Consider the following 65,293-nt stretch of genomic DNA (forward strand, 5'->3'; position numbering starts at 1 on the left):
AATATACTGAATGCCAGTAAAAGAGAGAGGAGCAAAATATAAAAGAAAAAATAGGCATAACTTATGTTATAATAAATATTATGTAAATCAAAGGAAATAGGTAAAAAAACATTTGTTAACATAAATATCCAAAGATTCAAGGGAATAATTCTAAGAAATAGTTCCACAACTAGAGTTACTGAACCTTGTCATACACATGTGATATAATGATAAGAAATAGTAATATATTGAAGTTTGAGAGTAGATAACTTAAAAAGTGAAGAAAGTTAATAATATTTTTTATAAAGAAAATCCTAAAGTTCGAGAAGAGAAGATAAATCTGTAAATATTTGAGCTTCAAGAGTTATGAAACATAATGTCACATAAAAATATTAATTCGATGAATAAAGAAGTAATAAGTATTAAGGATGAGTATTGGAGATAGATACAATTTAAAATCATAAAATAAGTTATATTTAAAAAATAATAATTTTTTAACGGAAAATTCCAAAGTTAAGGGGAAGACTAAATCTGAAAATATTGAGTGCTAGAGTTATGAACACCTTTGCATAGATAAGATTGGGAATGAATGATAAGATCATATATTTGAAGTATGAGGTTGATCCCTATCAATAAAGAAGTCAACATAAAAAAAATAGTTTTTTATATTATAGGAATTATTTTAAGTTCAAGGAGATAAATATGAATATTGAGTAGCTAGAGTTAAGAACTTGTCAAATAAGATGTAGGAATATGATGATAAGAGATTTAAAATATAATTTTGAAGTTTTGAAGTTGATACTAAAGAAAATGACAAAGTTATAGTGAAAAAATATTTTACTGCAAATAGAACAAAACTTTAATCTGAAGAATCTGGACCGCGACGCCGACGAGCTTGAACAAAGCCAACGAGGGCGAGATTAGTTAACAGACTTCTCGCATATACCTTCGGTATAGTCGAAGCTAAAAATGTATAATCAATAAAAGACAATTATTATTCTTAATCAGCATGTACCAGGAAAGCAGATGAGATTTATTATGAATAGACAAGTAAGAAAATAGTCATTCACAAAATGGTTTCAAGCTTTTCCCTAACTTGAGTTATGCGGAAGTCACTAAACAAAAGTATGAAAGTACTAGGTCATGTATCTTTCAATGAGATAATAAAATCAAAAATTAAAGATTACAATGACTTACAGATTATATTAGAAGAGTAAAAGAGAAAGATCAAAATAGGAATCATATAACAAAAATACAATCTACGATATGAGATAGCCGAAAAAGTATAACATAGTTTTCTTCAGTTGTTATAAATCTAAATAAATAAATAATGAGATCTCTGTCATCCAATTTTAAGAGTGAGATTCTCTATATCTAAATCTGAAGTTTCCTTAATAAACAAATTAAAAAAAAAGGACACCTGTGTTAGTAAAGCAGACGCAACGAAACTTTGGATACCAAGTTCGGACGATAACACCTGCTGAAAAAAGTAGATGTCTAGAGAGCCTATTTTCAACAATTTGGATATAATTATGATTATTTCGATTCATATCAACACAATATCAATACAAGCAATAGAAAAATAACCCGAGTGTTTAAAGCAACTAAACTTTCATATTGCTTAATTTTCATCTGTGTCAAATTTTGGTTAAGCATCACATGTCTATGATATACTGTCCACATAAATAAAATGTCAAAATAATACATGTAGTACAATCACTGTTTTTTTATTATGCATAATAACACACATAATAACACACACTTTTTGGACATTTCAGTCATATACTATGATTCAGTAATAGCCTAATGGGTTTTGTCTTGAATAAATTCTAATATGCTCACATATCACAAATGAAATGTGTTTTTTAACATAAAAATAGAATATACATTTTCATTGACCGAATGCCAACCAAAAAGCAGCACAAGTGGTCATATCGAGGAGTTTTAAATTAATAGGCCATATTAATTAAAAAAAATTTATCACACTGAATAAAAATTTAAAGCACTAGAGTAAAATAACAAAAATTGAACAATGTATGGAATTTGATTGATTTATAATTGATTTCATTTAAACTACAAATGGGAATGAATAATTTAACGTACATAACTAAAGCAATTTATTTCAGTTACCTGGAAAAACAAATAAAGTCACAGAGGGGGCGAGGGTCTGGGCTATAAAGGAGGGTGAGACAGACAATTGCCAAAATTCTGTAAAGAAAGTTAGATAACCTCCTTTGTTAGGCTGCGGACGGTTATAAAAAAGTGGCAGGGGGACGTTTATCACGTGAAGAAGTGAGGACAGTCATTTAATACTAGTGGCTAACCCACTGACACACAATTGCTTCAGGAGCCTTATTATCTCTCTAGAGATTTTTTCAGAATTACTTCAAAATAGGTAATATGGCGGTGACAGTTTGACCTATTTGGGCAATGAAAATGAGTATAAAGTATCATTCATAACATGCAATCACCAAAGGACAACAAACATAAAATTCAGACTTTGAAGCAAGAAGGAAGACAGCTTTAAACTTTATGAGGTGTAGGGAACCAGCGTCGTTTTCGCCACTGCTTTGAACTGGCTTATTTAGTCTCAGGTTCGGAATAAAATGAAACCCACAACATCTCATCTCCAGTGATATATGGGGTTCACCAAAACTTATACTCCTTCACATTCAGATTAAACGATTAAAATGTTATCTCTGCATTGGTTAGCATCTTAGACAGCTGTCTGAACACCACACTCTGGCATTACCATTCGCTCTCAATATAAAACCTAGGTGTTGTGATGTAAAATCTTGTGTGGCCGAATGCCTTACCGAAGAAAAGAGAACGGATACTAAACTTGTATAGAGGTTTAGCCATCCTCCAAAGTCAGTACGAAGATTTTTGTTGACAAAAAGCTTTAACAGTGTTGCTACCAATTGATTGGGAAGGTCACGGAGCCATCAGCTGAGAACGCAACCAGATCCTAGGACCATGTCACATAACACTGAATCTGTAAGAGAAAGACTACCATATCTTACATGAAACTTAAGATAGCCAGTTGATAGAAAAGGTTGAAAAGTGAATACATCATTTATACTAGATTAAGTGATTTTCTAAGAAGCCTCTTGAAAAGATTGGCATGAGCTTATTCACAGTTCTGCAAATGACGAGACAAAATTTATAGATGCGTTGTTTACCTCATAACAAGAGATCAATGATAGAATCGAAAACACTCACACCTATCATATAAATCAGAGGGCAAAATAAACTGTGATAACAACTACATCTATTGAAATAAACTGACTCAGCACATTAATTGGCAACTGTACAAATATTTAAGATGGAGTTAATGGTTATTGTACAAAGCGCCACTTCCTATCATTTTGCATTGAGCGCATTGAGTAATGAAAGTTTGTATGAATTCTCACAAGTTAATGGCACTGGACAAAAGTTAAGGAAAGGGCAAATAACTGATAATTAGTACAAAATAAATAGAGTTATGCTTCTTCTGAAATGCACTCTCCATTCATATTATACTCTCTAGAATTAAGACATTGAGTATGAAGTTTATTGAATAACACAAACTATCAATTTAATATAAGTTATGACTGGACATTTAATAACAAGAGAAGGGCATATCTTAAATGAAGACAAGAAAGTTGTTATGGGGTGGATTCTGATGCATAGCGCTTCCTCTCATATACTTGAATCATTTTAGTATAAAAATTGTATGAAATGATCAAAAAATAGTGCATTTTCAAGTTAATAATGATAGCGAGACAAAGGAAAAGTAAGAAAGAGAAATAACACATCTTGTAATTAGTCAAGTATGGAGTTAATGGTACATTTAGTGAACTGGGCAGTTACTCTTTCATGTGATTTATAACATTGTAAACTGAAGATTTTATTGAGAAATATCAGACCATTAAACTTCAAGTATATCATGATCCGGACAAAGGAGAGAGGACTGCAATCGAGAACGATACTGGACTATTACACCAGACCACTCAGGGTAAAAGAGCGATCCTATAAGTACCGCCCACTACCCACCACCAAACTTTGTTTCACGGGAGGCATTAATGATGACTACTTAGAAAACTTATATTAGAAGGAGAACAGTAAATATTTTGAGCAATACAACAGTAATATTTGCAACACACATAAAGTTAAATATGTTTGCAAACAACTGTATAAAAAAGCTACATATAAAAAATAATTCCAATAAGAAATGTGACAATTTAATAGATTACATGTAAACAGAGAAATATGAATACACAGAAAATAAGTGAACTAAGAGAACTTTGTTTAAATATTTATATATTATAAGGTGCGCAACATAATTTTACAATATTTACTTGACAAAGTAGAGTATGTTTTATACTGATACAACTTTAGAAGTAAATATTCATCATCAGCAAATCTGTCATAGACAAAAAGTTTAGTTAAAATTATTCGCGAGCATCACATAAAGCACCTGATAAAAAAAATTCTAAGATTTCAAAACAAGGAAGCCCAGCTTATACCCGTGTCGCTAAAAATTTTATTTCCTAAAAACTATGTCACATACATAACGTACAATAAGATGAGCGTACCGAGAGTCAAACTGTATTTAGTATAACTTTATGAAGTTCAGTTAAGACTTATGAATAAACAGTGAAATTTGTTCCCTGGGTCGCTACACAAGCTATATAAAATTGGCCCTCATACTCACCCCCAAACCCACCGCAGAGCAGGTCATTATTTAACCCAAGGGCTATTTACTTGAGAACAAATGGTGGATAGACACCCACATAAAATTAAAATTAAAAATAGAAAAAAGAAGCTGTTTCGATGCTAAAACATCTAAGCTTCATAGCTCATTGAGTTTTTTTTAAAAAAAAGAATTATATATTTTTACGTTTTTTTACTATAACAATATATAGATAAAAACAAATGACACCAAAACATACCTGGGGCGGGGCACAGTATTTAGACCCTCACCAAGGGTTTTAATTTGAACAAACTAATATGTAGACATTACTTGAAGATGTTTCATGCTTATATAACTAAAACTCATTTACTATTGGGCTGTTTTTTTCACCAAAGAATGATATTTTAAGTTTATTGCTATACACATACAAAGTAGAAAATCCAATCGACCCCACAGGAGCGGGCCAAATTTTTGAACCCACAGGGCTATATTTTTAGAAACAATTTTTGAGTAGACACTCACAGATAGATGTTTATCAATGCTTAAATATATCTAAACTCTAGCTATTTGGGTTTTTTTCAAGAAGGATTTTTAGAAAAAGAGTTTTTACCAAAACTTTACTATAAGAAATAATTAGGTAAAGGTTAAATCAATGACCAGCCCCGGGGCGGGGGCCAATTTTTGACCGAAATAGGCTTTATATTTGAACAAACTATTGTGAGTAAGAGCACCGCAATAGAATAATTGTTAAATGCATAAAATATCTTAGCTCTAGCTCTTTTGGAGTTCTTTAAGAGTAGATTTATGTTTTATAACTAAATAATGCATGTAAGGAGATAAAAATATGACGCGCTGAGGAGAGCCAGAGCCCAATTTTGACCGGCGCTGGGGGCTTTTATTATGAAGGCAAAATTGGTAAGACGACTCTCACATTTATAGAAGATGTCATTCATGGGGACTTAAATATCTTTAAGGCTATAGCTCTTTGTAGTTCTTTAAATATGAAGATTTTATATTTAAAAGTTTTACTATATGACATATAGGGATAAAATACATAATGAATCACCCTGGGCAGGCAAGACACAATTTTGACCCCATAGCTTTTAATTTGACAAACACTTAGTGTAGAACTCTTAGAGAAGATGATTTTTATAGCCAAATATTAAAGCTATTTAGCTTCTTTGGGAGTTCTTTAAAAGAAGTTATTTTTATAGGTTTTTATATATGACAATATAGGAATGAAAATCAATGACACCACCCTGGGGCGGGTCAATTTTGAACGCCATTACCCATCTGCTTATTATATATGAACAAAATTAAACTTTTGTAAACTCATTAGAAAATGATGATTTCATGCTAAAATATTCAGCTCTAAGCACTATTGGGTTACTTATAAAATGAGAAGATTTTTTAGTTTTTACTATAATAGCATATAGGAGAAAATTTCAAATGACCTCCAACTTTGTGGTGGACTTGACCAAATTTTGACAACTCCAGGGAAGCCTTTTAATTAATGATTATACAAACTATGGATAGAAACACTAAATGACACTAGAAGATGATTTATGCTAAATATCTTAAAGCTCTATTTGCATGTTAGAGTTATTTTTAAAAGAAGATATAATATAAAAAAAAAAATTCATTTCTGTATCTATGGCAACACAGAGTTCTTGACATGGAATATATAAATTCTTACGAACATTTTTTAAGGGTGACCAACCAAAGAGATACATTCTGTGGAGTTATTGGAGAATGAATTGGCCATAGTGATTTATGAAGGAGATGATTCATTTAAAGTAATAGATTTTACGCACGGACGATAGATGGATGACTGAGAACAGAAGAAGGAACACGGAGACGAAAAAGTACGATCACAAAAAGATAACACTGATGCAATTTTTGTGACAGGTGAGACTAAAATGGAAGCAAAGTTCCCAGTGTAGTTATGAGGTTGAGAATCTCAGTAGTATTGAGCCAGTTGACAATAACAAGTTGGTACACCGATCATGAAAATATTTCTGTGCCGTTAGGAGCTATTCATTCATCAGATAATAATGATAAAATAGAAAGATGAACACAAAGACAGCGGAGTTAAGATATATCTAGTGACATAGTAAAGCTTTCTGGTCATATAAATAAGTATAGAAGAACGATTTTTAGCAGAACAAGATTTTAAATGGATAGAAACCATTATAACATTGTCTCTTCATATCGCGTTAAATAAAGGAAAAAGAATATAAATCATAAAAAAAAAATAAAACATGTACAACATCACAACAAAAAAAATCAAATGAAACATCATAACAAAAATAATAAACAAATAAATATTATAAAAAAAAAAATTAAATAAATTAAATAAAATATATATATATAAATATATTTTATTTATATATATATATTAGTTATTACTATTTTTATTATATAACAATATATTTTTTATTTTAGTAATATTTAATATAATTTATTATGTAATAAATTAGAATAATTTTAATTTTTTGTATGTTTAATATATTTATTATCAAATTTAAATACTGACATCCATGGATTGGAAAAAGATCATTAAATCGCTGTTATAATTCATTAAGAAATAAAGAAAAGAAGTTTATAACATATTGAGAAAAGTTGCAAGAAATCTCACTTTAACAATATAATTAAAATTATAATAAAATAATATATTACGCTAGGATAATAACAATATTATCATGCCGTCATAAAAGGTCAAACATTAAAGATAACTTAGTTTAGGACCCTGTTATATTATATTATATATTATTCAAAACTGCGAGTTGTTAGATTTGGCTGTGCAATAGAGAACTAGGGTTTTGAAAGGAGTGATACTTGATACAAGCATTATGTGTATAATAATCATTAAAATATTTTAAAATGTACAAGGCAATTGAGAGAATAATTTAATATTTAATTGCGCCATCTATAAAAATGTCTTTGATATATGTATTTGCGAAATACAAAGAAACACATAGGTTAAAGACGCGCTATAATAGTTGCGTTACACTATGGGCAGTGTTCATATGAGAATATAAATAACATTTTAACATATATTTAACTGTTCTTATTATTATATATGTGAGATATAAATAGATAATAATTATATTATAAAATAGAAAATGTAGATTCAATACTAATTATATTGAAACTTTGAATAAACAATATATAAAAATAGCTACACACAGAGTGGCTCATAATATAGATTTTATATCATACATGTTTATAATAAATTTAGTAATATAAAACTACACTCAATAGAAAATATCACTCATATAATAATAAAATAAAAAACTTTAAAGTAGCTTGATAGTAAGAAGCACTAGATAAATATATAGGAATTTAGAAAAAAAGTGAGGGATGATATTTATAAAATAAAAATATATATAATGAAATATAAAATTAAAGTTACAAAGTTTGATACTTGACGACAAAAGAAATTTATTTAAAAGTTCTATTTTAAGATATATTCTTCATAAATTATTTAAACAAAGAAAAAGTATACACACATAAATCTTTAATCAAAATGTTACAATATTTAATGACACAAAACACACAATTGCCAAAGAGTAAGATAACAGTGAGAACTAACTATTCTTACACCAATAATAGAGCAAAATTAAATGAACTATAGCAATAAATAACAAGGAGCATGATAGGCCTCAGGTCGCTCACACACTGTATAAATTAGGAAACCTGGAGCGAGGACATTAGTTATATAAACAACCAGGAGCTTTTATTTGAACAAATTTGAAAGAGACCAATAATGATAAAAAATGTTAGTTTTTTACAACACACATAATAAATAAAAAAAACAATGATCACCCCTTGCATAAATTAACACCAGCCTTAAAAACCGACAGGGCCAATTTTAACCCAAGGGCTTTCATATTGAACAACCTATGGTAGAAAACACCATAAGAAGAATAGTTTCATCACCTAAACATAAACTAAGTATCTAGTCTTGGGTTATTTAAAATAAGAGATTTTTATAAAGTTTTATACTATAATAACAATATATGTTTATAAAAAAATTGAAACCCATAGGGGCAGGGACCAATTTTTGACCACCAGGCTATTATTTAGAAACAAAGTTTGTAGACACTAGACTAGAAGATGTTTCCTGCATTAAAATCTACACTCTAGAACTATTTTGGTATTTTACAAAAGAAGACTTATTATATTGAGTTTTTTAGACTATACACATGATAGGAATCAAAATGAACCACCAGGGTGAGAGGGGCCTATTATATAACACAAGGGCTATTTTTTATTTAAACAACTTGAGTAGATCACCCACAATTAAGAGATGATATTAATGCTAATATAACATTTAGCATCTATAGCTCTTTGAGTATATTCTTTAAATGAAGATTTTTTAACTTATTTACTATATGACATAATAGGGAAAATCAATGACACCTGGGTGCGGGTGCAAATTTTGACCCATAAAATGAGGAGCTTTTTTGAACAAACTTAGGTAGACACCCATAAATAAAAAGAAAATAGATTTCAAATCTACAACATACTAAGCTCTAGATATGAATATCTTTTAAAGAAGATTTTTTTAAGTCATTTACTATATATGGACATATAGGAAAAAATACTAAGACACAACCTGAGGGAGACAGGGACCAAATATTGAACATCAGGGCTTTTTATATTGAGAACAAAATCTATAAGGATAATAAAGAGAACACCTGACACTAAGAAATAAAAAATGTTAATCATATATTGCATGATATATATTATCATAAAAAACTCACTAAAAAAAAGCTAAAAATAATTGGGATTTTAATATTTAATATTAAAAAAAAAGATATTTTATAGAAGAGGTTCTTAATTAGAGCACCAATATATAAAAATAAAAAAAAAAAAAACAAAAAAAAAAATTAAAAAAAAAAAAATAAAAAAAAATAAAATAAAAATGATTAATAAATAATAAATAAAAAAAAAAAACACCAAAATTTAAGAAGTAAAATAGAAAATAAATAAAAGAAAAAAATAAGAATTAAAAAAAAAAAACAAATAGAAAGATAAACAAAAAAACAAAGGTAAAATTAAAGGAACAGGAATAGAAACCAGTTTTATATGAACTCATCAAACCCAAAGTCAATTAATTAAATTATATTAAATTATATAATGAAAAGCACACTTAGGTAAGCACAATTAAGAAAACATTTATATAAAAATAAATAAATTATATAAAAACACCTAACCTCAGTAAGTATCATAGGCATCTATATCTTTGGGTTCTTTAAAAAGCATATAATATATTAATAATCAAAGAATACTAAACAAATAAATTCAAATATAAAAACGACAAATAAAACCATAAAACATCAACGAAAAATTAAAAATTAATAAACTATATCATATTGAACAGAAAAAAAAAAGTAAAAATATAGAAAGTAATAATTTAAAACAATAAGTTTAGAAGAAAAACACACTAAAAAAAAAAAAAACACCAAAACTAAAAAAAAAAAAAAACATATAGATAAAACGTACCCGCTGAAATATGCACGAGAACAATATAAAAATAAATAAAGTGAGACAAAACACATAAACAGTATAAAAAAATAAAAATATAAATAGAGAAATAAAATGAATAAAATAAAGAGAAAAAAATAGGAATCAATAAAAAATATAGACAAAAAATAAAGAACCGAAAAAAAAAAAAATAATAAGATACATTAGAATAAATAATAAAGGCAAAAAACCCTGGAAAAAAACAAAAAAAATAAATCAAATAACATAAATAATAAATCCAACAAAAAAATAAAAACAAAAAAAATAAAAATACTAAAAATAAAAAAAAAAAGTAGAAAAATAAAAATAAAAAAAAAATTATTGTAAAATAGAATATTAAAAAAATAAAGCTAATAAAAAAAAAAAATATAAAAATATAAAATAAACTAAAAAAATAAAAAATAAAGAAAAATAAAAAAAAATATACAAAATTAAAAAAAAAAAAATAATAAAAAAAAAAAAAAAATAATAAAATAAAAAGAAAAAAAAAAAAAAAAAAAAAAAAAAATAAAAAAAAATAGCTTAAAAAAAAAAATAAAAAAAAAAAAAAAAAAAATAATAAAATAATAAATAATAAAATCAAAAAAATAAAAAAAAAAAAAAAAAAAAATAAAATAAAAAAAAAAAAATATAAAAAATAAACAAAATTAAAAAAAAAAAAAAAATAAGAATAAATATAAAACTATAAAAAATACAAAAAAAATAAAAAAAAAAAAAAAAATAAAATATAAAAAAAAAAAAAATTAATAAAAAATAATAATAAAAAAGATATATATATACAATATAAATAATACATCAAAGTAACAATTCAGACCTAATCTTATCTTTGAGATTCTACTTATTATACCATTGATAAGACATTTATATTTTTCCAATTATATAAATTATGATATAATATTAATAAGGAGTTCAGGAAAAATATAATCATAAAGGAGTTAAAAGGAATTCAAACATGAGAAGTAAATAAATGGATTTATTTTATAAAAGAATGGATAGATCTATGGTTAATAGAAGATATACGTTTTGATTGTCAGTCAGACACCTTCTATTATATATTTAAATATTTAGTCTTTTAGTTAGAATACATTGGAGGAGACGCTTTTACGGGCAGATTATCCATGACGTCATTTATTAAGGACATATCATATTAGTTTCCCAGAATCAAATGTCGAAATATTTTTTAAAATCAAACTTTGGAAACTTCATGATTTGTGGTTTAACTACGGACATTGTTGCTTTCAGTCAATGTCGTGCTCCTCAGTCTTTCAATGGTCAGTTCATGTAAGGAATTAGTAAGTGGACCTTCTTATAATTATATGGGTATTCGAAATAAAGGATACAATATCTATTTAACTTAAATATCATATTTCCAATTCAGATCTAGATATTACAATGCTTATTAGTCTTTAAATTATCTTAGACAACTGTTAAGTTATTAAATTTCATTTAAAAGTATTTAACTTTAATAAGTTTTATAATGCATAACGACTAATGTGGAAGACATATAGAACATATGTTTGCTATTAAATGTGTGCATATAAGAAACAACGTAGTCATGAAACTTTAAGGTTTTACATTTCAAACAGATTCAATACTCGATAAATTTTCAAGTGTCAGTAAAAGTAATTGCCGTCTGCTTTACTTTGCAATCCGTTGATGTAACCGGAAAGCAAATCGTTTAAAAATTTTAAATTAAGAGACTCATGTGTAGTATATAAATAGTGGCTCGAAAAAAAATGAAGTCCTGTTTTTTTTTCAAAATGAAAGTTCTGTATATTTTTCAATCAACATTATTTTTACAAAATTCATGCAAGTCGTATATAGCATTAATTTAAGCACTAAGGATATATAAAAAAGATCTTGCTGCTGAGAAGCATTTTTGTCCCTAGAAATGATAAGTAAATACATTTGTTTGTATGACGCATAATGTTATCAAAGTGATCTTATTCTTCATTGAATATATACGTAAATTAGTAACTACTCAGTAGTTTCCTATAATATCATTACTAAGACTGAATTATTAAGATAAGATTCAGTTGATAATTATAACACGTATAACAACGGGGAGGAATTTCATAGCCAATTCAGGAAAATAAAATAGGCATAACCTTAGACAGTAAGCTCCATCGGGGGCATTAGAGATAAAATAACAACAAAACAACAACAACAACAAAAAATTTGTTACAATAAATGAACAGGATAAGCCTCATAGCCAATCGTTTTGTTTGTTTTGAATATCGGTTCGTAAAATAAGTTAAAATGATAACAACAGAAATTGAGCTTTTGTAGATGATTTTAGTAAGTTTAATGAAGAGAAAGCATGAAGTAATTACAAAATGCTATGTATATTAACTAGCATTATTTCATGTGAATATTAAAGTACATTTAGGAAATAATGATGAAACACTTTGCTAAGTTCCAATGACGTTATGCAAAATGACATAACTTAAGTCAGTTTAGTAATTCCTTGATCAATGGTTATTGACGGTATTGATGAAAGCAAGTAAACATTTTCCAACAATAGATGACAATCCAATGTAAAGATATATAAAGTATACATTCTGTTACTTGCAAAAAGAACAGCTTTATATTTAAATGACAAATAACATATGCAACTTCAGTTTAAGGAAAAAATGAAAAGAAAAAAGAAAAAATGTTTGTACAATCTTTATCACTAGCAATTATTCTAATAAAGCATATCAAAATTCAATGTTTTTTAAGTTGTTTTATTAAACATTGAGTTTTAAAAAGGTCCATTCATATTTAGGGGGAAAAGAGATGATGCTTACTATTTAAATCATAAGTGCTTACTCATGCAACATATTTCTTATGGGAAAGGTCTATCAAATATAAATAGTTGTTCCCCTTTCATTGCAATTGGTGTATTATTATAAATCAAATTCAGTAATAAATGTTTCATTATTGTTGTTTCTTTATTATACAATTCAAATAATTATGCACGTGACTTTTTGTATGCCTTATTTTATTAAATTGACAAATTGAATAGATTTTATATTCTTGAGTTTTAAATTTCTTCTTCCATTTTAAAAATATTTTCAAAATGTAACATAATAATCTATCATCCGCCATTATCAATATGAAGATATCAAATTGCAATCTTCTAAAAAGTACTACGAGCAAGCAATCAATAGATAATGTATACTAAGTAAATAACGGATCTGTCAACTAGTAATTAGCTGTGCTTTACGTTACATGCAAGTAGGTCAGTCGTTCAATACGTAGCAGTTCAATACGTATTTGATAAATAGTAAAGAGCATGTTTATGCGCAATGTATAATGAATTTACTGTAATTAATTTTCATTGCAATCAATGATCTGTGTTTATTAGGTGATGAATCTATAGAATGTCTAGAATATTTCAAACTTACGTTATGCAGGCATTGTAACATAAAAAATACATAATGCATGTAATGCACACTACAGTTTTGTTTTTTTTGTTTTTTTTTTGTTTTTTGAGAAATAATAATTATTAGTCAATGGGTTAAACTATTGATATGTATTGTCTCTGGGTTATGGAAAGTTGTTTGTATTCAATTTAGTTATAAATGCCGTGGATGGTACAATGACTTGTATTCTAGTATACTAATGACTTCTAGTTAATAAACTTTACTAAATAGTCCTAGTCGAACTTTTATTTTATATATTTAAGAAATTTATGATGATATATGTCTGTTTCTAAAATAAAAACAAATATTTATAGAGATCTGTAAAATGAATGCTTAAATTATTCATTGAATTGTAAATATAGTCAGAATGTTAGAATTCGTTTGAGCGCATACTTTTAATAACTTTTCAAAAATGGTAACTACTTATGTGGAAGCCAAATGTAAAACTAATTACAACATATGTTCGCAATTAAAATTATTTATATTAGAAACAAAGTACTTGGTGAAATGTTAAACCTGTTACATTTCAAGTTAATACAATACTCAATTTCGTATCAAATATTGTAAGAAGTTGCCATGGGCTTTTCATTGCAAATTCATATGCATGGTGATGTAAACAAAATCAATTTGTTTAACTTTTAAAAGTGATAACATTTTTATAAAGGAACTCTTGTGTTTCAAAGGTATGATGGTCCGAAATAATGAAGTCCTTATTACTAGTTTAACGTAAGAAAGCAATTTTAGATATGGAAGGATTCTACAAGGCTAAGCAATAGTTAAAATGAAACTTGTTGCCAGGAAACATTTTTATCTACAAATGTTTTTGTTTGTATCACGACCAACGTGATCTTTTCCTTCATTAAAGTTACACATTGATCAGTTACATTTCAATAGTTCCCTTTGATTTTAGATTAAGACTGACTTCAAAACCAAAACCTGCAATTTCAACAAAGGTTTTGAAAAAGTTTTTAGATTGATTCAAAAGAAATGCCAAATTATTCAAATACTATTTAATCTTTCCATGCTAATCATACTTTGGTGAATCTTCAGAGGTCTTTGAAATTGAATTAGTGAACGAAATGAAACAGTGTTATTAAATATTGCTCCTTTTTACTTTTGCGTTTTATGAGATTTCTATAATTTGGCTTGATTAAGATAAAAACATATTGTCATGATTATTATTTGACTGTTAGATCTTAGTAATTTCTTAGTTTCATTTTTGTTTCACAATCAAAATGTGTTAGCTAATTAATATTACATTTAACAGTCAATCAAACTTTTCCCCAGATTTTATAAGTTGTTATAAATTTTAAGCCATAGCAAATTATTTTGGAAATTAGAGTGAAATCAATCGTATTGAATGATAGTTTGATTTTTTTCAAATTGAACATTACCTAAACACTATAAAAATGTAACTGTATTCACAGTGCATAAAATATATATAGTTAATACACAGTCACTTAGTTTTGTAAGCGGAATGTGTATATACGCAAAGCCTTATCATATTCACGTGCGATGTTGGTAATCACTATCATACGAAGAAGGAAAATACCAACCTTATCTTGTGAGAACAAGATAAATACATGCAATTGTTTTTTATTCTTTACACTGCTTTTCAGCTTTTACATATTCTTTTGTCTTATGCCGAACAGCGCGGCATTAATCTCGATTTGAACTGATAGGGGTCGGCTGCTGAATATTTTGTGTCATTTAAATTACGTGTCAGCATTATTTTATGGACCAAGACATTGTACTAGTTCTTGGACATACATGATTTGCAGTTAGTGTTATATATATTCTTATTGCATTATGGATTCTTAGGTTCATCTTCTTTGTGGTAAGATTTTATTTTACGATATGTTTGTATTGAAAAGTGACATCACAATGAATGTTGCGGTCTCCAAAGTTTAAAATTATATAACTGATTAATAACATGACCGTTGGCTGGATTAATATTACGGTTAAGTTGAATTGTCCTTCACGGATTTTTTTATTATATTTCATTTATGCATGTTATTTACTTAAACGTAAATGTTTTTTGTTGTTTTGTTTTTGCTTATAAATTAGGATTAAAATTAATTAAAACAGTTCTCGAGGAGTCATTTGTCTTCAATGTTACTGACGCATAGAAACATTTGAAATATATAAAACGAGCACGCCGGTTTACAAAATGCGTATCGGGTTTCTTTCATTCGGTTTAAAAGCGTAATTGCTAATCGTTTTATGTACCATTCAAATAAACAATCAATCTTATAAATGAAAAATACTAAGCTTTCTCAACAATGGCAATGGTCAGAAAGTCTTAAGGCATTTTTTTCGTAGAACTCATGCGTAGGTTATTGTCAGACATTTATTACCGATATTTAGTCTAGATTAAAACTTTAAATGTTGAATTTTGTTTTTTAGTCCTTATTTCAGTTTACAAAGTACATGTAGCATACTTTACTTCTTCTAAGCCATGAAATTTATATAAATTTTGTATAAGTCAGTAAAGAAATTTATTATTTTTTTGTACATCTAACTGAATATATAACCAGCTTTTCGAATATGACGATCTATATAATACAAAGTATTTGTTTACTTTATAAACCTCTTTTTTTCTAAATATAATTAATAACATTAAGTTTTCTCAATATATTTATGCTGAAATGAAAAGATAATAGTGGCAGTGTATATTTCACGGAGGTAGTAATCTTTCGCAAAAATATGCAGTGAGTAGCCATCTGTCAAAGTAAATAGATATGTCACATATATAATCATTATATAGTGCATAAAGGTCAAGGAAAGTTCACATACTTAGACTACTTGCTAAAAGTATACACCATATAGAAAGTGTGATAAATGGACTTTTGGATATTTAGGAGCACCGGGATCGTATGTACTTATTATATTTCCCTTGAGGTATTCCCTTCTTTATTTAATTCCTTCACTCATGACTATATCACAACTCATCACATAAACCATATATGTCGCTCAACAAGATGTACGAGGAAATGAATAGGAGCAATTGAATTCATGATATCTTTAAATTGAGTGTTTATTGGATAAACTATTTGTAATATCAAAATTCACATTTATTGTGGTATTATTAATCCACACATTCGTATTACCACACAAAGACATTGATTTCCAAATACTAGATAAACAACTTCAAATGTGTAAAAAATAAAGCGAAGACTCCGAAACGCAACTGGTTTGAATGTTTTGATATGTGTTACATGATGTATTACTGTTTATATTTATTTATTTATTTTTATATATTTATATTTATTTATTTATTTATTTATTTTTATTTTTATTTATTTATTTATTCTTATTAATTTATTTATTTTTATTTTTTAATTTATTAATATTTATTTATCTATTCATTTATCTTTATTTATTAATTAATTTATTTTTTTATTTATCTATTTTTTTATTTATGTATTTGGTTAAATAGTTCAACTCAAGATTTTCAAATACTTACTCTCAAAGACAATATATTTGAATTCATAATATTATTTTAATACGGATGCAGTTAAATTGTTTGAAATTTGTATCCTTGCAAAACCAAGAAACATTTGTTAGCTCACCGTCAGTCTTGCCTTAAACATGTAAAACCCAACTGAATTCAACCTGTAAGACCCAACCGCCATTTTAGTACAGTCAAAATACCTGTTACAAAAGATTGGGTTTCAATAAACAGGGTATAACCCAAAACACGTAACGGTTTTTTTGTCAAATGTATAGTCCAAACAGAATAATAATATTGACTAAAAATAGAACATTTATTTTAGTATTTTTATTGCATGCGTCATTGCTACTGTATCAAATTTCAAAATATAAAGCGCGAATGAGGAAAAAGGTCTATATATTAGGTCATTGATTGATTTTATTGTTAAAATATAAATACTGATTTAAAAATGTATATCATTGCTGACATAATACTAACAGTTCCCTGTTTCGTGTCATTTTTAAGAAATTGGCTTTCAAAAAATGTCGCTGATTAAAAGTAAGTTCCCTTGTTTGTTTTTCAATCAATCAATGTATATTTAAAAGGTAGATATAAACAATTCATGTATGCTTCTAATATAAAAAGATGTTTTATTGTAAAAAGAAAATTCCATTTAAAAATGTTAAATATGTAGGTAAGTCTAAAATAATCGACGATGTTAACTTTTTTTGCAAGTTTTGTAATTGTATTATAAACATAATTGTCTTGTTATAATATCAAACCACAGTTCTTTCAATTTTGAATTGAAGAGTTCTACATGTACAAACTTAATTATTTAGATCGAAAGTAAAAAAAGAAATGTTTCAAACATAAAGACAGTAACGTACTACTTTTGTGTGAAAGAGCATGTGTTGTTGAAATGCCTTTTTGTTTTGGGTGCGCATTCTACCTTAATCTAGTCCCAACAGATTTCAAAACAAATATCCATTTCTCGAGTAAGACGTATTCGGTTTGACTTGCTTTAATTTGTTTAATATAAGACGTATTCGATTCGACTAACTATGATAACAATAACTTTCAGCCTTTATTTCTCTAATTGATATAGATTGTGTCAAACTGCTCAACATAAGGATATTATTAAAGGCAATTAATGTATATCATTATTTATATTATTATTGTTGCATACATGAAAACACATGACACAGAGAAGTTATACCTCGTGTAAAGCATGTTGGCACAGCAATGGTATAACTGTCAAGGGTTAAATGTCTTTGAAGTTTTACTTTGGGTTTAAAGTAATATTGTTATAATGATGAGATTGTTTAACAGGGGATCGCTCTGCAAAGGGTTTACTGTGTCAATCATTATCTCTTCAGGGATGGGATCTTTCTTTATACGTCTCGTACACACTGATAAAATGAACATTATTTAAGGTATTAGATGCCTAATGCAGAATGTCCCCTCTATTCAGTCAATGACACTGATTTCGATAGGGCGTGGGTTCAAACCCAATAAAAGGCATTTACTCTCCTTTTTTCTTTATTTCTTCTTCTTAATGTTTGGCCAGTGACTGTTTTTTCCGAGGCGCTGCACACCTTAGTTTAATAACTTCACAACACAATATCTAAAGTGTTATGACATAAGCCCCACACAAAGAGTATAGTTCTTATATATGATATTTTTTTATAATAAGGATGATATGTATTAAAGAAATCTAAATTAAAGGTATATCTTCGAGATTTGTGATACGCTTTCCATACATTTAATACTTCTATATGTGATGCTTTGAAATGTTGATGCACATTTGTTGTGATATTTTACTTAGATTCAGGATCTAAAAACAAAGGGCTCACCGCAATTAGTTCGTGTTTAAAAAGTATTGCAATATCGCTTAAATGATATTAAATTTCACTAGAGATAGACTGGTATTTTTTAGACTCACCCTGATGCTACTTTTGAAATGTTGCTTATCAAATACAATGATATCTTGCACGTATACGTATACAAAAAAAAAACGTATTTAAATGAATAATGAATAATTTCGTTCTTATCTTATAATAAGAACCTGACAATGTTCATTCAGTAGGAATTTGTTTGATTGTACTTTTTACAGTAACAGTTGTGCAGTTTGTTGGTGTCTCGTGGGAAACAAGTCTCATAAAATGTCTATATCCTGCCTGGCGTAACTACGAAATATGATATATCATGTGAAATGAAACCTTTAATCTTCAATCAACCACGCAAGTATGTTACCCTTGGGATTTACTGATCAACAGAAATGAATTTGTTAACTGCATTTATTACTCTCAGATAAATAGTTATGTGAGCATGCTAAATGGGAGAGCATTTTACTTGGCGGTTTATTAGTTTAATAAATTACACAATTGCTGTTGAAGAGATTTGCACGGGAATCGTGTTGTCTTCAATGTTTCATTGTAGTTTAAGTACATAAAATATTCAAACTAATGCATGGAAGCTTATGATGTGCCCACCACCTACTTTCTAATGGTATCTGGCTCAATTACAGTCTTATTGTTTGTTGTTGTTATTATTATTATTTTTTAAACAAGCTCCCTTGAGGTTAATATTATCAATGCAGTTTCTTATAGATCTTTTTTATCTAAATTTGGAACCGTATTTATTCATATAAATCGAAGCGCAATTGAATGTTAAAATATGTTATGAACAACGAATGTTGTGTAATAGATGTAACTCAAAACAAAACATCTTAAACCCGCTAGTCTGATAAATGTTATAATCTTATTAGTAAGGTATGGGCTAATTACTAGGACCAGAGAAGTGCCATTTAGACGTCACATAACATTGACGTCATTGTTATGAAGTATTCGCTTCTAATGTACCTATAAACACAATGAAATTATCATGACCTGCTTTATATCAACATCTCCCTGCATTTTTATTATGAAATACATAAAATGGTATGCGCATAATTTCTAGGGACATGCTTATCTGACCTGAAAATAATTACTGTTTTGTTTGTGTCCAGAAGTACATATCGCTACACCCGTAAAGATAACAACTTCTGATAGCCAATTACTTATTTCCATTATTCTTAGCATATAACACACTGCCAGGATATAGTAAATAGCTTGCTAACCGTTGACAGAAATGTATTCACACCAATTGTATCGATGTACATGTTGTCGGTCATTGAGTCTAATTTTCATTCACCGCTGATTCCGGCATAAGTTTTGATTAGAAGTCGGTCACTTGGGGAGCAATTGCTAATTACTTGTTAGATAGCCATGTTAGTGAGGTTATTCTGCCGGGATATAAAGTTTAAAATAAAAGAGTTTAAATCGTTGTAAAAGCTAGAAATAAACCAAACGTTCAACTCAAGAAAACAATTTTAAATACTGTTTATATGCTATAAATACCCACCACCACACCTGTAAGTAAAATATCAAAAGATATACTAATATTCGCATGTTTTAAAATTTTTAAATTAAATATGGACGAGGAAGAACTAGTATGAAAATGGTATAATAATACATGCACATGTAATAAATAACCTTATTCCTATCTGTTATCCTATCAAAAAACAAATTTGCAAAAATAAACTTTGTTTATATACAAACGAGACCAGTACTTATTAAATAATTGTTTTGCTTTGTAGTAGCAGTTGTACAGATTGTTGCTCTCTTGTGGGAGACAATTCTAGAAATATGTCTGTATCCTGTCTGCCTTTTATAAGAAATATGATATATCACGTGAAATGAAACTTTCAATCTACAATCAACCACGCAAATAGCATGATACCCTTGGGATGTACTTATCAACAGAAATGAATTTTACTGCCTTTATTACTATAAGCTTAAGATAACTGCAACGAAAGCGCAAAATCGTTTTATTACTTGACATTTTATCAGTTGCATAAATTATAAAATTGTTGTTGAAGGGATTTGCACGAAAATCGTGTTATATCACAATATTATTGCTGTTTGTCTTTTTATATTATTCCAACAAATGCACGGAAATTAAGTTCATTAAGCTAAGCTAAGAGTGAAATCTGATGGTATCTGGTTCCATAAAGGGTTATTATTTTTTAATACATTGTCCAATAGGCGTCGCCATGTGTCATCGCTTCAGGCAATTTTAACTATTCATTCAAACAATTATTGATCTTGGTCTACTCTAAATGAAATATTTTAAATGACATTTATAAGCATGAAAATGTTAACAGATTATAAAAGTATATCTTCTTCGCAAATGTTTTACGTGATAACACGAATGATTGGTTCATTATGTATTGATATATTTGCATATATAACATAGTTTTATTTACAAACATATATTGAAATACAATGTATACGTTTATAATATAAAAAAAATGTTATTGTATAAATAAGTTGTATTCAGTTAACTTCATACTTTTCTCATTTCGTCATTTTGTTGGTGGCGACGGACAATGTAAAATGTTTATGCCTTTTGAAATAGAATCTTGAATCTATATAAATCCATGTGTTTCTGAACATTTGATAATTTAATTAACAACGTTATGTTTTCGTGGTTATACAGATAAAACACAAATAAATGCATCTTGAACCCAGCTAGTCTATTCCATGATATTACATGTATCTTATTTGTTAGTTTTGGGCTAATTGCTAGAACCAGGCAATGACCATTTAGATGCTTCTAAATTTCAAAGTCATCTCTGTACAGAAGTATTCGCTTGAAGTGTATCAATACCATCAGCACAGTGACAATATTATGGCCTTCTTTATATCCATTATCTATCTGCGTTGTTATCAAATTATGTGAAGTACATACTTATATAAATGGTATGCGAAAAAAACGTCTCGTTATTTTTCATACTAGTAATTATCTGACCTGAAAATAATTATTGTTTTGTTTATGTCCAGGAGTACTTATCGCTACACTCGCTAAGATAACATCTTTTGATAGCCAATTACTTATTTTCATTATTCTTAACATGTAATAAATAGACTGTCAGCTGGATAAAGTAAAAAAGTGGGTCATTGAAAAATATGTATTTGCAACATTTACATGAATGTATCACTTTCAGAACTGATCTCGGTCATTTAGTGTAATTTTCACAGATGCATGAATGATTAGAAGTCGGTCACATTTACGGAGAAATTTGTAACTACTGGTTAGTTATCCAGGCATGCGTGTGAAGAGGTGGATCGGCCGAAGTGATATGACCAAATAACAACTTTAAATTGCAGTTAAAGGAGATTAAAACAAACAAGCAAACAAACAATACAAGTAAACATTATAAAGCATTGTTCATTTTCATTTTATAATTAAATACACATCACTACTACTGTATAATGACTAAAGATACTATACTATTTACATATGTTTTCATGTTTATATAACACACTGAAACAATAGCCGGTCATACTTCATCATTGTCTGTATCAATACAATATTTCATGCACCCTTAGGTATTTTTCAATATCAAATAAATCACTTTTTTGTTGTTGTTTTTTAATTGATTATAAGTAATTGCATATTAAATGGCAAAATATGAAAACAGCAGTACAAAAAGGTGTATTATTAATTATTTCTCTGTAGTATATATATGAAAGAAAAACATTTTAGCACCAATATCTAAAATAAAAAAATTAGTTGGGAAAAGACACAAATATGAAATGAGCTTTATGCATGTGAAATGATAAGCATCTTGCATTTTTAAATTAATTTTAATTAACTATTTGTGTAGCAATTTTTCTCCGATCTTACTTTCATAAGGGCAATTTTGTTTCGTTTTGTACCACGTCTCATGGGAATAATCTGCTCATAAAGTTTCTATTTTAGATAATTAATGGTTGGTCTATAATGAGAAACTTGATTATATGAAACAAAACAAAATGTTAAATATTAAATAATATGCTGAGCATGTAAAATAATCCCGGTGGTGTCGTTTTAACAAATGGAAAAAAAACTTATTGCTTACATTTAAAGTGATTTATTTGAGTGTGTAAATATACATCTATATTGCATGAACGTTTTATTGTCAACTTATGATTACCATAAATTTACAGTTTTTATTTTCATTGATATGAAGCACCTGTATGGTTGTTTGCTCGTTATATCAGAAGTCGTATGGAATGCAAAACAACTAAGATACACATAACATACACATTCAATTGTAAAGCAATCATAATTATAACACTTACATTGACATATAATGTCAATATTTCCGTCATCATTACAATATAATTGTAATATGCTTTTATGTCAAACTATCAAACTGTTTGTGTCTCACTTTTATTACACAGAAACCTAATGATTAATTATACAGTTAATGTTGTATGGTAAAAGCTGTACGGTGGCACAAAGGTGACATGTGTGTGTTTTTATTTATCTCGTGGCCACGACTTAGCTATCTCGTGGCCACGACTTAGTATCTCGTGGCCACGACTTAGTAACTCGTGGCCACGACATAGTATCTCGTGGCCACGACTTACAGTAGGGTGAACGTGTCAGTTTACACGCAAAACGCACGTTACACGCTATACGAACGCACGTTACACGCTATACGAACGCACGTTATACGCACGCAAAACGAAACGAAATACGCAGACGCACGCAAAACGATATACGCTAAACGAAATACGCTAAACGATATACGCACGCTAAAACGCACGCAAAATGAAAACGTTTCTAAACCTTTATTAAAACATCGTAATAATTTTAAGTTTTTAACAACTTTAGCTAGATGTAGATCGTTTAGCGATAAATTTTGATTATCATATAGATCTATACTGTACTGTATGGTAGCTAGAAATGTATTTTAAACGAGTTTATGTAAGAACTGAAATGCACTCAACCTAGCACCGAAATTAATTTTTGTCACAGCCTCAACAAATGATTTTTAGAAATATTTATAAGCTATCATGCGCTAATATCGAAAGTATAATAGTTAGGGTAACGTGTTCCTTTTTATTCGCAATCGGATAAAGAACTATCCCTTGCATTCACTACGTAATCTCTACGTAATAGTCCAACATGGCCGACTTTGAAAAATGCATTGCAATTTTTCATAAATATACAGTGCTAACAATTAAATTCAGATGGATTTATGAGGAAAATCTATATATTAAGTGAGGCTGCATCATAAACAATCGAACTATATAATCTTGAGTGTAAAATAAAGGAATTAACTATTTTGACAGAAGTCACGAAAACAGATTAAAAACACTGGATTCTACAACGGATAACATTAAGGGAAATGGATAACATTAAAGGAAAAGCGTCCAGAATCAAGAATGATTAAATTGCTGGCACAATACGTAGATTTAAGTTGATGTCCTGTATGTTTCATTAGGACACCACAATATTTACTGTCTTGTCGCCAGTAAAAGCTTCTCAAAACGAAAGTGAAAGTAGAAATAAACAGTGAAATCACTAAAAAAAGGTAAAATTTCTAGGGCATTACAATATATGAGTATAGATCTATATAAATATTAAGAACGCAATTTTATTTTAGGTCTGAAACTGTAATCGAGAGGAAAAAGATGAGGAAAATAAGGAAACTGGTTGTGATGTTAAGTTATTGGATTTACAAAGACAGCACGACAGAAAATAATCTTTCATATCACTTAAAATTGAAATTTATTGACATGGGCTTAATATGTAATATGAAATTAGGCAATGCCTAATTTGAAATTAGGCAAAGCCTATGAACGGGGAAGTTGTTAAAAAAATCCTTTCATTCTTTCCGTTTTAAAAGTGTCATTCGGTATTACATGCACTGCTTCCGTTTTCACTCGGAACACTCGACGATAATTATTAATATGAAAAGTTGAGAATTGTTCCGTTATCTGAATACCCCGCCTTTTCTACACATGTAGTCTATAGCCGGGCAAGCCAAAGCCCGAAGCGGGCCCAGACTTTGACTTCCCAGTATAAACGGGGAAGTCATTAAAAAATCCTTTCATTATTTTTGTTTTAAAGGTGTCATTCGGTTTTACATGCACCACTTCCGTTTTCACTTGGAACACTCGACAATTATTATTGATACGAAAAGTTGAGATTTGTTCTATTATCTGAATACCCCGCCTATTATCATTGAGTTTCATTGTAAATGGCGGCGCCTGACTAGAACTGACACTGAAAATTTCATTGATAGGGATAGAATTCTATATATATATTTCTAATTGTTTTTTATTTGATTTTCTTTTAAATATACACATGTAGTCTATAGCTGGGCAAGCCAAAGCCCGGATCCCCTTCACGGGCCCGGTCTTTGACTTCCCCGTATTAATATGCTTTATCACACACCGGTGACGATTTTGCCACTCAGTAAATATGTTTTGCACATCCATGCATGTAATTTGACGTGACGTCATTAGCGTTATACAAACATTGTGTAAAGACGCGCTAAATGTTAGCGTTATACTATAGGCGCGTTAATGAAAAACTACTCTTATTTCACTTTAAACGGTCTTTATTTTGTGTATGTGATACAGTAGGGTTAACGTTTCAGTTTACACGCAAAACGCACGTTCCGGAAAAAACGCACGCACGTTACATGCTATACAAACGCACATTACACGCACGCTTTATGAAACGAAATAGGCAGACGCACGCAAAACGAAATACGCTAAACGATATATGCATGCTAAAACGCACGCAAAATATCCTTATAAAATATCCTTATCATATAAATTTTTAACAACTTTAGCTAGATAGTTTAGTGATTTGATTAAATGATAGCTAGCCATTCATGTATTTTAAACGGGTTTATGTTAACTAACTTATCTTATGTCCCAGGTTAGAGCTGTAATGATATCAATCTGCGAATGCACTCAACCTGGCACAATATTATTTTTTGTCAGGCAGCCTAAACAAATGATTATTGAAATTATAAGCCATCAAGCGCTAATACATGCATTAAAAATTATTTAACAGGGTCGTCTTTATGCACATTTCTGAAAAAATACTTTGCTGTATACCAGGAATGTCTTAGATAGATAATAATTACTTCGACACCGCTTCTGGCCTAAACAAAATAAAACAAATGGTAGTAACTTTAGCAAATCAGCGATCAAATTATCAAATCATTTACATACAGGCGAACGAAATTAATACATGACCTTTTTAAACAAAGGAAAACATACATTGCAGACCGGCAGCCCAACATATTTTCCAGACAAGGGCTAAATCTATATGTTTCAGGACTTTACACCTCCTGGACGTTTCGGCCCTGAAAGTTTCAACCTCAATTTTTAACCACCTTTTTTTCAATTTGATAAATATATATAATAAATACCATGCATTATGGGTTATAATAATTATATTCTAACATATGATCTGCATTTACCTTATTGAACATAGAAGAACAGAAAGTGTGTGTTATTATGCAATAGATGCACAGTTTGACATTCTATATTTAGACATGTGACGTAATCATTATACACGTGACGTAACCACAAAAAATCTGACGTGCTGAAAATAAGTACGGAAACAAATCTGAGGCGCAAATTTGCTTAACTATCAAGTACAGCAACATTTATTTGTTGATGTCGTGATAGAATCGAAATAATATATCCAAATCAGTGATTTTATCGCTTGATAACAACACTGTTCGTCATTTGAATGTGCATCATTATAATTCCTCGCATCCGAACTCCAAACAGTGATGTTATTGAGCGATAAAATCACTGTTTGGGATATATTATTTCTTAAATATATATATTATAAAACATACTTGCAAACATGATTGATATAAAAAAGATTTTCGGTGATAATACGTATAATGAAATTTATTTATAAGGCATTATAGAAAATTAGTCATTATTTCTTAATTTTCAATGAAATTTGTTGGGATTTTCTTATATAAGTCAATTTGATGTACTGGTATAACTTGATATAATAAAACTATGTTGCTTATTTAACTTTGATTCATTTACCATGAGGTTATAATCAGGTAATGTTACTCCCATTTTTAATGAATTTAAGTGTGTAAGTTTGTATAGTTATACATCATAGGAAATAAGCCATAATTTTTTGAATATTCAATGTAATTTATTGAGATATTCTTATTTTAATCAATTAGATATGCTTGTTAATTAATATAATAGATTTATGTTGCACTTATAATTCTGTTTCATTTCCTAGGCTGTTATAATAAGGTAAAAATCCCCATTTTGTAGTGAATTGGTGTTCTATCTTAAAACAGTAAGGTATCTTAGGAAATTTGCAATAACTCTTATATTTTGTACTGAAATTTGGTGGGACTTCCTTACTTTAGTCAATTAGATACGTTTGTTAATTAATATGATAGATTAATGTTCCTCTTGTAGCTTTGTTTAATTTCCAAGGCTCTTATAATTAGGTAAAATTTTCATATTTTGTAGTGCTTTAGTGCATTATCTTGGACATTTAGGCATCTTAGGAGATTTGCCATAATTCTCATATTTTGTAATGAAATTTGTTAGGACTACCTTATTTTAGTCAATTAGATATGTTTGTTAATTAATATAATAGATTTATGTTATATAAAAAAAATCTGTATCATTTCCTATGAGGTTAAGTTTAAGGTAAAATCACCCGGTGTATCAACATTTTATGTGGCACTGCTTTCTTTAATAGTTGGGGTCCACATAGAATTTACTTTAACATTATTTGACAATTATTGAAATCTTCTTTTTTAAGTCATCTATTTAAAGCTTTTAATTAATAAAGTTAATTTGGATTTACATTACTTTTCACAGGGATCTTGTATTATGCTCTTTTTAATGAACTGACCTACCTATGAAGCATAAAATTGATATTGTAGGAAAATTAAAATTACAATCAATTGAAATTGTACAGGTCCCAAAAGATATACTAGTATGCAAAATGGGTTTTTGTAAATTTATATAAATACATAGGTGATATTTAAGTATATTATAGTTAGAATTTTATCAGTTAGGAGGTTTATAACTTACTTGAGGGAAGTTAAACAAGTGACTTGGGACTACAGCATACCTATCTTACTCAGCTGAGAAAAATCTTCAAAGAATTATATGGTTATATATGGATAAGTTATATACTTTTAAGTTAGCAAAAGGCGACACAGGCTCATCTCGGGTATCTCAAAGGGTTATTATGTTAAGTAATGATTACATGGATTACGGATTGATAAACCTAAAAAGTGATTTTAAATAATATACAGAGTAAAAATCAAGAAAGCTATATATGTTTATCAAAGTGGGTTATATTATGGACCTCATATAAGATTAAGATATATTTGAGCCGCGTCACGATAAAACCAACATAATGAGTTTGCGACCAGCATGGATCCAGACCAGCCTGCGCATCTGTTCGCTATCAGTGTTACATGTATACGGTTTGTAAGTGAACAGTAAAAGCCCAGCTGGCCACATACAAAAATAGTAGTCTATGCCTTGATTATGAGCTGACCGAAATGGGGGAATTTTGTAAAGGGTGGCTTAGCCTGTCCGTTGTGATTACATGTCTAAAAAGCACAACATGGTATATTTTAGCCACCATAGAATTTTTTATCTAGAAAAATATCTAGCTATTTTTATTTGTACAAAAATATAGAAATTGTACAATGTATAATTAGTAAAATGTTCACTATACATGTACAAATAATGAAACTACTAACAAATGTCGGTACAGCTGCGGTACGGTATTTAGAGGGTCACGGGTTCGAGTCCATGTCAGAATGCACTTTTTTCTCACCCTGTGACTGACAAACATTTGTATAGCCCAGCTAGAAATTAATTCACAATGCTAAGTAACCCTGGGAAATTCGAAGAAATATTTGCATATACAGTGAGGTTTATAACTATTCAGTATTTAAACAAGTAAAACGTGTAAGCGGCCGAATAGCTCAGAGGAACTCAAGAGCCGCCGAATCGTATTCCGAGTGTCAGGGGTTCGAGTTCCTGCCAGGCTGTTACATATCGATATAAATCTGTCAAGAAAAATAGGAAGGAACTGTCTAAAATAATTATCACCCTAAATATCATTCGGATAGGATTCGGACAGTCTTTGATGAAAAGTCAGAAGATGAACTTGTAAAGGGGGTGGGGTGCTAGTCTGATTACTACTGCGATGTTACAAACTTTAAAACTTTAATGTAAATATCACAATAATACTTCTTTATATAATATTTCTATTCTTTGACAGGGACAAAGAACATCTCTTACATGTTAAAGAAACAACAAATTTACATAATATATCTATCTAAGATATTCCTTTAATTACTTGTCAATAGTAACAGACGCAAAACACGGTACTTTTTAATAAGCGCTTAGACGAACGCAGACGCACGCTAAACGTTTCTGGGAATAAGAAACGCACGCTTTCAGACGCACGATAAACGAAAAACGATACACGAAAAACGATAAACGTTAAACGCTTGTAAACGATGCACACTTGAGAAAGCGTTTCAGCAAACGCACGTTGCACGCTATACGCACGCACGTTACACGAAAAACGGACGCACGAAAAACGCTATTTTTGACAACCGAAACGTTCACCCTACTGTAGCTATCTCGTGGCCACGACTTAGTAACTCGTAGCCACGACATAGTATCTCGTGGCCACGAGATAAATAAAAGCACACACATGTCACCTTTGTGCCACCGTATGCGTACCTCCAAGAGAGCCAAAATATTTTAAGAACACCAAGCTTGAAGACAATGTACAAACATTCCATTGATAAGAAGAGTAAAAGAAGCAAGATTCAAGTAATGATTTATATGATTGTGTGTTTATAACTATTTGTGCAGTATTTATAACCATTCTACTGCTTGATGAACACATTAAGGCCTATTTTTTCAGATTTTGACCTCTGTTTGGTAATATACGTCGATTGAAAGTGTCGTTTGCAATACGAACAATCCTTTCTTTATTCACTTCGCAATATTTTAAATTTAGATATATTTTTGTCAATATATTTATGAATTAATCTGGAGGTATACTGATACAAGGCAAACGTTTCGAAAAGAAGGAAAAAAGAGACAACTGTATCAAATAATCAATTTGTGTATCTACGGGAAATCGATTTTGTATTTAAAAAAAAAAAAAACTTTAAATTCTGTAAGCATTACAAAGACTTATGATATTCCTTGACAAAACACACATGCTATCATGTGAACTTATCTTGTTATACTTGTCAATGTTTTTACTGCTTTTCTGCGGAGCTTTATCTGATCGTTTCTTCTTCTTTTTCTGTTTCTGTTCTGAATACCTCTGAATGTACAATGTATCTCGTTTTTAACTGATAGGAATGTTGGAGGTTTTTTTTTCCAGAACATAACGAATTAAGACAATATGGCAATTATTTATTAGTATCATTATTGTTATTTGAATGAACGTTTGCAGTTTGTGTTATGATTATAAATATGTATACTTTATGAGAAAATTCAAGATAAATTTGCGGAGGAATTTCATTATGGATTAATGGTTATCATAATTTTGCGGTAGGTAAGATTACGTGCTTCAAGTACTTTGTTTTGACTGTAATTTAGACATTTATAGGGACTCCCTTGAGCTTGTTTTACATAACGAGACTGGAAATAATTTTACCGGTTAATTATAATTTTGGTAATGAGAATCTGAAGTTTACATTAACGAATTTAAACCTTAAAATGTAGAACATATCTATATTTCAACATTATATGTTAAGATGGTGCTTCGTGGATTAGCAAATAAATTATTTTCATGCAGTAAATCCTTTCATAATTGATATTTCGATGTTACAGACCTGTTAAACAGCTTAACATAAGGCGATGATTAAGAGCAATAATGCAGTGTTATGTTTCCATATCTAGAAAATCAATTTGTTTGCCTACCTGTGGTAACAATGCACGCTTCATTCCGTGCGCATATCATGAAGATATATTGTAATTTGTCATTTTTCATGATAATCTTGAATGAAATGAACATTGTGTCCATAGTACATTGTAATGTAAGAACATCTGTTTGCTGCCATATCGTAAATGTAGTAGTACATGGTCAAAGTGCTAAATATTTTCCGAAATTCAAATACTTGTATTTAAACTTGATTCTATGTAATTTCATTTATAGTCTTAGGTAAAACTCAATTTTTTTTACATTTGTCATATTTGTTTTCAAATTTATGATAGCTGCAATCACCCGCAAGCATATCTATTAATATCAGATGGAATTTATCAGTAACGTTCATTTTACATTTTCTGTGGACTGCATTTTAGTGTTGACAATGAAAATATATTTATTTATGAATAGAGGTAAAATCAAAGGCATCTATATACAAAATAATATCATTAATGTATTATTAGCTCACCAGAGCCGAAGGCTCAGGGTGAGCTATTAGTATCAAAGGGGGATGCTCCGTCGTCCGTCGTCATGCGTCAACAATCGTCTTCTTCTCTGAAACTACTAAGCAGATTTACCTCAAATTTGGTCTGTGGCATCCTTGTGACAGTCACACTTGTATTTCCTCATGTCATTCCAATTGGCCCCTTTTAGGGGTCAGCAGAGCTAAAAATAGAAAAACCTTTAAACATTCTCTTCTACAAAACTAATGGATGGATGATCACCAAACTTTGTCTGTAGCATTCTTGGGTAGTCTTTTATCAAGTTTGCTCATATAAATTTGATTGGCCCCTTTTAGGGGTCTCTAGGGCTAAAAATAGAAAAACCTTTAAACATCTTCTTCTACAGAACTAATGGATGGATGATCACCAAACTTTGTCTGTAGCATTCTTGGGTAGTCTTTTATCAAGTTTGCTCATATGAATTTGATTGGCCCCTTTTAGGGGCTGCTAAAGCTAAAAATAGAAAAACCTTTAAACATCTATTTCTAGAGAACTAATTGATGGACGATCACCAAACTTTGTCTGTAGCATTCTTAGGTAGTCTTTTATCACCTTTGCTAATATTATCTTGATTGGCCCCTTTAATGGGGCTCTAGGACTAAAAATAGAAAAACCTTTAAACATCTTCTCCTACAGAACTAATTGATGGATGATCACTAAACTTTGTCTGTAGCATTCTTGGGTAGTGTTTTATCAAGTTTGCTCATATTAATTTGATTGGCCCCTTTTAAGGGCCGCTAAAGCTAAAAATAGAAATACCATTAAATGTCTATTTCTAGAGAACTAATTGATGTATGATCACCAAACTTTGTCTGTAGCATTCTTGGGTAGTCTTTTATCAAGTGTGCTAATATTATTTTGATTGGCCCCTTTTGGTGGTCTCTATGGCTAAAAATAGAAAAACCTTAAAACATCTTCTCCTACAGAACTAATTGATGGATGATCACCAAACTTTGTCGGTAGCATTCTCGGGTAGTGTTTTATCAAGATTGCTCATATGAATTTGATTGGCCCCTTTTAGGGGCCGCAAAAGCTAAAAATAGAAATACCTTTAAAAGTCTATTTCTAGAGAACTAATTGATGGATAATCACCAAACTTTGTCTGTAGCATTCTTGGGTAGTCTTTTATCAAGTTCGCTCATATTAATTTGATTAGCCCCTTTTAGGGATCTCTATAGCTAAAAATAGAAATACCGTTAAATGTCTAATAGACTATTTCTAGAGAACTAATTTATGCATGATCACCAAACTTTGTCTGTAGCATTCTTGGGTCGTCTTTTATCAAGTTTACTCATATGATTTGATTGACCCCTTTTAGGGGCCGCTTAAGCTAAAAAAAGAAATACCCTCAAATGTCTATTTCTACAGAACTAATTGATGGATGATCACCAAACTTTGTCTGAAGCATTGTTAGGTAGTCTTTTATCAAGTTTGCTCATATTATTTTGATTGGCCCCTTTTAGGGGCCAGTAAAATTAAAAATAAATATACATTTAAACGTCTTCTTCTACAGAACTAATGGATGGATGATCAGCAAACTTTGTCTGTAGCATTATTGGGTAGTCTTTTATTAAGTTTGCTCATATTAATTTGATTGGCCCCTTTTAGGGGCCACTAAAATTAAAAATAGATATACATTTAAACGTCTATTGCTACAGAACTAATTGATGGATGCTCACCAAACATTGTCTGTAGCATTCTTGGGTACTCTTTAATCAAGTTTGCTTATATTAATTTGATTAGCCCCTTTTAGGGGCAACTTAAGCTAAAAATAGAAAAAAACCTTCGAACACCATTTCCTACTGAAATAATTGATAGATGATCACCAAACTTTGTAGCATTCTTAGGTAGTCTTTTATCAAGTTTGCTCATATTAATTTGATTAGCCCCCTTTAAGCTAAAGCTTAAATACCGCAGGTCATGGCATTTTTTCAAATTATTGTTTAAACATATTATATGCTCAAATTTAATATTAGAATATATTGACATACCAAATAAATATTAGAATGTATTGACATACCAACACTGAAAAGCAGTTGTTTCTGGTGAGCGACACAGGGCCATCATGGCCCTCTTGTTCATGTTTTACTCTCAAAACCCTGGACCCTCTTATCTTTTGACATTTGAAAAACATGAATTAAATGAGCATTGCATGCATAGTACAGGGTAGTTTTTGATAATCTTTGTCTGTCTATAGTCGTGCCAGATGGTATGTTAAGTATGCATCATGCTTCAGCACCGGTTATATTGCTTGGTATTCTCCAAAATGAAATATTAGTATCGTTAACTGATTATAAGTAATTGAATAGTCTACGTCTAAGGCAAAATGGTATTTTCACTGATTTGTCTGCAGTTATCCCAAGCCATTAGGCTACTAGAATCCCATCAATCCCATATTGAATCTGTCTGCATTATGGCACCACGGAATTGTATAATCTCCTCATGTATCCATTAACACATGTGTAAAATTAACAATTCATAGTAACTTTCTACATTATAGTAATATATGTAGGTAGTGTCCCTGATAGAACTCGAACTGCACACCTCTAGATACAAAAGCACGAGTCCTACTGCAGGATCACTGCTCTCAACAATTGTACAAAGTAGACGAAAAATCAGAAATTTTTGTCGATAGTCGATAGATGATTTTTCCTTCATTTTGATTATTGAATGCATATTTAATATGTTTAGTATGTCTAGGGTAACAAAACATGTCAGCTTTACACCTTGGCAGACTTGAATTGGTATTAATGTTATTGCATGTCAGCAAGTCTGGAGAGACTGTATATATGATCATTGGCGAGAAATAGGAACAATCTACATGCATTTTTACACAAAAAAGCGTAACCATTTGGACGAGGCCAGGACGGAGAAAATAGATAAAAATGAGCATAAAATCGACATTTATAGATTAAATTATTGATAAGTTCGGAAAAGGTAAAGATGAAATGTTGTCGGAAAGCATGTTCAATACATGCTTAATTGGTTCCTTATTTGATAACAGTTAAAACAGCCGTTTGTTTAATAGTGGTTTCTGTGTTTCATATTCATTTAAATAGTTTACGTACTATATACCTCAACAATAACCCTTGCACTGACTGTTTTGTAATTTAACATGAGTAGTAAGCAAGTATGATGCAATTTGTATTATAATGAAAAGCTGAACTTACACTTATGCGAACATTAATGCAAACAATTTATTCTATGCAAGTGTTAAGGTGTTTTTTTCTATGTTGTACATTGCAGAAGTTGTAAATTTTGCTGTCTCATGGGAACACATATCATAAAATACATAATATATAATTTGTCTGCCTTTGATACGAAACATGGTATGCCATTTGAAGTAAATAGGATGACCCCTTAGGAATAACATACACATAGAATGTAAGTCGTTGACAGCGTTTATTAATATCAGATTGCTGGTTAATTGAACAAGCAAAATAACGCAAGCGCAATATTTCTATTTTACATGAAAATTAATCACTTTGAACAGGCTGAAGAGGTTTGCACCAATGTCGTGTCTTTGTCGCAGTTTTATAAAAGTTTAGCAATGTTTCTTTTATTGTAATTAAGTAGCAACACAAATTTTCGGAAAAAACAGTAACGTTTTGTTGTAATCAATGAGGATTATTTTAGTTTGAGACATTTGTGCAACATCATTTGTCTTATTTTTGATTTATTTATTTAATTGACTGATGTTGAATAATTATGTAAACCTTGCGGTTTTCTGTAAGGCGTTATTTTAGAACTGGATTATAATCCATTTTTTGTTTATAAAGTTATTTTCAAACACTTAGACATTTTGATATAAAACAATTTAGGTCACTTAATTTATGAAATTTGGAAACCCAATTTTAAGGTTCGTCAACATTGCGTATATGTACTCCTAACCTTAGTTACACAACGAATATATCGTATTCTGACCTGACAGTAATCATTTCTTTGTTTATTTTGAGACATACATAGGGATCAACTTTCTGGTTCCCTAAAAAAAGGGCAGAACCAAAAATTGGGGAAAATTTCCCCGGGCTTTTTCAAAAATGCACTCACTATTCAAACCCCCCGTTTCACATCTGAACGCCTTTTCCCCACGAAAATCCCAAAATTTAGAAAAACTTTTTACCCGCTTTTAATTTTTACAAAAAGGATTATCTACACCCCCAATTTAATTTTTCACGTAATTTGGTTTTTTCTTTTCTTTTTACAAAACTGACATAAATTTTCAAAAAGCCTTTGGGGGAAAGATTTACTTATCTAATATTTCCTTTTTTTCCTTACTCGTTTGGGTTATTGCTTTACATTTTCATAGAAAAATTATTAAGTTTTATAAAACCCTTTTTTTGGTTTAAATTATTTAAAATGGGTTTTTATTTTCGTTGTTTTTAATCTTGAGGTTTTTTCCAAAACCGCATTTTTATTTGTCAACATTCTGCAATAAGTTTTTTTCATTCAGATAGCATCTGTTATTACTTTATTGGTACTTAATTAAATGAAATCAATACGTTCAAACAGAATAGCAAATAATGTATTGATACGACTGAACTTAGAAAATAGAAATAAGCTTTATTTGAGGACAAGAATTCTTGCAATTCTGTCTGCCTTTGAATTATTCCGATCCCTGATTGCAGTAGACGATTCATATTTTATCTTCAGCGACGGTATCACAATTTACATATTCGCTTGAAAATATAATCATAAAGTTCTTATTTCAAACTCTATTGTGAAACATGATATACCAAATAAAAAACAGGATTAAATATTTGATCTGCTGTGCAGATAACATTATCCACTTGGGGACTTTAATACAATACATATAAAACTCATTTCCTGCATATATAACTTCCTGAAACAACCGAGATAGTGAAATAACATCATGTCATATTTCTAGTATACATGAAACTTTAGTTTCATCATAATTAATTATTAACTTGCCGTTGAAAACTCTTACACTTGGACATTTGTCACATATTTTTATTTCCTTTATTATCATTATTTTTTAATATTAATTATATTTTGCCTGCTTACTTACTAAATTGAAAAGTCAGAGGCAAATTAATTCTTAACTTACTCTCATTGTTACACAGTTTGGCTTATGAAGAGCTTGCATATCACTACACCAGTTATGACAATGCCTTATAATTAACAATTTCTTGTATCAACACCTCCCTATTTATATAATATGCTCACATAATTAAGTACATAATCAGCCAAACGGATAATTTACCTCACCTTAGTGCAGTAACTGGTTAACTCCTTACAGAATTCAATAGGAGTTAACACGTTACTGCACTAAGGGTGATGATAATACATGGTGAATACATGATGCACGTAAATCTTTTCTCCATCATACTGAAAATAAATGTTCGGGATATTTAATATAGCCATCATGATTGTCCAATTCTCTGGTAAAGATAACTGTTGAAGATAATGTGCTTTGGATCTTTTTTATCAAATACCTCAACTTTCCATAATGTGACTATAAGATTTTGTTAAGAACACTTCGAGTTCACATTCTATCCTACAACGATTTCATAATTGAAATATGCAGCTTCTTTGTTTTTAAACATATTAAAATATTCTGTAGACGAATAAAGTACCCATTTTCATTGCACAAAACAGATTCATCATACGTAATTTTATCAATACGTTTTTAATCATACCAATAATATTTTATTAGTAACGGACCTTTAAGCGTTTGCAATCTACTGCTGATGCGACCACCATTATTGAACGTTATGAATACTTAATTTTAGTGAGATTTATTAACTTCTATATGTTGTAAAATATCATAAAAAGTTAAAATTTTATTTTCGAATACCAGTCCTGAAAATGAAATTGCTCAATGCGAATGTTTACATATGTTTTTCTCCGTCTGGTGGAGTTTTAAATCATTAAAAAAAAAAAATAAAGATACCTAATTTTTTAAAGGTCATATGCTGGGCATTAATAGTTTGTTTCTGCATTTATTTATGTCGCCTGCTTACAAAACGATTTAAATAAAAATACGTATGTCACTAGTTCCAGGGAACAAAAAATCTTTATAATTAATTAAACTTGCAGACCCGTTTCTATCTTCTCTATTTGATAGAGAATTATCATAAGAGATAATATATTTAGAGCGTTTTGTAATATGTTTAGTGTGACAACATTCGTACTTGTTGAAATAACTATTTTTTTCATGTTTATTATTGTCACAACTTTATCTTGCTAATTGGCTGTTTCATTATTGAAAACACTCATCTGATATTATCTTATTTTCCAAAAACGTATTGATTTCAAACGAAGCGATTTCTTAGCGAGAGGTCCGTATTGATTTAACGTCAAATAAATGTGTCTTGAACGAAACGTTATCAGCCGTTATGTCAATCTTTTCTAAAATTGCAGAGACCTACTATCTTGAAAATTAAAATCGATCATTTTTTTTATAAATTTTTGACAAAAAATATTTTTTCTAGCAACAGTTGAATTTTATTATGATTATGTGAATTGTATTTTTAACTCCAGCATTTCACATATTAAACTCACTGGGAAAAGACTGATAATTCCAGAAATTTTCTCTCATTTATTTTTATAATTTCATCAGAATTAAAACAGGTTACGTTTCCCCAATGGGTTTTGTTTCAGGTAGTATTTTGTTACAGTAATTTGATCGAAGAGCATATCAATATATTCACACAACTGTCTGTTAAAAAAAAAGTATCTTATACTGTAACATTTGTTTTAAATAATGTTCTGCTTTACGTTTTAAAGTTTGAAGATCTAGTTTTTAAATATATTCAGTATTTTTTCTTTCGTTTTATACATCCTCCAACCCGCGCACACACTTAATTGATTTATATATGATTTTAACATTGTGCATGAAAAAAACCAAAGGTTTTCGTGAATATATAGTAAATTAGAATAACTAGTTATATGTTGTATCACTTATTGTATTACCTTTTTTATCTTACAAAAGCAATTTTGTAAATGGGCACTTCTCTAAATGTGTTACATACAGATATTAACAGAAGTTTTTTTTTATAATGTATATGACTTAACATTTAAATAAGGAGTTATAATGAAAGTGGTATAAAACGTGTATAGTACGGGTTCCATTTCAGTCGATATTAAATGATAATACAAGGGAATATTTCTTATTTTGCATACTATTTAGGTAGTAAACGTTTACATTACAGTTCAATAAATCAGTCAATAAATAAAATAGATGATGATGATGGTGATATACAAATCATATTGAAGTTATTTAAAGAACGGTACAATAAATACAGTTGAATTGCGTTGACACAAACGCATTGAAACAGTTGCAATCGCCTGATTTGATATATTTCATAACACCTTAACCCATTACTTCATATACACGCCTTTTAACGCCTTTTTCACCCCCCCCCCTTTTTGTTGTCTCAAATGGTGAAAAAATGCCTTATTTAGGCCCCCAACACTTGTTTTGTTTGAGAAATGTTTGTTAAAAAAAGTGACCAGTTTTTCGGCGCGGCCCCCCAACCAAAGATACATCAGGGGGTTGCCAGAAGGGGGATGTGCCCCCTTCTGTTTGGGGGGTTTGAAGGGGGGCGGAGTCCCCCTCATCGCCAAGAAAATTTTGGACTTGTGAGAGGCTATAAATGACCTCAGATTGATCATAAGGTAACGTGTAACCAACGCTGAAAAGCATTTGACTCTATCTCAATCCATTGAGAAGTTGCAGCACTTTGAAATCAATTATGATGGAAAAAATCAACGCAAAATAGTGATTTTTGGCAATTTTGAGATGTCCCCTCGTTGCCATGGTAACAGAAAATTTAAGCCTGAGCATGTTGTTGCAAGGGCAATGGTCCAGTCAACATTTGTGCCAAGTTTGATTAGTGTTGAAGCAGTTTTTATAGTATTATAGCAATTTGAACTTGTAACGGGAGACTTTTCAATGAAAACAGCCATTTTTCACAAAATGCTCATGAAGCAATGGGTTAAATAAGCATGTATTTGATATAAGCCAATGGCATCCTAAAAGTCTATTAGTTTTTCTGAACAGTGAAACGACAGTTAAATGCCTTATGACTGTACAATTTATCGTTTCTGGAATAAAGAGAGTGATGGCTTAGATACATGATTTCCTAGATATAAATGCTAGGCTGTCGTATAAGTCGCTCGGAAAGTCATTTTTTTTGGAACACATGAAGAAAGACATTCTTGTGTTGCATTCTTTATAGCTATGTTTACGTCATAGTAGTACAGGTGATAACATTTGTGTTGTCATTTATATTGAAGATAAAATTGATAAAATTGCGTTCGTGGTCATGCATATTTGTTCTTTTGGCATGCACATGTATAACATATGACAGGCTAAACTCCTTTTCCAACATTAATGTTTTACAATGTAGACATATAAGTTTTGTTTTGTTCATAATTAATGCATTTTTATCATATATTTTCTTTTTCCAGGCGGCTATTTCGTGTCTTGATAAACGCCTTGTTTGCAAATCTGTACCAAATCCAAAGAAATTATTAGCAATCGTCTTACAGTTTTATGATATAAGTTAATAAGCACAAAATTGATTGAGTCACATTTTGTCACTTTAACTATGAAATGCTATAGTTTAAGGCATTATATTTTATCGGACGAAACGACATAGATCAATTATTGAGATGAGATAAGCACGTTAAGTTTGCTTTGCATAGTAAATTAATTTTAGAAAATTTCAATAAAAGATTGGCTATAGCCAACAACTAATATTTTCTTATAACACAATGGCATTGAATTGAATCTTGCATATATTTGTTATAGCCAACGCCTAAAACTTTACCCAAACACATCTTCTTGAATATGACCGAACCAATATTTGCTTAAGTCAAAGCATTATATGTTTCCATCAAACATATCTTCGCAATATCCACATAGGCATTGAATAGAAGATAGGATCCGAAAGATTTACCTGTACACAAGTTACGCGTATGATCAGACAGACTTACGCGATACCCACTGTTAGATTCTATTCGTATTCATGAACAAAATACATCCGATAATTGCATTCATTAATTTTGTATCTGGCTTTCTTGATTCATTACGTTAAAACACGGTCATGAATAATAAATAATACATCGACGATTTATGATTACAATTATCATGTAAATCAAATATTCAGATCGTAAAAGAGTGCTCTACGAATACTGAGAATATCTACGTTTTAATTTGTCAAATGTCCATGTAAAGTTATCATCCATGTAAAGACTGGTTTATTCCCCTAATAAATGTATATTTATACACGTATGTATCTTAAACTTATCTAAGTCTTATCATCGGAATAGGCGGAGAATTGCAGTGGTTATACACAATCAAATTTCATTTCACTAGAGATTTCATTGTTTAGTTTATTTTCTAGACATTATTAAATGCATGTGATATAAGTAGACTTTTATAAGTATATTAAGAGGATATTTTTTCGTTTGCGTGAAATATGGAATATATTTTCACTCAACATGATAAAATGCCACATATTTTCACGAGCCGGTACGGCGAGTGAAAATATGTGGCATTTTATCATGTTGAGTGAAAATATATACCATATTTCACGAAATACGAAAAAATAACCTTTTTATTTAATTTCATTATCAAAGAAAATGGTAACGAATCCCCTTGTTTGCTACCAACTGCAATTGTACAGCGCGCAGTAATTTATGCGTAAGCGCGCGCTGTTTGGCGCTACATTGTGACGTCATGTAAACAACTTTTTAAACGTCTGTACAGCGTTAATTACTGAATTAAAGATATTGGTGTGTTCGGATTAATTTTCTTAGTTAGACCATTTTCTATCATGCTAGATAGTTTTCAAAACAAAATTCAAGAAAAAGTTGTTTTGTATTTATCAGATTTTTCAAACAAAACGGCGAAAGAAGTCCCTGAAAATAAATATGAGTTTTGACTCCGCCCACTTTCATATTTATATTTCATATTTATTTTTAAAAAATATGAAATATATTTGACTGATATAGCACCATATTTCATGGGTAAAATTAAATAATAAATTGTATATGTTTATGTCGTGCCTGAAGTTCAGTTATGAAATATATAGATTCTATTCACTGTTCAATCTATTTAAAGGCTTATATCGTGTAGTACCTCTCAAGCCGGTGATAGGGGGGGGGGGGGTAGGGATGTTGGAGTTTTTTTATTTTCCTTCATGAACTCTGTACTTTTCATGTTATTATGTGATTAATGCTTTCTAGGGATCACTTGTTCTCGGTTTCAAGAAGTTTTGAAAATTATGAAATATGTATTCTATTTTATCAGTTATTACCTTTATTTCGTTGAAATCAATATCACTAATCAAATGCAATTTTCATTTTCTGCATACATAAGCATATATTTATATCGAAGGAGGGACCGTAAATTTTACGATCACGGATATTGTAACTATCTTGTAACTATGATCTTGGTTTCATCTGATTTTAAACAAGGCTGTAAATTTAAAACCGCTTATAATATCCAGATATGTATTGATATATCAAGTATGTTTTCTACGAAACATTTAATTGCTTTTAATTGCGAAATAAGATATCCTAGTAATATTTTCGGTAGTATCATTTGATAAGTGAGATATTTACTTTACTTTCAAATTGATGTTTCATACACAATTTTCACGAGAATCATAACATTTTATATGAACGAATAGTGGAGAAGGAGAATGCCGTAGAAAAAATATGTCGTGATTTTACTCTATCGAAACACGCTCATTTCAAAAGCATTTGCTTATAGGATGAAAGATTTATGTAAATTCCAGTCCGAGTCAGCTTATCTGCAAACATATCGTCTACAACTGAGAGTGTAAGTCAACATTCAAGAATAACATTGTATATAAAATGGTGATAACTATTGATTTTAGTCTTCCATTGCAGTAACGGAACTTATTAAGGAAACATAAAAGAACCTATCAGAACGGTTTCTTTCTTCTTTTCTTCATTTAACAATATATAGTAATAATGAAAATAAAGATCAACAAGGCACACCGCCTTTCACGGGATGAATTCAGTTACTGAATACATCTTGCAACACAAGACTTCCGAGAGGATATCAAGTAGGATATCTAGTAGTGCACAGCACTTTAACACGATTCCTTAATGTCAAATCTGCAAATTATAAAACAGCATTTGTATGCATGTAATCAACGATTGATCAGAATGTGTTACGTGTAAAGAGTAAAGAATGTACAGTTGTGTCCAATGTAAGAAGAAAGTTGTGTACAATATAAGAAGAAAAGTGTGCTTGTAGTAATTATATAGGCAATATTGACATGCGTGTTGTAATTATAAACTTTAACTTTAAGCTGGCATGTGTCGTGAGGTTGGTAACTATTGTCACGGAAATATAAAACATTCTAAACCTTTTCACACCAATAAGAATCAATAGTAGTGTTTCTATAGTAGTATTTCTATTTGCACCTTGATACCTTTATCTTGCTCAGTTTGAACAAGGAATGAGAGAAAATAAACTTTTTAAGGACGTCTAAAAACCTATAATACACTTAAACACCTTACTTTACATATTAATAAATCGAATCGAAAAAAAAGAAAAGAAAGAAAGAAAGAAAGAAAGAAAGGAAAGAAGAAGAAAGAAAGAAAGAAAGAAAGAGAAAGAAAGAGAAAGAAAGACAGAAAGAAAGAAAAAAAGAAAGAAAAGAAAGAAAGAAAGAAAGGAAGAAAGAAAGAAAGAAAGAAAGAAAGGAAAGAAAGAAAGAAAGAAAGAAAGAAAGGAAAGAAAGAAAGAAAGAAAGAAAGATAGAAAGAAAGAAAGAAAGAAAGAAAAAAAAACAAACAAAAAAAACAATGATCTTACACCTAGCTATACAATAACTTTGTTATTATTTCATACAGCAGATTGAAAATTGTGATTTATTTTTAAAGGACATCGAAATTTATCTAAATCACAATACACAATCTTTGGTTATTTTAGTCAAAGTTTATATCACAGTTTATTACATGACTCCGAGTATGTCACTAATATCACTACATTACTTATGTACCAAATATGTGACCTGGAAGTATGCACTTCGTCAAATATGATACATAACTATACAAATCCTGAAATATACTATCCTAATATAAGTTCGAAATTTCTATAATTGTAAGTAGAATTTTAAGAAGAATTTTAAGTAGACTACTTGTAAAGGCGTTAGTTTGTATTTGAACAAATATACTATATTCAGTGTAAGAAATTACTTTAACAAATTAAGCGAGAGTATCATTTTTCAGTTGTCCGATAAACCTGTATTTCTCTGCAAGGAGCCTCTGACAGAATTCTTTAGAAGCAATGTAACAAGGAAATTGCATGCTTTGATAACGTTACTTGAAAATTGCTCTGTGATAAAAGGATAGCGTGACGGTCTCTAAGGTATGCTTATCTTTATGTATTACTTTATTTTGGTGGTTAAATGATACGGCTTTGCTAAATGAAAGCGTTGGTTTTCTTTTTTTTAAATACAGTGTACTCAATTATTTAGGAATATGTGACAGATAAATATGAGGTTTGTTTCATTTAAAAAAGATCATTTAAAAAGAATACACAGAACGTTCTTCTGTTATTTGGAATGCTAGGTTTTCATTCGATGTAGTTTTGTAAACGTAGTTGAACTATAATTGACAGAAGTGTAATTTATGATATCATTCCGTTCTAAAAGTAGCATGTAGGTTATAACAAGGTGGTCGGTACAACCTCTTTATTTACCGGACATTTAATGAGAAATAAGACGGAAAGGCTTACGAGTTGTTGATGAAATTAATGATACATCAGAAGCCTTTTTGATTTAAGACTAGATTGTATCACTTAGTCTACATATTTTCTCTGAAAATCAACAAAATCAAATAACATATATATAAAAGTTTGTTTTAAATTCATAATACATTTCCAAAAACTGTTTGCGCGATATATTCGTTTTGATTTAAAATATCTGAATACGTTCTTTTATATCACCTTATATTTCTAGTAAGAGAAATATTCAGTCCGAACATACTTTACATCATCAGCATCTTCAGGTTAATTAGCCCTCTCCCTCCTGGAGTGTACACAATTTATGAATACCCATTACATAATTTACATTATGATCATTTTCTCCCTGATAATTAAACTGCTGAGTCACATTTCCACAATAAAAACATTTAATAATATCTGCATCAGATGACTATGGTGTGATTGTGAACTGCATGCTTAAGAAATTATTGAAGAGCAAATTAAATTAAAATAATAATAAAAATATATAAAAAAAATTTTTTTTAAAATAATGAAAAAGATTTATTTTGATGTTTTGATTTGTAATTCTTGTTTTTGTCTTTTGAACTTGTTTAACTTCATGTTTATTGTCCAAGATCTCTCAACTGTACGGACATATATATCGAAAACTCGTATATTTTAGGCAAATGAGCGGCAACACGAGTGTTATATGATAAATGGGTATAAATGTCATGTCAAAAGCAATGTGCACTGCAAGATAAGATACCATTTTGATTTGTATTCTAACAACCAAATATTTTGTGTTTTCTGAATATAATATCCAATCTAAAAGATATATATGGTATTAAGAATCTTAAACTTGTTTCCAGTACAGACCGGAATTAATGGCTCGTTCATAACTGTTAACACGATAAAGTGGCCCTGAATCAACTAACAAATCATAGTCATTCATATCGAGTTTTTAGCACAATTTTTTTTAAGTAGCCTAAGTAATTCCAACTTCTTTCATAACGCCGAAATGAAGTCTTCATAAGCACGCGTCGTCGAAATGATGTCATTTAATGCCCGCCACGCGATTTGTCTAACATATGAGAGAGTTAGGGATGTAAGATGAGTATCAGAATCACTAGCAAAGGTTTAAATAGTACACAATCCTGTATGATCTGCAAGAAGTTGTAATATTACACTTTTCATCAGCCAACCCATTACTCATTGTTTGTTTGGCGCAGAACAAAAGTAGCAAATACTTCTATTCCTTTATTTATTATATTGTTTACATCATGAATGTCTCTGGTAATTAGATTTGTATTGTCATTAATTGGCAAAACAGTAAGGTGTTAGTGCTAATAAATAATTAATCCTTTGGCTTAATTATCATAACACACACACTTCGTGTGTTTTTGAACAAAGATGCCAAAGCAAATCATGTACTTGTTGGTGTATAAGAGGTATTTGTAACTCATAATTATACCGTCATATTTTTTATTAATTTGATGAACCTTGACTCGCGAAGGTAATGAAAGTGATTATGACATTAAAGTTAATTCTTAATAACATATTATATGACTCTAGCGCTAATGATGATTGGTTCTTTTGAAACATCTTTGTCGTCTTATTAACTCAAGACGCAAACAATATGATAACAGGAAATATTATGAAAGTAAAAGAGAAAGCACATATGGTTTGAAGCATGATTTGCTAATAGCTTTGGAAATTGATTTGCTTTGTGTTCTGTCTGGAATACATATCTAAGACATTACTGTTAATACCTTTGCATAAATAACAGGATTTCATATCCTGACGAAATAATCGCAGTCTATTTATAAATGCAAATAAAACAAAAAGAAACAAAAAAGAAACTTGTTTATATATGTACATGTATATATATGAAGATGTATTTGTTTTCTTTACTTTTTATTAAATTTTGTATATACGTATGAACACTGATTTTAGTTATTGGAAAAGATGTGTCGTTTCGAGTCTGTGAAAAAGAGAATCTATTATACTCGCATGTATTTATTTTAAATGATAAGAAAATGTAAAAGGGAATGATACTTGTTTTTTACAGTCTTTTTGTAATAGTATAGGTCCAAAATGAAAATAAAAACATAAATAATTTCTAGAAAAAGTCTTACTTCCTCTGCAAAAAATAAGTTATCTAAATGTGCAATGGTAATTTAAATTTCAGCAAAAAATGCAAAGAGGCGGTGTGGCACTTAACTATATATAATCATAAACTTGGATGATTAAATTTTCATATTTTTTTAAAAATAAAATGTTTTATACCATTTAAAAAAGAATTATAAAGGTTTTAAAAAAAAACTGATTCCTATTGGTGACCATTAGGGTTGGTAATCCGTAAAAAAACTACGAAAGTACAATACCACACACGGAACAGGGTGCGCTCGGTCAGTGTTTTCAAGTATTCACGACATTACTGTTTAAATTGAGTAATGTGAATTCACTAAATTTCGTGGGCATGACATTACGTGGTTTGTCACAAAGAACATTTTTGTTGGTTCTTAAATTCGTAAAGTGTTTATTTTTCCAAACGGTAATATGAAAGTAATGTCATGTAAAATAATCTTACAGCAGACAGTAGTGGTACATGTAATTGCAAGCTACCTTCCACGCCCGCTAGCACCGGCTTAAGAAGAATTCAAAATTTAATATGATCTGTTAAATCCGATGTAGAACAAAAGTTACAAACAAAATTAATAAGATCTGCACTGTAAACGCATCTATATTTCTTTCTATTGCTCTTTAATATTTAAAAGTAATCCAGACGTCTTACGGAAAATGCTATTTAAAATATTGCTTAGAGAGACAATATCATTGGCATCGCTGTAACAAGTTTATTGAATCTAAGGTGTCTTTTTGGAATAATCAGTTCTGTTGGTTTTGATTCTAGTTCTGAAATATACAGAAACCTTATTTCTCAACATGTCACAAAAGGAGGAAAGCCTTAGGTACAAAAACACCTTTATCTATATGTATGTCTACATTTACACAATTCAATGAAAACAAACGCTTTTTTAAGCTTTCGACGTTTAGCCTTCTTCAGAAAAAAATTGAAATGAATAGAATAACATTTGTTTTTACTTTCACACAGGAAATTGCCCCTACAGGAGGGAAAATGATAATGCATTTTTGCTTCTTACTGTTACCAAGATATTTGCATGACACAAAAGGAAAGTTTGAACACCTCTTATTACTATTTTATTGGTTATTCAGATTTTAAGGACAATTACCATCGCGAGTTTATGAACAATATTTTAGTTTCCTGTTTGCAATATTACAGAAACAGACTGCGTTACAATTATAAATTATTAATTATAATCAATATAAAGTTAATTCATTTTGCGCAAGTGTTGTAGAATAATTAAAGTGAATATGGCTACTAAACAAGTCGGAAAAAACATCATTTTCAAAGTTCTATAACAATTACCTTTTCAAAGGATTGTGATTTATTAGAAAACAAGGTATTCTTATATATAAAATAATAAAAGATCGTAGAATATTTCTTTACAAACAATATACTGGATAATAGTTAAGAAACAGGGATGTAGGACTAGTGTTGAAAAAGTAAGATCACTTAAGAATAATCATTAAACATGCATTAATTAGTTTCGATCAACAGGAAACAATTTAACACAACTGTTGCTTAAATGGTGAATGTTACCAAGTTTGATTTATAAGAGAGGAAGAATGTTCTCGTTTTTAAAATGACCCTTTAATGTTTATAGATGTTGAACATTATATTTTATGAACAAATAAGAAAACAATTTCAATTTGTAATGCTTATTTTTTATAAATCGTTCCGTTTTTTACTCACGAAAAATGTAGTTATAAATTATTATATCCGATAACGCAATATCGATGTTTTCGTTAGAAAAAGTCTGATTTTGACTAAAAATATATAAGACAAATACTTATAGTATATAGCACAATATGACAACCAACCAACCAAGCTACCAAACGGATAGAAAACAAACAAAACTTGAACGTAATGAATCTTCAAAACGCTACATGATGATCATATCTGTGTTTCCTTTCCTAGAATGAATCAGCACAATTATCAATTTTCATTAGCTGACGTTAAAGTATTTATTGCTGATGTTCATTCTTGATATCTTAAAGTGTTGAATCATTATCATTTTATAACGTAAAGATATTTATTTCAGATATAACACATAAAAGATAGTACCTGCTTGTATATCTGAACGCTCAAAGACATATTGTTTTAATATAAAGAGCAAAATGTACACGATGCACGCATGAAAATGCTACCATGGTGGAAAAGTTACAATGTCTAAATATTTTGAAAGCATTGTACATGCCACAAAAATCTAAAGCATTTTATATTCTAATGAATCTGAGAACAATTAGAGCTTCCAGATGAACATAATATTGACGTTAAAGCAAAGAAAATGTGAATTACAAAAATGCACACATGTTTTGATGTATGCGCTTCGTTACATCCAAAAAAAGAGATTTTTTTCTATTATATGAAAAAGGAATTCCAAAGAAAACACTTTGCACACTTTGAACGTTTATGATGATAATATTTCATGTTTTCTTTTGAACGATGCTTATCAAATAAGAAACTACATATAAATAAAAATCATTAAATAATCAACAAAAATCAACACAAACACAAAACCCAACAGAAAAGATTATCTTCGGAATGTTAATAATCATTTTTACTGTAGGCTCTGAAATTATAATTTCCCTTAACATAATAAGCATAACATTTTATGGGTTGAAACAGAAAGTTTCTATTACGGTGTACAGTTAACATGTTCAAGTATTTCTGTACGCATTCGTGTCTTTATATACCGGATATAAATTTACTATTATACTTTATAATAAAACGTTATTAAATTCACAATAGTACTCAAAAGTCATGACTAAATAATCTTTCTCTGTTAACACCGCTTTTGATTTCTGGTGACGACGTTTATATAAAAAAAACGTTTAAATATGAAATAAAATAGCACATTTTTGTGCATGAAAAATTGATTAGACGTAATAATATTGAGATAATCGGTGTTCATTTATCATACACATTACTGATATACCAATGACTTATGGGAATTTGCAAACAAAACAATTATACTACTGGGAAATTAAGTATTTTAATCATGTAAGATATTGTCTTTTTCTGATGATACATGTATAAAGAAGGAATTTTGTGCGGTTTCATAAGTGTGCATATATACTATTATACACTTTCTATGAAGGAAAATATAATTTTCTTTATCATATGATAATAAAGGCAAAATGGCAGAAAAATAGGAATGAGCTTAGTTGTTATACTATTGTTATTTTGATTTACTGTTTCTTATTAATAACTTAATATATTTAAAATTAGGAAATAATGTAGTATTTTCTAGTCGGAAACAATAATATTGGTGTTCATTTATTATACAAATTACTAATATACCTATGACTTACGGGAATTTGCAAACAAAGCATTTATTCTACTGGGAAATTAAATGTTTTGATCATTTTAGTTATCGTCTTTTTCTGATAGTATAAAGAAGGAACTTTGTGCGGTTTAATTAGTGTGCATGTATACTATTATACTATTTCTTTGAAGGAAAATACAATTTTCTTTATCAAGTTGTAGACCAGGCAAAATGGCAGAAAAATGGAAATGAGCTTAGTTGTTATTATATTGTTATTCTGGTTTACTGTTTCTTAACTTAATATATTTAAAATTAGGAAATAATGTAGTATTTTCCAGTTGGAAACAATAATATTCCATTGCAATTCAATGACCGAATACCTTTGCACAATCAGTTTTCTCATTTATTAATTGTGTGCAGAATAAAACCTTTAGTGCAGAATAAAACCCTTAAATACTTTATATCTTTCATAGCATGGTTGTATATTTTATAAGAGGCAAAAAGACCATAGTATAGTTACAAGTGTTATGATATAAGACAAAATTGTGAGAACTCAAAAAAGTGTTCCCTTACAAAAATGCCAATCAGAAGAACAAAATGATGTGATTGCATACATCTCACTGTTATTCAGCTTACTTAAAATTATCATCATCAACTTCAACATCATTCGTTGTCGTACCCATATAATTTCAAGATGCTGGTCCTTTCTTTGGTTTTATTAAAATTCTTTAAATGGTAAAGAAATGATCTGCGTCATGTGAATTGATATCTAATATTTGAAGCTACAGTTATTCTTCCAATAAATATGTCTATAATAACAAGAAAAAGATCATCATCAAGGAGAGTAATCTTTTGTTTTGGTTTTAAGCAACTCTTGATTATTTCCTCTGAAAAGTTTACATTTAATTTATTTCTTCTGAGATTTATCAACTCGATGTTACGCTTCATTACCAAACATGTTTCTAGCAATGCTCGGATAGCCTTTGGCAGGATATTATACACTGAAAACAAACATCTTTGTTATATCGATATTGTCTAATGATTTGAACAGTCAAGCTTACAAGGAAAATAACACTATACTTTGAATCTTGATAATGTAAATGAAATTCTTTTCCAGAATGGCTAATTGCTTACTACTAGAATAGTTTGTCAAAACGAAAACATTAAACAAAACCAGAAAGTACCAGTTCAGTTTGTGAAACAAAAACTTGATATAGAATCATGACTATAAGCAATCATTTTTGTTTCTAATAACATTATTTTTAATAGAAATAATAATGCACGTAATAGAAGGTAAATCAAATAACACTGTAACATTAGTAGCCATACAATACAATACAATATATTTCAATTATCTTCAAATTTTTAGAGTGTTTCTATGGTAAAATATTTCTATAAAAAGCAAAACAATGTTGAAATCAATAATATTCTAGAAGAATTGCTGACAAAGGGATAAAGTTATGTGTAGTATAAGATGAGTAAGCGATTAATTGTCTTCAATCCCGGTACTAGTATCATTTTACAATTTTATCTTGACATGTCCTCAAAAAATCGTACCTTATTCTTACTTCATATTAGCTTTCCGATAAAAGAAATGGATGATATTTTTGTGTGCAAGAGGGTATTTTAATCTCATCGAGTGAGGTTTAGAAAATGTATTCTCACGATTGGCTTATACTGGGTCTCAAGTCCACGATTTTACCTCGAATAATTATATAAATGTGTTTGCCCCAGCGTGAGCCTCAATTTCAGACGATTTCCATATATATAAGAATTCCAACAATCATCTATTTTATATTGAATTTTTTTCACGTTTCGCTAACGGAATGCAACGGACGTGACACCAAAATTACAACATAACGCCATATGGCGCAAAAATAAAACATTACGTTTATAATATACATTATGATATTATTTTTTGTAAACATGTATAAAATACGTTACGCTTACCGATTTCTAATACAAAAAAACTCCCTATAGTACACTTGTATACAGTAAGGAACAATTTAAACGACTCTTTCAAAGTACATGAAGACTAGAGCTCACAGAAATAAATTAAAATAATTGTTATCGCTTATTTTACTTGCACAAAATTTAAATCAAACAGTTCCAGAGGACAATAAATACAGTTTATCTCTATATATAATTTACAAGATGGGGATTTTAAGACAATTGTTCTTCTCACATAAAGGTCAATGTACTTTCCTGCAGTGAAAGATCAGTGAGTATATCTTCAGTCATGAATAATTGCCAGCTTGAGATTGCTTTGAAACGTAGCGAAATATTAGTATCCAATGTGCCAAGTATGCTTTTTTTTACAGCGGATAAATGTGTCATGTTACCTTCATGTAATAAGTCTTAGTACCTCAAAAACAAAATGCTAAATAGACAAGCCTTTGTCCTCTAGATTTATATATTATGTTGATGATGTCATATCAGGACAAGATCTCTAATGTTACAGATGCTAATGTTTCTATTATTTGGTTGTATTTTTATTTCAAGCCGGAGGTATATATTAGGCCATTTATAAAAAATTTTGTATACTTGAACATTATATAATAAAAGGTAATGTAACATAGAACACAGTTTGTTATTTAAACGAAAAAGATGCATGTCATTTAGTTAAAGTCATTAAGATCCCAATAACACATTTATGCTAGTATCTAGGTGACACTTTTGTAATATTTTGCGAATTTATGTCTTAAGATTTTTTATTGGTCACATAGCAATAACAATATTTTAAATGAAATGTCAATGTATGCATGTCATGTAATAAGCTCAAAAGTTGTAGAAACACACCTATTGTTCACCAACTCCTCGAAATAAATATATTTGGCATATAGTTTACATATCTGTCATATATCATTGTATCATAACTTCGGTTTGGTCTGTTATAATGTATCATTATGCATCATTATGCAGCAAAAATTAACCTACAGAAATACTTATTTTTATCATCCATAAAACCTTAGTAGCACTTCATCTCTCTTCATTGAAACAAGTGATTCAAGCAGTAAAAACTTTTACTCTAGGATATTATCTATTGCCAATGCTACTATGTTCTCATTACTGAATCATCGTATGAAAAGTTATACTTACTTGATGGCTTTTGTTTTATATGTGAACATAGCTATATCATAAATGCCACTAACAATTGTTGACTGTAAATCATTCAAAAATTGGAAGAAACAGTTCGGTCGAATTTTGCATTTAGCACTTATGACGAAGAAGATGTAACTTGTTGTATCATATTATTTGTTTCTGGTTACATTACATCATATCTTGTAATCTTGTAGTACATTGAATCATTCTAGTGTGAGCTAGTTTAGCCTTGTTTATAGGTAAAAATTCGTCAGTCAGTCATCTCACGTACGTATGCGATGTCACCTGTATTGAATTACCTTGCGGTATACACTTATAAAAGAGGAGGCATTTTCAGATTTGCTAATACATAATATGAGCATTGCTAGATATAAGATGTTGATGTAGTTTACTCTTATTTAGGGGAATATAGTAAGATTGTAGTAAATTTAAATTGTTTAATTATAGTGTTATGTAACTTAAGAATATACGAAATATATATGTGTGGTTGGATATTTGATTACAATGACAAAGGATTGTTTTAGATGATTATTTTTGTTTTTTTTGGAAAGTACATAAGACTGTGTTTGTTTGTTTTGTATTGTTATTTTTTGTGGATTTTTCTATTTATTTATTTATTTGTTTATTCATTTATTATTATTATTGTTATTATAATTATTATTATTTACTTTCTGCTTGTTTTTTCTCTCCGGTTTTTATGGGTTTATTTACCCTAAAATGTAAAAGTAAATTTGGTCAAACTTGCATGCAACAATGTGTAGTCGGCGTTAAGTAAGCGAAATAATTAAGGTTATGTTGTATAGTGTAATAAACGATTTATAAAATAGAAATCATATAAAAAAGTATTTCATCAAAGACCTAGGTAATTTACTTAGAAACGCATTGAAATAAACTGATATGTTTGTTATATAATAGTAGAGGCCAAATAATTTCTTTATGAAAAGTTGAGCAACTAAACACGTACGTTTAGTAAATTGAAACATTTATAATGTCATATAATTACTGTTTGACAACAACATAAAAAAACACACACAAAAAATTATCTCAGTTAATAAACAAATAAAATATAATAAAATAAATGAATGAATGAATGAATGAATGAATGAATTAATTAATTAATTAATTAATTAATTAATTAATTAATTAATGAAATGTTGAAATCTTATAAGTTCGAATAAAATTAAATCTGTGTTGATGAATATTCGTCTGTATTATATTTTATTATGAATTCTGCTTTTATTGGAAATAGGTTTGGTCTGATAGAAAAGATAAAGTGTCTTTCGATAACAGTCAGTCCAGTTGTGTTTGAATTAGATATGAAACACTTCATTATGATGATTTTCATGTTATTTATTGAGTGCATGAGGTACACTGCGCTATTTCAATACTCTACTTAAAACAACATCAAAAATCACAAGCAAGCAAGCAAAAATACTAGAACGAAAAGAAGATAATATCCGTCATGAATGACTTCCAAAGAATGTATTCCTTGAAGCAAATAGAAATTCATTTTGCCAACAATGCGTTACATTGTAAAACTGTCTGCGAAATCTATTGTCAAAATTATTACCTATTGTTATTGAGGTTTTTCACAGCTCACAGCAAAGCGTTCTGAAGACAAAAGTATTTGCTGAAAGCATCCACTTTTTGTCGTCTTACGCTTACAAATAATTAATATACCTTAAAGCTACAGCTACGATATCTCACAATTCATTTTATATACTACAGTTTACAGTCGGACGATAACAGAAGAAATGATGATTTGTAGGCATATAGTTCGGTTGCTTTTTTTATTCCTCAAATGAATTTTCTTTTCTTTTTCAGAGCATTCAGTATTGCTTAGAAAGTTAACAACAATGGAAGACGGGAAAGCGACGAGTGTCAGTTTAGAAACATTAGAGGCTCACGACGGTGAGAGTTCGAAAAATGAATCCACTGAAAATCTTGACAATTCATGCCTTGGGAAGGCAAAGAGGATTTTAAAAGCTGTTTACAAAGGGGCTAGATCGTTAGTAGGACTGGCCATTATTCTTATAGCATACGCATTAATTGGTGCGCTTGTATTTATGTTAATTGAATCAAGACATGAACAGAAGTATAAATCAAATATCACAGGAATACGGGACACCATGATTCAAGAATTATTAATAAAATCTGCCCCTATAACTGACAAAGACGCCTGGAAAAATCATACAAAAGCATTGTTACTTAACTACGAAAGTTCAATCCGGGATGCTATTAAGAACGATGTGCCTTCTGATTCTACCGAAGAGGTTTGGACAATGTGGAGCAGCTTATTCTTTGTTTTTACAGTATTTACAACTATTGGTATGTACCCTGTAATGTGTTGATTACTGTCTGATTACACAGCTACGAAATTACGTGGTTGTTTTTTTTTTCAAATATGGATCGTTTGAATACATACAATGAATTGTTTGTTTAGAATGTTCTGGTAGCATTGAAATTATAATGTTATAAATAAAATAATATTGTCTTGGATATTTTAAATCAACATCTTAGAGTACCTTTCTTTGCAAAAGTATGAAATTAATATATCAGCCTTAATATGTCACATAGTTTCTTCATTTTGTTGCATAGACAACGGATAATGAATTAAACTAACTAACAATATCTTTAAATTTTGCACGATTAATAAATATCATAACTGAGAATTTATTTAAGAAAATTGGGCGTAACGATCCTACATTTTGAGCTGTTGTATCTGAAAGATTTTTACCTTTCTAGGTCATTTTAAGTGCAAATAATTCAGAACAAACTGTAACTACATTTTATTTTATTTTATTATCTCATTTGTTATTTTATTCTTAATCAATATTTGAAGTTAAAACATCTTAATCGAATATACATTTTGCAATTTTTGATGAGTAAACTTACAGCAATCATTTTCAACTATGAAATAAATATGTTGCATAAAGTTTTAGGGAATAAGAAATAAACAAAACTTTGAAATAACAGTTGGTGTTGTTTTTAAGAGTTGACTAGTATCTGCATGACAATGATCTGAAACAAGTCAAAACTCATTTTCAGGGGCACAAAACTCAAAAAGTAGGACCATGACCTCAAACTTTATTTTGCTTTTTTTCAATCATTATTCTCTTTAATCATCTGTTTATAAGTTTAAATGTTCCTTATTTTCCTTTGTAAAAAAATGATCAACTATGATCTAGGATGTGTGATAATGAATAATGATTAATATCTAACTTACACTGCATACACGTTTTAAATTACAGACATTTGATAAGAACAACATGATACAATTTAATAAGTTCATAAATTATATTTTAAAGCCTTTGTTCAGCTTGTATAGTGTATATGTAGATCAATATAATATTAAATATATAAAATGATATTTCTTCTTTTACTAAAATATATATTTTATGGTTTCCAGGTTATGGAAATTTAGCTCCAGTAACTGGACTTGGGCGAGTTTTATGCATAGTTTATGCTGGCATTGGTGTTCCCCTTGCCCTGCTTCTCTTGGCAGAATTGGGTAAGCGATTTACAATGGCACTTAAATTTTTATGGGCCTTCGTAAGAAGATATTACTATTACGGCTATTGCAAAAAGGTAAGGGAACGAAATCCGTTCCAGAGAAAATACGAACTTAATGATGATCACCTCCCAGATGACGAAGCCAAAAGTGAAGACGGTAAATCCGATGATAGAAGTCGAAGCGGCTCAAGGATAATATACGGTTATGAAGTAGATGACGAGTTCAACGTACCTATCACGATCGCTATTCTTATCTTGTTTGTATACATTCTACTTGGTGCCATGATGTATTCAATTTGGGAAGACTGGGATTTCATCGAAGCTATTTATTTTGTTTTTATATCACTATCAACGATTGGTTTTGGAGACATTTTGCCAGCTCATCAAAAGTTCTTCGTTGTCTCGTCAATTTACATGTTCATTGGCTTGTCGCTTGTCTCTATGTGTATAAATGTTGCTATTGAATTTTTTAATGTTGCCGCTGTACGTGCTAAAAGAAAAGTTGGTGAAGCAAAGAAGAAAATAGGAGACAAAGCAAAGCAAGCACATAGAAATGCAAAAGAAAAAGTAGCCGATATCAAAACAAATATTGCTGACGAGACGTCAAAATTCAAACACAAATCTGAAGAAAAAGTGAAAAAGTTAAGAACCAATATTGCAGATGAAACTTCAAAATTTAAGCAGAAAACTGATGAGAAAATTTCAGGAATTAAGACAAATATAAGTGAAGAAACAACAAAGTTTCGTAAAAAGGCAGATGATAAGTTCAGAAGGAAACCAAAAGAGCGCACGGAATCAAGCCCTGCTATAATTCCGATTCACACGGATAATACTTATGACGAAATTGGAACGGTTAAATCAGATACTGTTGAGGAGAAATTGTAAATATATATTATGAAGTATACATGAAATATGAAACAAAATCATAGGTATGACTGTCACAAAAAGTAATTAAATGTAATAGCGATTAGCACCGAACATTTGATGCTTTTCATTATTATGTAATTTGCTAAAATGTATTTTCCCTGCTATTGCAGACATTGTTATTGCTCAGAAAAAAGACTTGCCTTGCATTGTATTTATAACGTGAGGAATTTGTCATTTAATCATTTTATTCTTTCTTTACATTTGTATTTTGTGTATGGAAATATGCCAGCAAATGCTGATAAGACTGAAGTTGAGGATGTTTTCTGGGATTAAGAAACAAAGCTTTATAGCGTATTTACATTAAACATTGAATTAACTTACTTAGGAGTTTTAGGAAATGACATTAAATTGCGTAGCACATTTATATTTACGACTATAGGTGAAATCATAAGCATTTTGAATGCAAAATGGATAAAACAAAGAAGACAAAGATGTCATTGATGCGTTCCAATAAAACAAATTAAATACATTTTTTTCATTAATTTCATTATTACGAATGCATTATGTTTGTTGAATTTGTTATTCATTGTTTCGGTTCCAATCATGTATCAAATATGACTATTTTATTAATAAAAACAAGCATGTACCTTAATGACTTTGTTGCCAGTACAGCTAACTTTTCCTAATAATTCTCCGTATGAAATCCCGGAACTTGGCAGTTATTCATCTATATTATTGCGTGGACATACTTGTAACAGTTGAATTTATATTATGAATTTATATTAGCAACTCATAATACATCACGTATTGGTAAGTTAAAATGAGAACTGTAAACATTTGATGCAACATTTCTATATATTGAATCAGTAACTTACATCAAAGTACATGTGTATTTTCATCTGATTAAAACAAAAACAGCAGAACTGTATCAAACATTTAATGAGAATGCTTTTTTTATGATGAATAATCATCTGTGTGTTCTGTTTATTTTCCTTGTAACTCCCATTTCAATTCCTTTGATTAAAATGATATTTTAATGGTGTAAAATGTAAAGTTATAATTTGAAATGTCTGACATGTTCTAGCATTGTTGATTAATTTTTGATGTAATAGGATAAATATCGACATGTTTTTTTTAGTTTAGTTTATTCCATAGGTGTTCATGCAATAAATGTCGATATAACATGATTTATCAATGTGAATTATTAACTGCATTGCATATTCCTGAATAATAAACTTATATATGGAATTGCAAACGCATCACATGATTATCTCACAAACGACAAATATTGTTTATTGTTTGAGGCAGAATTATATATGTTCCTAAGATTATTTAATTATTGTTTTACCTTTGATTAGTTAATGATGGAGACATTTCTATAAATAGGTTTGGGCGTAACATGTAACATGTTGTATTAAAGTTAAGAAATTAGGATTGATTTATTTACGTACGTTATTTTTTAACATGTTAAATGTTTTTAATTCATATCTCAAAATAATCTGTCAACATTATCTAAGCCTCTGAATTATTTCTTGTTATTTTATGTAACACAATTGATGCGTTTTCCGCTCTTTTCACGTTCATGTCCATTTTCCTATCTTTGTTTTAAAGTTTGCCGTTTTTCTTTAATGTTTAAATATGCGTGTACTTTTTTAGTTCATTTAAATTCTTTTTTACACAATTGTTCATTTGCTCATATGAAATGTCTGCACATGTTAAAATATTACATGTACTTTAAAAGTCCCTAATTGTCTCATTCCAAATAAAATGACTAATATTTTGCAGCGATGCCTTTGTTGTTTACTTGCTGTTGTGTTTAGCTCACCAGAACCTCGGGTGATTTATAAGTGTCAAAGAAGGATTCTCCGGCGTCCGTCGGCCTTCGGCATCGTCGTGTTATCCTCTGAAACTGCTGGACAGATACTTCAAAATTGGTCTGTAGACTCCTTGTAACAGTTAATCTTAGAGTTGCTCATATAATGTGAATTGCGCCCTTGTAGGGGTCAACACAGCTAAAAGAAAAAAAACTTTAAACATCTTCTACTGACCTAATTGATTAATGATCGACGCAGTTTTTCTTAGGTAGTCTTTTATCAAATTTTCCAATATTAATTTTATTGGCGCCTTTGCTAAAAATAGAACAAAAACTAAACATCTTCTACTGAACTAATTGTAAGATGGCCAAATACTTTGTCCGTAGCATTCTTAGGCAGTCTTCTATCAATTTTGCTTATATTAATTTAAATGGTTTCTTTTAAGAGCCTCTATAGCTAAATTAGGAAAGACACCTTCTAATGAACTAATTGACTGATGATCATCAAACTTTGTCTGCAGCATTTTTAGGTATTCTTTTTTATAAAAATGTTCCAGTATAAAAAGAAAAGTAGAAAGCGTGATTTGACATGCCAGATGTACAGTATCAATGAACTTGGGCAATTTGTGAAAGCTTCGTTTTCATTATAAACAATCAGTGTCCTGCAACTATATAATCAGAGGGCCAAATTGCTGGACTTGCCTTTCGGCAAGTTCAATTTTAAAGTTATTTCTACCACTGATGAGCAATTCAAGGTCATCATGGTCCTCTTGTTGTTTCGATTTTCCTCAAGTTACTTTTAAAATCGTAAAATTCTAAACAAATGAAATAACATAACAATGGCCTTGTGAAAAGAAAAATATTAATTTGATATTTTAATGTCCTTTCGGATGCATTACAATTCGAGACATATTATCAAGATATTACTATTTTAAATGGTTTGTTTATTAAAATAAAAAAATATGTTGTGTTATTTTTATGAAGGTGACTTAATGCCTGTGATAAAGGTTTTAAAGTAATAAACAACGATTATAGTTCATAGCAAGAGTTCTGTTTATTTATATATATTCTCTGTAGTATGATACTTAATAAAGAATAACATAGAATATATCATTCCTCAGATCACGTTAGCAGGTCAAAGTTCTCTGTTCACAGACCTCGATGAAACTCCAGCGGAAACGATACCTACCCCCCCCCCCCCCCCCTATAATAATAATAATAATTTTATTCGGTAAAAGTGTACATGACATGGCAATGACATAATGATGCATAATGATACAATACATATAACAATAATCAAAATATTAAAGAGACTAGAAATATCACATGACATAAGTATACGACAAATATAAATATATGAGCCATGTAGTGCCCACCAATACCAGGGATAACACAAAACAGAGGAAAGGATTCCTCTTATTTCCATTGTGGTCCCTGATATTGGAGGCATGACACAGAAAGTCATGTTAATTTGTATGAAATTGAAATTAATTCTTTTACAAATAAGACATAAATTGCAATAATTTAGTTGAGATCACAATATATCACAGTCCAAGTTTGTATCACATTAAAATCACAGTTCAAGTTTGTATCACATCAATAAATCATGAAATAGTGCATCACAGAAATTGTCAGTCAAACTGTAAAAATTTAATAAAAATATTATAAAACGTTAAATGTGCAAGCTAAAAATGGGTAAATTACTAAAGGACACAACATATGTGTGTTGTGCTTAAACTTAATAATAAGTAAAATCTGGGACTCTATTAAGACTATTAAAAGATTCAATACTATTGAAAAATATACTAAAATTAACTGGCCATTAAATGGGCTTTGATGGCATGCTTGAAGGTTTGGGAAGATTGAATATCTCTAAGATTTTGAGGAAGGCCGTTCCATAGTGAAATACCTTTAAAAGCAAAAGTTTTTCTACCAAAGCTTCCAACCTTTGGTAAAGAAAATCGTCCTGTGTCACTAAAAGAATAGCTTACACAGGAATCTTATGTTGAAAGTGCAGACAGTCTAGACCTGGTACAGCGGTCATGGACCTGATTAAGGGGTACAAAATGCTCCTGAAGGTATTTTGGGGCTGTGTCAGACTTTATTTTATGGACATGGCAAAGAGTTATCTGATCAACTCTTTTGGAGACCGGTAACCAGTTAGGAACCTTAAATTGCTCTGGCCCAATATGTGACCTGCTGTCCTTATTCAAAACAAAACGAACCAATTTATTCTGGGTTGTTTGGAGCCTTTTCTTCCAATACTGAGTCAAACTTGGGTACCAAAAAGAACAAACATAATCAAAATGGCATTGAATTAAGGACATGACCAAGAGTTTCCTAGTGTGGAGATCCAAGAATTGACTTTTCCTATACAAGTATTTCAGCCGGGCATTTGCTTTCGTAACCACTGACCGTGCAATTTCTTCACAGGAAAGGTTCTGGTCCAAAGTTGCACCGAGATATTTAACTGAGCTGGTAGCCTGGATATTTATACCATTACATGAAATATTTAAATTGCCTTTTGACCTTAACCTTGGTTTGAACCAAACAGAATAGATTCTGTTTTGCCAAGATTGAAGTGAAAGCTTTGTTATCGACAAGCCATTCACTAACATACTCCATCTCAAGTGATAAAAGAGATTCAATGTCGGAAGTACTTTTACCACACACAAGAATCCCAGAGTCGTCGGCATACAATAAAAGTTTGTTTCTGACAACAGCCGACATATCATTAACATAAATTAAAAATAGAAGGGGACCCAATATTGATCCTTGGGGTACCCCACAAGTGACGGGAGCCTGGCTGGAATAAACACCAGATATCTGAACTAACTGTTGCCTATCTGAAAGATAAGATTGAAACAATCGGACAGCATCAGAACTGAGGCCAATTGCATTCAGTTACATTAATAAAATACTATGATTGACCGTGTCAAACGCTTTCTGCAAATCAAGGAGAACCATTCCCACCATGTTACCTTTATCCATTTGAAATTTTACAAAATCAGATAAATGGATAAGACACGTGTCTGTAGAAAAACCGCGTCTAAAACCGGACTGAAAACTGTATAAAATCTTGTTCTTACTCAAATACCCTTCCATTTGATCATATATGGCCCTTTCAAAATTTTTTGAAAAAACACACAAAATAGACACTGGCCGATAATTACCGACTTCAGTTTTATCACTTTTCTTATAAAGAGGGATAACCCGTGCATTCTTAAGATCATCGGGAACAGAACCCTGAATAATGGAGAGATTGACTATATGAGTCAAAGGACATGCTATAACTGTTGCACTGTCCCTTAAGAACCTACTGGGGATACCATCTTACCCAGTGGCCTTATTAGCACTGAGCCTATTAAGGTAATTTAGAATTTTGTTCTCTGAAACAATTGAAAATGAAAAGCTATCTGGAAAAATACCTTTAGACACATAAAATTTTCTTACAAAAGATTTATCATATTCTCACCTTCAAAAATAAAAAAGAGAAATAATAAAAAGTATAATCAAACTAATTAAATGAATTTCTACATTTTCAATGACACTGCAAACGATCACAAGTAATGCCTGACAGAAATCTGTACACATGTGTTATTCTAAAATGAAAAATAAAACGTTTTGTTACGTGACACCAGAAAAAAAATGAAAACTCTGGAATAGGTATTAACTTATCTAATACCTTTGATATGATTATTTATAAACATGGTCCAGCACCGAATCTCCGTCGGAAATTTATAAGGGGTTCCTTTTGTTTCTTCTTTGTTTTCGTCTTGAAATATAACTGATAATGGTAATGCTTTTTCGATATCTCTAATTGATGCCAATTTCTTTTAAGATTTATCCGAGAGTTTATCTAAATGTTTCTTAAAACTTTACTGTCCGATAAGTTAGTATTGATTATTTGGTTCTGTTTAAACCCTTTTGAGGTCGCGTGAACTACGTTGCATTTTTCATTAATACATGATACGAAAAATATACTTATTGGCCAATTACCTAAGCAATCATTTTCTTCTGTTGCTTTTTTGAAGAATGAACCGTTGTTTTTTCGAGCAAAACTTTTTAAATTAATACATTTTTGCATTGTTTGGCATTGGTTGGGTGAACAGATTCATTTAAAAAAGTATTGCAATGTGAAAACAACATTATTTTTTATTTAAGTGATGATTTTACTTCTATGTTTTGTTACCTTCCCAAATGAATCAGCATAATTTAAAATAAATTTTTATCATTAATTCAATAAAGATATTATAGGAGAATATCTACTGATGCCTTTAAGTCTAGATTTATCATTTCACCACAAGAAATATATGCAATCAGTTCAGATAATTGCATATAAACGATATTGCCAGCTTATGAATCTAAATGCCTAAGAACGACGATTAGATATAAATATCCAGATCCGCACAGAGCACGCACGACATTGCTTTTTGTGAAAAAGATATAATTCCTTAATCTTTTGGCAGCATATTTGACGCTAAGACATACAGAGCATTTATATTAATTTTTATTATAATCATAATCACAAAAAGGAATGCATATTAAAAATCATATCTATTTTTCACTTAAGAAAGGAAAAGAAATAAATAACACAAAAGACGCATGCTTAGTGTATGAGATGCAATACATTCTATGCAGCTAACCAGCGTGTTGGATGTCATTTCTTGTGAGGGAGTTAATAAAATTTGTGGGTATAAAATGTCTTCTGTCTACTACCCGATGAAAATAAAAACTTGAGACAAACTCGTTTCATACTTTTACATTTAATTGAATTAAGTATTTAGATATTGCACGATAGTTCAGAAATGATCAATAAAACATTATTTTTCTATAATTCCACATTATTCCCTTAAGGTATTAGCATCCTAATGCATTACCTCCGCTTTGAAGAATATTCAAATAGGCTAGAACTACTGTTAACTACATTGAAAATAAGGGCCATGGGTTCAATCCCCAGAAGGGTCAACTTTTTTTCTGTCTTTTTTTCTTTTAACATTATTTATGTATCTCTCATGTCCCATTTTGAAAGAAAAAAGTGTTTAATTTTGATTTTTTAATTTATATAGGTGTTTATTGGCTAAATTATGCTAAATCTAGTTACTGTAATAAATATGGTACCTGATATTTTCAAAGTGTAATATAATCAAAACTAGACGGTAAAAGTATTTCATATTTTACAAGATCAACCAATATACTTTTTTAAAAATTTAGGGAAACTTTGAAAACAGGCACTCATTTGGGTAAATTTTAAGACTTTTTTAAATTAGGCTCCCTAAGTAGAACAATGGTCAGACACGTGGTAAAAATGGGTGGGGTAGGGTAACATTTTTATACAGATTTCATAAATTTTAAGTAGAAACCATAATTTTGCTTATGTGGATTGTTCGCTGAATGGTACTATTTGTTTCTTACCAAAAATTAATGGGAAAACATTTTTCATTAGAATGTAATTGCAGATTATTTAAAGGTTCCTCATTTCTAAAAAAGAGCCCTCATAACATCCTAGCTTGAGTTCAGAAAATTAGCCATAACTTGATTTCCGTACGGTAAACTTTGTTTAATTTTGCATACAGGTGTACTTTAAGGTATACATCTGACCTATGATGTCAATTTTTTAGTTCCTGATAGTGCCCATTAGGGTCCTAATACCTTAATTTTCTATCATAGGCTACAACACCACAATGCAACATCAAACGCTTTTCGCCAAACTTCCTCAGAATTAAAAAAAGCTATTTTGTATTGACTCCTTAATTAAAATTTCATTCAAACCTTTTAAGCATTATATCTTATGGGTTATACTTCTCTGCACATTTAAAAATTAATATTCTACTTAGTTCTTTTACATTTGATTTTGTAAAAAAATGTCATTATGTACAATTGCACAATTTAGCCCACCGATGGTTCCTTTAATGTACATGTATGATATGTCCCAACAAAAGAAATTAAAGATATATTATTGTTACATAGTTTTATGTTATTTATGAGAAGAAGATAAAAGGGAGAAATTTCGATGAAAAAAAGAGGTTTACCTAATATTTAAACAACATGCTTATGTTATTGCATTTACAAACTGTCAGTCAGTAAAAATACCATCAACACCATCAATAACAACATTAACATTTAAACATTAATGAATTTATTCAAGGCAATACAACACTAACAACATTTATATTTAAACATTTATGAATTCATTTATTGCAATATCTTGTTTTTGTAAAATACTGGCCGTTCCTTTGCCTCTATAGTCAAAATGTTTTATGGCATATAATATTTATATTCTATTGTTTCTTAAGGTTTCAGCACTACAATAAGTCAGGATGTATTTATGTTCTGAAACTTGTCTCGAATCTCAGGATTTTCATAAGTTAGTGCACATCCTGTGCTGGTTTCTGAATCATCAAGTATGACCTTTTCTGTAAAACCTTCGACCCAGGAAAGTTATTTTTCCTATTCATTTACTTATGAAGAAAATAAGAATCATAGAAAAGAAATATCGTGTGTGGTTTTAGATTATTTCTGGAAATTTATCAG

General features: G+C 29.8%; 1 protein-coding gene across 5 annotated transcripts; it reads left to right on the forward strand.

The window, feature by feature from the left end:
- Window positions 1-15,277: 15,277 nt before the first annotated feature.
- LOC132754988 (potassium channel subfamily K member 2-like) lies at window positions 15,278-58,730 on the forward strand. 5 transcript variants are annotated; one of them, XM_060745763.1, is made up of 3 exons: window positions 15,278-15,430; window positions 54,391-54,894; window positions 55,976-58,730. In XM_060745763.1, the coding sequence occupies exons 2-3, from the start codon at window positions 54,423-54,425 to the stop codon at window positions 56,962-56,964; spliced, it is 1,461 nt and encodes a 486-aa protein (XP_060601746.1). In that variant the 5' UTR covers window positions 15,278-15,430; window positions 54,391-54,422; the 3' UTR covers window positions 56,965-58,730. The 5 variants fall into 5 exon arrangements, with proteins under 5 accessions (XP_060601746.1, XP_060601743.1, XP_060601742.1 ...); XM_060745760.1 differs by having other exon boundaries at window positions 15,349-15,373; XM_060745759.1 differs by lacking the exon at window positions 15,278-15,430 and adding an exon at window positions 17,483-17,584.
- The last annotated feature ends 6,563 nt before the right edge of the window (window positions 58,731-65,293 follow it).

Source organism: Ruditapes philippinarum, unplaced genomic scaffold (assembly GCF_026571515.1).
Source record: "Ruditapes philippinarum isolate M1 unplaced genomic scaffold, ASM2657151v2 ctg99_1_1_1_1, whole genome shotgun sequence".
Taxonomy (NCBI): Eukaryota; Metazoa; Mollusca; class Bivalvia; order Venerida; family Veneridae; genus Ruditapes; species Ruditapes philippinarum.

Coding starts and splice junctions, on each gene's coding strand:
- LOC132754988 (XM_060745759.1), top strand. Junction 54,895..55,975: donor TACAGTATTTACAACTATTG/GTATGTACCCTG, acceptor TATGGTTTCCAG/GTTATGGAAATTTAGCTCCA.